Consider the following 55,731-nt stretch of genomic DNA (forward strand, 5'->3'; position numbering starts at 1 on the left):
ATTGCTTTTTCCATAAAAATAATACATTTCTTATTCGGTATTCCAAATAGCTTTTCTTTCCATATATTTATGAATAATAATGCATAGCTTAATGCATACCTTCATAGTCAAATACATATAATAATTTGAACTACCCCCAACTTCCTCTAACCCATTTTTAATCAAGTCACTCCTTTATATTACTATTTGTCTATTCCTTCTAAACTACCGTATTTTTTGCTCCATAGGACGCACCTTTCCATAAGACGCACCTAGTTTTTAGAGGAGGAAAACAAGAAAAAATCTTGTTTTCCTCCTGTAAAAACTTGTCTTATGGAGCGAATGCCGGCTGGGTGCGTGCGCGTCGGGACAGCGCGAGCCAGCGTTCCCCGCCCCGATGGCCAGCTGGGAGACGAGCAGGGCACACAGAGCCGGCTGGGCGCGTGCGCGTCCGAACGGCGCGAGCCGGCGTTCCCCGCCCCGACGGCCAGCTGGGAGGCGGGCGGGGTGCTCAGAGCCGGCTGCGCGCGTGTGCGTCCGGACGGCGCGAGCCGGCGTTCCCCGCCCCGACGGCCAGCTGGGAGGCGGGCAGGGCACACAGAGCCGGCTGGGCGCGTGCGCATCTGGACGGCGCGAGCCGGCGTTCCCCGCCCCGACGGCCAGCTGGGAGGCGGGCGGGGCGCTCAGAGCCGGCTGGGCGCGTGCGCGTCCGGACGGCGCGCCGGCATTCCCCGCCCCGACGGCCAGCTGGGAGGTGGGTGGGGCCGCCGTGCGCCGGCTCACTCTGTGCGGCCCCGCCCGCCTCCCAGCTGGCCGTCGGGGCGGGGAACACTGGCTCACGCCGTCCCGATGAGCACGTGCCCAGCCGGCATTTGCTCCATAACACGCACGGACATTTCCCCTCACTTTTGAGGAGGAAAAAAGTGCGTCTTATGGAGCGAAAAATACGGTAGTATATATTTATTTATAATTGTCTATTTCTTTCTAGTGTCCATATATACTCCATAACTTAGTAACCCAATCTCTAATATATTCAATTAGCATTAAAGATATTTAAAGATACTATTAGGATACATAATTACTCCAAAAACAAGGATAGAACTATATATTCTTTACATTATCAAGTAAGTTAAAAAACTCATTGTTATTTCCCTGCACCTCCCCTTACTCCAAACATTTCAATACCCTCCAACTTCTTTTATCCCTTCTTTTTGAACGACTTTTTCTGTCGGGGGTTTCTATTGGTTTTTTCTTGCTTTCTTAATGTAGTCTCTTGGAGTCCATGGTGACCAGTTACTGCATCTTGCCCAGTTGAGTTTTCATCCCATCGTGTTTCTTCTTGGTCTCTTCCTTGGATAGGATCCGTCAGTTCTTTATTTGTTAATAAAAATCTTTCAGCCTCTGCTAATGAGTTGACCGCACATCTGATCTGTTTGCAGATGAAAGTAAGTCCTTGTGGTATTAACCAAGCGTATTTAATTCCATTCTTCCTCAATATCATTGTGAAATCTTTATAAGCAATTCTCTTTGCGACCAAGTGGCTAGGTATATCTTTTAGCAGTATTAATGATAATTCATCTACCGAAAGAGGACTATCGTATTGGATTTGCATGATTGTATTCTTCATTCTGAGATCATAAAAGGCAATCACAATCTCTCTAGGTGTTGATTTCTGCATTTTTGGTGACAAGGGAGCTCTGTATATTTTGTCTATTGCATAGTTTAATTTTTGTTCATTTAAATGGAAAATATCAGCAAGTGACTTTATCATAGTCTCTCTAGTATCTCCATATTTTTCAGCGAGATTGCATATTCGTAGATTGGATTCTCTCGATTTTCTATCCAAAAGTGCAATCTGGTCCTTCAGAATCTCTCTTTGTGTTTGTAATTCTCCAATTTGTTTCTAATTTTCCTTAGTTTCCATGCGAATTTCCTTTTGTTCCTCCTCCACTTTTGTTATGATAATTTCCATCTTTTTCATGTCTGTTTTTAATACCTTCACTTGGTCTTTAATTGTTTTAATCTCGTTCAAAAGGTTGTCAAGTTTCTGGTCAATTAGTTGGGTCATTTGCTTTGTTTGTTGTTGAATTTGTTTATTGAGTGTTTCAGTGTGCTGCATCAACATTTCCTCCAGTCTTTTGTAATCCATGGTTCCCTGTGGAGCTGGTTGTATAGGCGGGCAGTATTGGTGTAACACAAACCATCAAGTTTCAGGAGTCCTCTAGTTAGGCCTTTAAAGACATCCGGTTCTTCCCACAAAGTCTCCTCGTTCTCACAATAAAAAGTGGCTGGAAGACTCTAAAACGAAAGTGTTTCAAATCGGAAATAGAACTTCGTCCCTCCCCCTTCCAACTCGGAATCTTCAGTTGCTGCGTACAATGTCACTCAAATAGACTGTTGTTATGTCTACCCGCGAGAAAGATTTATAATTCCTCAGTCTGGTTGGTGATTTTTCTTATTTTTATCAAATTATCTCATGGTCTTGGGGGGGTGCAGGTTTATAGCTAGTTGAAAAAGCTCCTCAGTCTTTTTTTCATTGAAAAGCAAGCAAAAGGAGTTCTTGGCACTTACAGGTCTCGGATGTCGGGGTTTCTGTTGTTAAAATGGTTCAATAGCTGGTGTTTGGTAGAGGAGATCTGATCCTGAATCCATTAGAGGCGCTCACGGCGATGGTTTCTTCCTCAGCCGGGCGGGACAAGTGTCCAACCCCCCCCCCCGGGCTTCGTTTCCGGGGGAAAGTTTGGGAGTCAAAACCGCACTCTTCGGCAGCAGGAATTTCCTGCTCCACGTTCCACCTTTTAGGAACTCGTGGTCAGGACACTAAAAGTGTCCCGTTTTCAGAGCATCTCCAGGTTCTCTCAAGAGCTCTTGAGAGAAGGTGTGATCAGATCAGCCATCTTGCCGGAAGTCCAAGGATTTTCACTGTGTGACCTAAGGTAAGCTGTGGCAGCCATGTTGCGACTGGCTCCACCTCCTGCAGCAGCCATTTTGTGGCTCCGCCCACAACACTGTGTCAGAATTCCAAAGGTGCTTGCAGGCTCAGAAAGGTTGGGGACCCCTGGCCTACAGGCTTAGAAGAATGCACTTTAGGAGCAGGCAGCAGAAGCAGGAAAATATCTATAGAAAAAATGGGAGGAGCAGCATAGGAAAAAAACCTCTTTGGTGCACCTGAATTTAAATATTTAAAACCTACAGATAATGATAGGCTATGAAGTTTGATTTCAAAATGATGACTCAGATTTCATTTTTAGTTTTAAAAAGATTGCCATAGAAGCTGGTAGCCCAACTATAATTAAAGTTCTTTTCAACTCTATTTTAGGAACGGGCAGCTCTTCCGTGCCTTTGCAATTTTTAAGTTTCCTTAACTGTGAACCTATGATCAGATTTCAGTTTAATTCTGTTTTGAAATCTTGAGTGCTAGTGTTAAAAAAGCGCACACATGAGGTTTACAGACTTGTCTGTCTCCCGGAATCCCTCAGTAATTTAGTTTCCTGCTTCAGACTGCAATTATCGCTTGAAAACATTCATTTTCAATGGGATTCTCCAGAACAATCTAATCATGAATTGGCTGTTTTACAAATAGAATGCTATGACAATTACACAACCTCTTCTCTATTATGAAGTCCAAATCACTGGCTTCTTTTACATGAGTAGAGTCTTTCCAATTGTACACAGATGGGGTGTTGGATACAACACAAAGTGCTTTTCAAAGTATGTCCATATTGGGTCAAGGACTGGTCCCTTCTTATTTACACAAAAAAATAATTGGCTTTCAGCCTAAACGTTCACCCAATATACATATGAAACAACAAAAACAATGCATAGTAAAAAGATAGAGGGCATCAGTAAAAAACTACTTTGTTCATTTAATATGTCTGAAACCACAAATTGGGTTTCACTGTACTCAACATCCAAAAGATCTCACAAACCACTTGATTCCAGACTTGTGGAGAACTGAAGAAATCCTACTCAGAGCCCTTGCGAGAAAAACAACCTCACAGCCAGATTTCCCAACAGAGACCAGAAAGGTTCAACTTGAATTGTGGAAAAAGTGTAGAGCCAAAAGAGCTTTTGGGGACCTCTTATAGTCCGATCAATATCTACAAGCAAATTCTCAGTGCATGAAGGAACTTAATACACGGAAGGGGAATGTCTTTACTTTTTTTGCTTTTTGAATATTCAGACTCTCCCCCCCACCTCCCATGCAATATCACAACTCCCTTTTAAAAGATCACTTGGTTTCAAATTCTATTTGCCGTATCATGTGGAACATTTTTGTTTGAGAAACCCAAATCCTAAACCCTCCTCTGGGTACGCAGCGTCTGTTGAGTGGTGCTATGGACGCCAGCTACAGCCTGCACTATCCACTCTATGTACTTTCTCAGCCAGTTTTCCATTAAGATACTATCTCCCTTCTTGCCTAATGATTAGATTGGCAGCTTATTCTGTATCTTCTTCTCTCGCATAACTTTTAATGTACTGCACCAGCATGATCAGCTATTTGAAATCGTTTTGGAACCACAAGCCTGGAAGGATGTGGGACTATCCGATCATGGGGGAAATTAAAGAACAACCCAAACATGATACAGGAGATCTAAGTTCAACACACACACACACACACACCCGCTTTTTGGAAAGGAAAAAACGGGGAAATTCAGATTAGGGCTATGGTACAGGGGAATAATTCTTCCCCCGTGTACCATTTTCCCAATGAAAATCTGTTTGCCATACAGGGGGAAAGTATAGGTAGCTGTGTGTTTTCCTCTACAGAGCAAATATCACATGAGGAGGGGATAGGGATCATTTGCATCACGAAAGTGACATGGGGAGACAAGGTTAACTATCCCCCAGATCAGGGGTCGGCAAACTCATTAGTCAAAAGAGCCAAATATCAACAGTACAACAATTGAGATTTCTTTTGAGAGCCAAATTTCTTAAACTTAAACTATATAGGTAGGTACACTGTTTATTAACTTAATAAACTTTAATTAAAGTTTTAAGTCTTAATTAAACTATAGGTACACTGAATAAAACTTGATATCATACTTAATAGTGATCTTATTTATTGATAAAAATTAAATTGTAAGTCCCTGCCATTTCCCCCTCCCCGTCTGGAGTCCTCGTCTAGAGCCTGGTCTACCGCCATAAAAGCCTATTGGTAGACCTGGCCTCTGGCTGAGTCCCATTGGGAGGCCAGGTCTGCCCATTGGCTTTCTTGGCAGTAGACCTGGCCTCCGGAGGCCCATATAAGCCAATTGGTAGACCTGGCCTCTGAAAGGCGACTTTTTCCCCTCCTCGGAGTCCAGGTCTACCGCCAAGAAAGCCAGTGGGTAGACATGGCCTCCCAATGGGACTCAGCCGGAGGCCAGGTCTACCAAAGGAAGCCCGCCCCGCCCAACAGCTGATATGCGGGGGGGCAGGAACCGCCGAGCCGCCCACCCAGCAATCGCGCGGCTAGAGGGGAGGGAAAGGGGGACCTGGCCATTCTCCCCGACGGGGGGGGGGGAGAGACAGAGTGCCCGCTCGCCTGCTCTCTCTCGCGCTCTCTCTCTCAGGCGCGCCGGCTCCGCAGCCCGGCTGCTGGGGCGAGTGGGCGCGAGAGCAGGGGCTCCGAACCAAGTTCGGAGAGCCGCACTCAACGGGCCAAAGAGCCGCATGCGGCTCGGGAGCCGCAGTTTGCAGACCCCTGCCCCAGATGAACCACCCCAATCTGAATTACCCACACCCACATCATGTGTTGCCTGACCCTAAGTACAGATTGCCAAATATGTACGGGATTATGTGGGTGTTGTATTCTCTGCAAACAGGTTAGACTGCATTTCTCTAGAAATCCCATTCCTCTGTTGTGGGGAATCAGAAAACAAAGTGTAGATTGTCATTAAGCAATTCAGCGCCTCGTCTTTGGGGAGGAGAGCAGCGATTAATCTCTCTTGCTTAATAATGATTTTAAGAAAAGTTGTCTGTAAGGTGCTGTAAAGAATGGGAGCTCTGTTTCCAATTTAAATAAACAATCCTTTTAATTTTAATTTAAATAAATAATCATCACAGTTGTACCCAAGAGCAATGGTTGATCTGTTTGGTGTACAGAAATTTGGATCCCACATAACGTGGCATGTCGATTAATTGACAAATACTGCACATTTGTTTTGATTGTTGACTTACAAATGAACTGCTGAAAATAGTATTCATTTTTATTATTATGTAAATATCCTGCTTTTCTCCTATCAAGGAACTCTGGGCAGCATTATCGGATTCTTAGGGGATTTGCCAAGGCACTGACTTGACCCAGATCTGCTTATCTTCAGGAGGCTGAAAGACTTGTGTGTCTTTGTCTTTGTTAAGTGGGAGATAATTTTAGATTATTTTATAAGTTACAGCTACAGTTATAGGAATGTACTGCTTGGAGCTCTCCTCAGAGCTTCCCTGATAGATATGCCAGGGTGAGAGAGGGGTCCATGACATCTATGGCTGAACAGGAATTTGAACCCAGGTCTGTTCCCTCCAAGCCCAAGGCCTTCAAATGTTTTTCAGGCAATGCTGGCCACTGAACAGATGTTGAATTTGAGAATGCATATGAATTTGTGTTTGCCAAGCAAACATGGAAAGTAGATGTTAGTAAACGCAGAGCCTATTGGATACATTTTCATTGGCATGTGAATGCATTTGAGGAGGGGCAGTCCCTCAGGTATGTACGTCTGCAGTTATGAAGGGCTTTAAAACTCATAACTAACATCTTAAACTGAGCCTGAAAGCAAACTGAAAGTCAATGAAGTTGTTTTATAATGAGCTGTTTTTGTATCTGCCTTCTAGGATCTGTCAAAAGGGAGGTGGCTGCATTTGAGACCAAATGGAGATTTGGGGTTATCAAGAACAGTCCCAGATAGAACACACTGCAGTAGTTCAGTCTAGAAGCTTCAGGTGCATGAATCAGCATGACCAGATCAACTGAGTCTAGAAGAGAGGGTCAATCTAGAAATGCAAATGCAAATGAAAGAAGGCACTATTGACAACCGTACCCGTCTGCTTCTCTGATAGCAAGACTGAGTCCACAAACACTCCAGGCTCTTTAGTTGGTCAGAAAAGTTTAAACTAGACCTCATCTGACACTATTACATCCTTCCTTGCTGGTGTAATTTCTGTCTTGTGCGGACTCAATTCTAGTTAACTAAGTGAAATCTTTGGAGCACCCAAGCAAAGTCTGTGCCAAAGACTCAAACTCACAGGGTCAGAGGGAATCCAGTGAGACATCAAAAGTCCTCCATTTTTTCCTCTACATGCCCTCTGCAATTCTCCCCTGCTATTTCAGTGTGCGGTATTCATCCTTTCAAGGTGTACTCCCAGCTTCCGCCAATACATTCTTGTTTCCTCAAAAACACTATCAGTAACATCACAACAGAAATGTTTGCTGAAGAACAGCAGCTATATCAAGCCTACGCCAAACCTGCTAATTTGTTTACTCTCCATTTCCCAAACTGAGGAGAAAGGGTTACATCTTTACACTGAGCCATGTCAGAACAATAAAGATGAGAAAAATTTTTACACATCCCTCCCCACATCCTCATCCCAATGCCATAAACTTTACTCACAGCTCTCTCGCGAGCGAGATCATTTCTCCTCATCTTCATGAAAAATTTGTCCTTGCAAAGCCCAAATAAAATCTCTTAGCTTCTTGTGAAATCCATCCAATTTATGAACAGGGAGCCTCTTCCAGGAGCCATTCACGGGACTCTCATTTCTGCATATTGATTGGGGTTGCACAGGTGATTCTGGCAAACAGATCAATCAGGATTAGCTGTAATGTACATTGGAGGGCATCTGATCTGAGGACGGTTATCAATAATTCATCACCTATTTTCCTTGACCTTCTTTTATTACACGTTCATCCCCTTCAGGTTGCTTTTTTTTTTTTTTTTGTTTAGCGCTTCCGGAACAGAAAATCCATACTTGAACTATCAGGGCTAAAGTCACATAATCTCAACCTTGTATCTGTAGCAACTTTAGCCTTTTTTGAAAGGCAAGGCTGGGTGTACAGATTTTATTGTTATGACCAAACAAATCTGTGATTCAGCAAAAGAATATGCACAATAGTTTTAGATTCCGGTCTTTCAGAGGTTCAGATGGCAGGGTTTAAAAGCAAATGTGATGCTTTTCTTAATTATATTGTTTTAATTACTCATTTCTATATGCTTACACCTACTATCTAGGTTGTCTCTAATCATTTCCATTCTATAAAACAATAATGTGGTGTGAGCAATTCATAACATTGGCCATGATCTACTTCTCTGCTACAGAAACTATTTCTTGCAATATCTATCTATCTGTCTGTCTGTCTACCTGCCTGCCTACCTACACACACAAACACACAAATTCCTGCTTTTATTGCTACTTTTCCCACTGTTCATTCACTAGTATGACTTAAACCATGGTGGTAGGCTGGAAACTGAATATTAATTAATTAAAATATCTTTTCCCTATCTTTTTTATTGTGGATTGAGGCAATTTAAAAGCATCCACAATACAATAAATCCTCATCAACGCCCCTTTCCCAAGACAATACCTGCAGTTCAAATCTAGCCCTAGCACACAAAATGGCCTTGAGGAACCTCCTAGAAACTTCAAAGAAGAGCACCTTCCTCAGGGAATCTGTTCTGTAAGGTGGGAGAACACGAAGAGGTTCTGGTGGATGCCAGGCAGGCAGGCAGACTTAAGCAGGGGACGAGAAGGTGACAGCTAGAGGACTGGAATTGACTCGTGCAAACACTTGTGAGAAACAGTCCTTCAGATATGTGGGTCCTAGGCCATGAATGGCTTTAAAGGTCATTAGCAGCATTTTGAATCATACTTCGAAGCAAACGGGCAGACAGTGTAGGTGTGCCAAAACAGACAAGATGTATTCCCATTCACTAGCCCCTGACATGTAATCTGGTTGTAGTTTCCATGTAGGGCAGTGGTTCTCAACTTTTTGCTCCATTCCCGCCTTTCACCATTGTTCAGAATATAATTCTCCCTTTCCAAGATAGTCTAACTCATAAAAACAAACTACAGTTTTACATCCTGTAGATAATCTATAGGATGTCACACTTTGCTGAATAGTGGTCCCAGTTCCCCCCCCTAGAACCCAAAATCCCCCCCGGGGGGGCAGAATTCCCCCCTTGTTGAGAACCCATGATGTAGGGTGTGTTACAGTCGTCCAACAGCAAGGTTACAAAATCATGGATGAACACAGGCAGATTGGCTCATTCTAGGAAAGGGGAGAGCTGGCAGAGCAAAGGTTTCTTCCACACAAAGGTTTTGCTCCATGCCCACTCACCCCCCCCCCGAGCCTGTTTCCACACAACATGCTCATGCAGTTGTCTATCTTCTGGGTTTTCCGCAGCTTGGCTGCATTCCCCCCCCCCCCCGCCCCAAATCTTCTTTGATAACATCTTTCCCAAAAGTGCACTTAAAACCAGGTTTGGGATCTGTGTGGATAGAAAGGTGTGGTTTCCTGCACTCCCCTGCCTACATCTGGCATAATTTCCCATTGCACACTTCATACCCCCCCTGGACTTTTTGCTGGCTGTAAAAAACAAAAAAACAAAAAACCAGTAGTAGAAACACTGTTATGTCAATTTACTACCAACTTTTTTTTTTAAGCAAACAAAATCACTCTGGGGACAAGGGGAGGATGGAAGGCAGGAGGACCTGGCATGGAGAACCTGCCCCATGAGGAGCCTTCGTTGCCACCCTGAATGTTTCCACACTTGTAGTGTCAATGAGAGCACAATGAGAATTGGTCTTGAGTGGAAGCAGCCCAGATCGATTTGGCAGAAAGCACTTTTGGCCCTGATGCAAACTGGCTTTTCAAACCGAGAGACTGGGCCCACGAGCTCTTAGCCAGCTCCACAAATGCTAGTTCCATTTCATCCACCACGAGTGGACCCAGCCCCTGCAAAGCATCTGCCTTCCAGGCCAGCATCACCTCTGTCTTGTCTGGCTTCAGAGACACAATGTTCACATCTCTCTGCAAGGAGGTTTTAATTCACACAGCCCAAATAATGCACTTTCAATCCACTTTCACGATTGTTTGCAAGTGGATTTTGTCAGTTCACGCAGTACAATCCACCTTCAAAGTGCATTGAAAGTGAATTGAAAGTGCATTATTTGGGCTGTGTGAATAGCACCTCTATGTTCTAGTTTGGGTCATAGTACGCACAAGTGTAATACAATGTTTGCTCTCTGCCCTCTTGTGTTGCATCGGATGCTGTCAGTTCTTCAACTGACCAATGGCAGAGTTTGTGACATAACTGAAGAAAACTCTTTTAAGAGTCTGGATTATTGGAGATATTAGCCGGAATGAAGGAGTCCACAGCCAGACACAAGTTTGTGCTACCCTGAAATATGATATTGTGATGCTTTCCTTTTACAATTGGCAAGTTGAAGTACTACATTTAGTGATATATTCCTAGATAACCTAATTTTTAGCTAGAAGCAGTAACAGTTGTAACTGTCAACAGCTGCAGGAGCTGCAAAAAGAACCAGGTCCAACTGGGTAATAGATGAGAGCAACTGGAGCCTGGAAAACTTTCTAGCCAAATGATGCACTTACTTGGTGAATAAGTTAGCCTGACATTAGCTCTAAAAGCACCATGTGTGTGTGTTAAATGTCGTCAAGTTGCCTCTGACTCATGGTGACCCTATGAATCAATGTCCTCCAAAATGTCCTATCTTTGACAGCCTTGCTCAGATCTTGCAAATTGAGGGCTGTAGCTTCCTTTATTGAGTCAATCCATCTCTTGTTGGGTCTTCCTCTTTTCCTGCTGCCCTCAACTTTTCCTAGCATGACTGTCTTTCCCAATGACTCTTGTCTTCTCATAATGTGACCAAAATACGATAACCTCAGTTTAGTCATTTTAGCTTCTAGAGTCAGCTAGATTTGATCTAGAATCCACTGATTATTATTATTTTTTGGGGGGCAGTCCACGGTATCCGTAACAACATGCACCCCCCAAAACCAACTGCTTGCTGTCATTTTTTCTTTGAGCAGAACTATTTATTTAGGTACCGTTATACTCCACTTTCCTCCCTAATGGGAGCCCGAAGTGACTTACAAAAACACACAACTTAAACAATTAAGCTACACATACCAACCAAAACAAAAACCACACCAAGTCTCATCCTGCCACAGGCTAAGAAAGAGCCAAAGGACAAGAGTCCTTGGCTTGTGCCAAAAGGCTCACGTATCTCCCCACATCCAGACTTTAATACCTGCAAACAGGAAGGGGACCAAAACACAGTGAGGTCTCGTCCTGCCGGTGATAGCATTTGCCCATCAAATCTCTTCCCTGTGTTGTTGCTGTTATGCAAGAGATCAGTGGGAAATCCTTTGGAGTCCAGCAGCTGCAGCAACTCGGGTGCAGCTGGGGCAACTAACAGCCAATCAAGCAAGTATGATTTCAGTGGCAGAGTTACAAACCCCACCCGGACATGCAAAGGAGCAGGTGGAATCCACCCACAATGTCCCCAGATTGCCAGCAGGTGGCAGCAGCTCTCTACCTTCCTAACTCACCACCTCAGCTTGCGGTTTCCCAACTTTCCACAGCAGATGGCTGCATCTCTTCGCATTCTTAACTCTGGGGTTTCTTAGCAATTTTACTCTCCGAATGGGGGAAAGGAATGTGAAAACACTACAGTGGTCTGTCTTCACCTTCAATAAAAGCCAGTCTTGGTCCAGGCTTAGCAAGATGTTACGAGAAGGCAGGGAAATGACTGCCAGGACCTGAAATAATCATAAACAGGTGATTTGGAGTAGGTAATTTGGAGTACGGAGTCAGAAAATGCCTGGGGATCTTACTTGGGAAAAGAGTCTATTAAGAGACAAAAACAGCCTAGTTTCTAGACTTGACTAGCATCTTTCTGAAATATTCCGGTGAGGGCAGCAGCGAAAGAAATCTCCTTTCTCATTGGGGTGGTAGAATAAAGCTGGAAGTTCTTCATTAGGATTTAAGGTAGCTGGGTAAACTGAACATCTGCAGTAGATCAGGAGGCCTATGGGGCTTGTATCGCTGCACCCACTAGGGCAGCCCATCTCCAAGGAGAGTTATCTTAAAATTCAGGAAAAGAACAACCAGCAGACAACAGTGAATTTTCCTCAAGGTTATTATGATGGTACCTCAGTAAGCAACTTCATCTCTTGGAAAAAATGTTGAAGCTTTATCAGAACACTCTGAAAACCAGGTCAAGCAAATGAAATTGATGTTCCTTTTGAGACATATGGCAGACTGTGGGAATTTGGCTTCTTTCCTCCAGTTTGATTTTGTTTAAAATAGCCTGGCATTCATTTCTATTAACAATTTTTCGCTCTAGTTTAAGAGCCCAAATCAAGCTGAACTTCTGCAATTCAGGTATGGCAAAGGTACCAAGAACTTTCTTTTCTTCCAACAGAATTTATCAAATGAAGTCCTATTTATTTACAACATTTGAATCCTGCCTTTCTGCCCTTACAAGAGCCACCAATGTGGCTAACAATTTAAAACACACATGATAAAATCACATTTTTAAAACCATTAAAATCAATTCCCCAACTCACATCACCAAAACAATTTAAAACAGTTAAAATATATACAAAACATAAAAACAGCAATTAAAACATTGGTTGGGAAGGAGGAATCATAGAGGTAATGCCAAATGAAGCAAAAAGTTTTCACCCACCGCAGAAGATAACAGAAAGAGACAGATGTGTCTCCCTGGGGAGAGAGTTCCAGAGCTTTGGGGCCATGACTGAGAAGGCCATCCTGAGTAGCCATCTGCCTAATCTCAGAAGGTGGGGGCATCGGAAGCATGGCCTCCAAAGATGACCATAGTAGTCAGGCCAGTTCATAAGGGAGTAGGCGGTCCTTCAGGTATGCTGGTCCCAACTATATGGGGCTTTGAAGGCCAGCATCAGCACCTTGAATTGTTCCCAGAAACAAATTGGGAGCCAGTGTAGACGGGCCAGGTCTGGAGTGATGTGGCTAATTCCTACCCCTGCTTTCTAATTTATGTTCAGCTGTTCCTAGCATACACCCCTTCTGGAGTATTGAAAGTCATCTATCACTTTTGATGACCACCCCCCGAGTTTTACTTCACTTACAATGTCTTAATTTTCTGCAAACCAGGGAAATTCCCACAGAAGGAAGAGACCCTTACCTTGTCTGTGAGTGGTCCCACTGTTCTGCCTTAATCTTGACATACTGGTATAAGGAAGAAAAGAGCAAGAGTCCAGTAGCACCTTAAAGACTAACAAAAATATTTTCTGGCAGGGTATGAGCTATCGTGATCCACAGCTCACTTCTTCAGATACAGCTAGAATGTGAATCCATCTGTCTTTAAGTAGAGGAGAGTGAATTCAGACAAGCATTAGTTAGTATGTAAATGTTAACAGTATGTAAATGTGAATAGCGTGATGGGATTAGGTGTGGTATGCAGAAGAGTCTGTGATGTCCAGGGGAGAGATGGGTGTGGAGAAATCAGCATTGGTCATGAGCCATGAATGCAAGGTCTTTATTCAGCCCAGGTAAATGCATTGTCTTTAGTTTGAATATCAACTGTAATTCAGCAGTTTCTCTTTCCAATCTCCCTTTGAAATTCTTTTGTAAGAGAACTGCTACTCTTAAATCTGCAACAGAATGTCCTGGAAGGGTGAAATGTTCTCCCACTGGTTTTTGAATATTGTGGTTTCTGATGTCAGACTTATGTCCATTTAATCTTTGTCTAAGAGACTGACCTGTTTATCCAATGTAGATTGTGGAAGGGCATTGCTGGCATGTGATGGCATAAATCACATTAGAAAATGAGCAGGAGTATGAACCTGAGATAGTATGGCTGACATTGGTGGGTCCAGAGATGATGTTCCTAGAATCTATATGAGGGCAAAGTTGGCACCTTGGTTTGTTGCAGGCCTTGGTGCCAGAGTCCATGTTCCTGTTAAGTAGTTTTATCAACATGGGCGAGAAGCTGTTTTAGGTTAGCCGTTCCGTCCCCAGGAATACCCTCTTTAGCACCAGTGGAAGCTCTGCGCCAGACTCATGCTCCCACGGCGTTTGCACTGGCGCCAAGCCAAGATGCTGCCGCACCATTCCTCCCCCCCCCCGCCAGCATAAGTTCCCCTTTGCTGGCGTAGATGCCAGTTTAGATGGTGTTAGTGGCATCTACACTGTCGCTGGGGTCATGCCGGCTCCTATGTCCTTTTGCCCCCCCCTTCAGAATTGCTCTGCCCGTCTCGCTCACTCAGCACCAATCTTTAATGTGCTTCTCCTAATATATTTTGAAATGCTTCTGAATGTATGTTTGTTATGTCTCTGAAAAGTGTATGGAAAGCCAACCCGCCAGTTATTCCCTTTGGGTGAGCAAACATTGGATGTGCTGATCTCCTTTGACCCCACCTTCACTGTTGCCGGTGCCAAATTTCATATTTACCTTTAGACATGAATTGTTTAAAAGTATTTACATACCTTCTTCTCCCTAATAAATCAATTTAATTTATCATCCGCCACCTGGCTCCATTTTAAGATAAATGTAGGCTACAGCTACTCTGTGATGTGGATTCTGTTTATCTCTAGCAGGTCCTGTCATAAAGATAGGCAATGTGGTTCAATGCAGTTCTTGAGAGAAGGGATAAAAAGTCACATAAGTTAGAAAAGAATACAAAACACCCCCACCAAAACCAAAACAAATAGTAAATTGATTGTACTAACTCTAAGTATCTACACGTTACACTTTTTGAGTAAATCGTAGGCAGTCTGGGCTCAAAACTCTACACTAACGGGCAGTAAGATTACATGGACACGATTCTGCGACTCAGTAATTTACACTGGAGAAAAGTTCCTTGTAGACTACTGGCTGGGAAATCTTACTGCTCACCTTATTGCTGATGTAGCCTACAGCTTAGGTGACTGGGCTGAGGTCTGTGAAGTTCAAAACTCACTCCAGCCACAAATCCATATTTACCATGTGGTAGTAGTACTAGCCTATCTTACTGGGCAGTTGCAGAGACCCTACTTAGATGACACGTGTGAAACACTCTGAACATTTGAGATGCATAAAGCATTACTTTATGATGGGATTCGACAGCTTTTAAAACAGTCTCAGAGACCCTTGTAACACCAGCAGTACTCAAAATCCAACTTGCTATGCTTGAGTGCAAACCCAAGCCATTCATACAAATCAAAAGTGTTACCAGCTGCCCTAATAAAAACCTTCACTCATCAACCTTCGAGCGTTCCTTTAAAAAGTGACCAAAAATATCTTCCCTCTAAAATACTTAATTTTATTAGTGAAATGGTACCAAAGATAACAAGTATACATTCTTTGCTCTATTCTACTTACACATCATAAATATGACTGTTCCAGGACACAATCTTTCACAGTCTTTCATGAGATTTGTCATTCCTTTATTATCAGAATATGCTGTTTGCCAGCCAACTGCATGTGGCTTAAACATCACAAAAATGACGGTCCATACTTTACATGGTAAAGCATTCACGATAGTTTTGATATACATAAAGGCCAAAGGAGGGGGAGGACACACCTTTAGACTACAAAAAAGGGGGGCTATTAAAGCCGTGTCACAATCAACCTGGGTTTGTCTTACCACTCAACTTTGTTTGTCCATTCCCCATAAAACGTTCACATTTCTATAACTAGTCGCTGCAATTTGGGAAACACAAACTGAAAGCAAGTGATTAACACCCTACTTGGCTTTTCTGTTAGGTTGAAATAACTATTTCCTGTGAGGTAAGGCAATTTGATTGTATTGTTTGCAAAACAGGTCTTGATTTTAGTGTAAGGCGGGTGTCTTTCTGTCACCACCCTTCCAAAGATGAAAGGAGGCCAGCGGGGGGGGGTTGCATCTACCCATGTGGCTGTTCTCTGATGGGCTATTTCCCAACAAGCAAAGTGGACTCCGTTCCATTCCCATCATGTTAAACAACTGAAGAAAAAAAAATGTTAGGGATGTTCAAAAGGATGATAAATGCAAAGGGCACCTTTGATGGTAATGTTAGATACTCTGTCCAATCCACAGCCCAGGTAAGATGAAATACTTTTATTCAGAACTCTTCAGCTCACTGACTTGGCATACTGAAGCGGCATACAGTACAGCAATTTATAGAACTGAATTGTGCCTATCTTATGAGTACCTTTGAACATTGATTTCCCACTGAGCCATTTTTCCACTCAAACAAATCAACGTATTACCGAACAACCCAAGGACCTAAAAGGCTGAAAGTCCTCTCATATTCTTATTTAGACAATCAAGAAGGATTCGACAAAGATGGGATTGTAAAGCACACATTTCCAGAAATCAGTACTCTGTGTTTCAAAGAAGGCACTAAAACGTCAGCTTGTGCTCTCGTATCCCAGTTTGAAAGCAAACATTTATTTTCATCACAGGTATCTGCCCTATTTGCAGGTGCCTAGCACACTGCAATACAGCTCAAAACAAAGCCAGTTGTTCAGAGATTACTACACAGATGTGCTTATAAGTTGGAAGAATGGAAATCCAGTATTAACATGGCCGTTCTTTCTAGAATCAGAACATTAGCATGCATTGACTGACTACTAGTAAGAGAAAGATTTTAGATCTATTTGTAAGAACATTTCTTAAAATATAAAAAGGAAAAAAAGTCACAAGCAACAAAAAAAAAGAATCGTCGCTAGCTTTTGTGGGCATAAACACAATAACTGTAAAACTGTGTTGCTAGGTTAAAACTTTTCATCACTGTCATTTACAACGATAAAGGAAGCAAGTGTATTTCTGCACCATTTTCAAGCACATTATCAAAACAGATCACATGGAGTTTAGTTTAAAAACCCACAAAATGAAACATAAAATTCATTAAACTACCAGTATTTTGTCAACTTCCAGTGCACACCAGCAGCTTTTCTGGTTGCTACAGATTACACACTTCCACTTATTTGTAACAGCTGATGGCCAATCTTATCATAGAAACACAAGAACTCCTACAAATGATCAGGTGTGATGCCCCTGGCTTTAGTCACAACATAGGCTAATAGTCAGTGCTGCTTCTCACTTGTCTTCCAGACTGCCAGCCCACCGCAACAACCGGAAGAACCAGTAGCACAACAGAACGCATCCGATTGATTGCTCAGTACTGTTTATCCTCGTTTGGGACATGAGGAGGGAGGAGAGAGGGAGACAGGAAAATCTTTGTATTTCCTCCCACAGATGGGTCAGAGGTCCAGTCAATACTTTATACTTCCTCTGTTTTAACTGAGAGGTTTTCTTCATTTGGTTGACAGTTCCCATTCTGCTGCAGCTTGACTTCTTCAGCCACTCCTGTATCCTCCTCCTCGGCTTTGTCAGTTTCAGAATTCTGATTCTCTTTACTCAGATCTTTATCCTAGACCAAAATATAAAGGAGGGTGGTATAAGGACAGAGTACAAGTAATAACTCTCCCAAGTTATATACTGGAAAATTTCCAGAATGAACTATACACAGACACCAATTCCAGAATGATTTTTGCTATAACAATGGAAAAAAATTAAAAAGAAGTGTAACCGTCTTTGGTGGGCAGACCTGGAGGAAGCACGCAGAGAGCCAATGAAAAACAAGGAACAAGCAACCACTGTTTGTGTCCAGTGTCCAGTCACTCACTCAGTGGTTTACCTTCAACGTTGTGGTTTTCTCAGACTTTTCTTTAACATCTTTGTCTTTGCTGCTCTTTTTCTTGGATGTAGAGCGCTCCCTCTCTCTCCTGTCGTTACTTGAGTCTCGCTCTCTCTTTTTGTCTTTCTTGTTTCTGGTTTGAGAAGAGAATAATTATGATCTTTATGACAATTATATATGCTATTTAAGACATGGATGAGGAGCAAAGTACCAAAATTCCCATGTACAAGTAAACATTGCCTGTCATCCTTTGGCAGCTTTTACTCTCAGGTCTCTCAACTCAGAACTTATACCAAAACCCCCAAACTACAAGCTCTATTTTCAAAAACAACTGTAAAAACGCCAAGAAAAACTATTTAAACAAGTACAAATAAATCAATTTCCTAAAGCCTTCATTGTTGTCATCAAGAGATATAACTGTTATTTTGGGTTAGAGAAAATTGCTTGATGTTTTCTCAGAAACTAGAAATTTAGTATATTGCAGTTTCTGCACTATACTGAGCTCTAAGCAAGCTAATTTCTACCTGGAACTAGACAAAGGTAGCTTAAGGCGCTGTTTATTCTATGCGTTATCTTGTTTCTACTGCATTGTTTTCTGACTTCTGTAATCCAGTTTTTGTACTTCTTATGTCATTTCTTATACCATTTTAACTGCAATTTTTCATATTCTATAATCCAATTCTTATTCCACTGTTTATGTTATACTGATCCTATTGCATTGTTTTAAATTTTGTAGTCCGCTTTGAGTATTGCCAAGAAAGGCAGACTAGAAATAAAGTGTGCCTGTTATAGGATGATAAATAAATAATACAGGTGTTATGTATCAGCATGGATAGATTGACTGAGTACAAGAAGGCCTTGGAAGAGTGGGGAATCAAACCCGGTTCACCAGATTAGAGTCTGCCACTCTTAAACACTACGCCAAACTGGCTCTCAGTGAACCAGTGCCATTTCCATCTTACCTAGATTGTTTTAGCTTGTTCTCCTTCCTTATTCACCTGGCCATGGCATCCAGGCACTGGCCCAGAACAAAGACAGTTGTTTCCAGCTGGGTGTGATGACACCCAACTCCAAAGCCATGGACGATTTCACTAACCAGTCTCACATAAATACAGAGCAGAAAAGGACAGAACCCTGGGATATCTCATGTATCAGTTCACATGTTTTCTATTTCTCTTTATAGATTCAACATATTCATACTAGTCAGATGCATATAATGAAGATAGGGGAAGTCCTATATATGGTAGTGATCTGTGTCGGTGCAGTTTGAGATCTAGATTTATGCATGAACAATAGCTACCTCCTTGGAGATGGTGACCGTGAAGATTTCCTTTTTGTGGTTTTGGATGGTCTTGGAGACTTTGAGGGACTTAGGCTCTTCCTCTTTCGTCTGTCCCTGAAGAAAGTACGTTAAAGATTAACCAAACCCAATCATATTTGCTTATTTAATAAGGACAACAATACTTGTACCGATTTGTCTGACCCAAGTAGTGATCAGCAATGACCTAGTCAACCGTAGATCTGAATCATCTACTATGCTATGCCAGAGGTGCACAACAGCATTGTAGACAGGGATATATTTTAGAAAGGCGCCAAGTCCAAAAGAGAAGAAAAAAGCTATTTATAGAGATTCTTGCCATGTTTCTTCATGAGTGAAAAACTTTATTGTGATGACTTTCCATTAGTTGCCCTAAACTTTCCATTAGTTGTCCTAAACTTTCCATTAGTTGCCCTAAACATCAGGAGGAAACCAGTATTCTTATGTTAGGTGATGGCAACAATATACTAAAATCACACTTTCTGTCTAAAGTTGAATAAATTAGGCTACAATTAATCAGATTGTGACCACTGTGTTCTGTGCATTAGGAGTTACAGTTGCTGCTCCAGGATCTATTTGCCAGTAGAGTTAAACATTTCCAATTCTTTAAAATAAAGAAGTATCATGATAGACTAGTAAACTTGCTTTAATGATTCATTTGATGAGAAACAAATGATGACTGAGATTAACTGGACTGTTTTCAGTACAGAAAGGTGCATTATGGGGCCATTTATTGAAAAGTTAATGCAAAAGAACACGGGCAGTGAGATCCAAAAAAACATTATAAATTCCTGAACGATAACTTTCAACAGGCACAGATAGCAGGAGCCAAAGTATTGGAAGTTCACACAAATATTTTATTCAGTGTTCCAACATAAAATCAAATTCTAACCCGATAGATCAGGTAGACTTGGCTTCTCATGTGAGGTCAAAAGGAGAGTTATTTTTCATTCAGGGATCATAGTGCATTCACTACTGGATATAAAAACTTGAATCACTTACACTGTTTCCCAGACATATTCACCAGTACTCTCCCCACCCTCAGCTAAGCTTTTTGTCCCTGTAGCCACAAATCTGAATCCTTTGTTGTAGTAAATTGTTGCAGGCTTTCTCCACAGGTTAAAGGAAGATCACTTACCATCAATTTCTACTAATTTTCCTTTTTTGTTTGCCTTAAAAACATATTTTGAGAGTCACATGGGGGTGTATATATGCATACATATATACTTTCAACCCCCTTCCGACACATAAAATTTGAGGCCTATGGGATTTTATAACAAATGATAAAGCTTAAAATTGTTTTTTGGACCAACAAGCCACAGAGCATGCAAAACAGAAGTTGAGAGTGTAACAGGCAATAAATTTGCTGTTGGCGGGCTTTCCTCTTGAGGAGACAGAAAATTTCACAACAAATAAAAATATCAGGCTGGCAGCTTGAAATGAGCTTATATAGTGTGTGTGTAGTGTGTGTCCAGTGAAAGCTGGACAGTGAAGAAAGCTGATAGGAAGAAAATAGATTCCTTTGAAATGTGGTGTTGGAGGAGAGTGTTACAGATTCCATGGACTGCCAAAAAAAAAAAAAAATCAGTGGGTTATAGATCAAATCAAGCCTGAACTGACCCTAGAAGCTCAAATGACTAAACTGAGGCTATCGTATTTTGGTCACGTCATGAGACGACAAGAGTCACTGGAAAAGACAGTCAGGCTAGGAAAAGTTGAGGGCAGCAGGAAAAGAGGAAGACCCAACAAGAGATGGATGGACTCAATAAAGGAAGCCACAGCCTTCAATTTGCAAGATCTGAGCAAGGCTGTGAAAGACAGGACATTTTGGAGGACTTTCATTCATAGGGTCATCATGAGTCGGAAGCAACTTGACAGCACTTCACACACACACACACACACACACACACACACACACACACACACAAAGTGTGTGTTTGGGTGTGTGTGCAACTCACAGCCCATACGTAAACCTATAAATAAAGCACATGACCAGGTAGGGCCGGGGGGGGGGGGAAGAGTAAATAGGCATGGGCGGATGACCAAGGGTAGAAGACAGCAGTGAAGAAGACCACAAGCTGGAAAGTTCCTGGATGATCTCTACCCCAGTGACTGGAAAGTGCCATCATCTGCTCCCTATCTGGGACAAAAAGGAGAAGTGACTGAGCCATTAGAGAAGACACATGTCAGTAAAATGCTCCAGAAAGCCTGTGAGAATCAAGACAGACATTATAAAACCATGGGATCTGAAACAATGCATACCAAGATGACCATACATGGCAAGACTCCCCTGACAGGAAGATGAAGATGGAGAGAAGGAAGAATGCAGTATAAAATCTCAAGATGCCTGAGGTGGGATACAGCACATCCCCCAAGTGATCTTCCCTCCTGACCAGTCAGTATCAATACCCTCAGGCTTAACCGGGTTCAATTCCCCACTCCTGTACGTGAAGTCTGCTGGGTGACCTTGGGCCAGTCACACTTCTCTCCAAACTCTCAGCCCATGGGGAGGCAGCCCATGGGGAGGCAGGCAATGGCAAACCACCTCCAAATGTCTCTTTTGCCTTGAAAACCCTACAGGGTTGCCATAAGTCAGCTGAGACTTGACAACACTTTCCACCACCAACTAACCGTTTGAGGTGAGTGGGCATTTCCTTTATAAAATCAGAGGCCACTAAAGGGTAAGGAGGAACTCTCCCTTGACAGATTTCTCCTGACTGGTAGGCATCAAGACCAGGCTTGGCCAGCCATTGAGCGAGCGAGCATGTGTGTACGCAGGCATGCTAGGGTTATTTTTGTGATCAATAAAAAGCTGCGGCTGTGTTCTCCTGAGCACTGAGTCTCCGGCCTTTTTCTCTCTTGGTAAACCTGAAGCTCAGTAAAAAAGAACCCTGTGGCTAAAATTGTTGAGGTTTCAGGAGGAAAGTTGGATCACCTTTCCTTTGATTCCCAACACTCCTAGAATTTATTTCTAACACTTCCATGAAACAGTGCGTGAAGGTCAGAGACTACTCATTGGGTTTAAAAACAAAACAAAACAAAACCCAGAACAGAAAAGTAATACCTAACTTTCAGACATAAAACCAACCAATCAATGGGATGAGACATTAAAGTAGGGGGCAAAAGTCAGACCTGCTAGAACTACGCGACCTTCTTGATGAGCTGTAGCTTCTGGGAGGGGTCTTTGATCTCTTCTCCTTCTTTCTTCTTTCTTCTCTCTCTCTTTCCCTCTCCTTTTCTTTTGTCTTCTCTTTCTCCTTCTCTCCGTCCCTGTCTTTCTCACTGATTTTTTCCCCAGCTTTGTCTTTCTCCCGATACTTTCCTTTTTCCTCCTCTTTTTCTTTTACTTGTTCACTTCCATCTTTCGCCTTGTCTCCTTCTTTGTCCATCTCCCTGTCCTTATCTTTTCCACCTTCTTTTTCCAGGTCCTCTGGCTTGTCTTTTTCTGTGGAGAGAACTTTCTCCTTGTCTTTTTCCCGTTCCTTCTCTCTATCTCTGTCCTTTTCCTTCTCTTTATCCTTGTCTCTCTCCTTGACACGGTCCTTGTCTCTGTCCTTGGTCTCCTTGACACGGTCCTTGTCTCTGTCCTTGGTCTTTTCCTTGTCTCGGTCTCGATCCCTGCCCCTATCCTTGTCTCTGCTCCTTTCTTTGTCTTTGTCTCTTTCCCGATCCTTCTCTTTTTCCTTATCTCGGTCTTTCTCTCTGACCTTTTCTTTTTCTCTGATTCTCTCTTTGCTTTCTTTCTTCTTCTCTCTGTGAACAGAAAGCATTTGTTAATCTGTTAACTCATCCAGCCAATCTAAACAAGCACCAAAGGAAGGAAATCATTAAAATTGCTGCCCTCACCTGAAACAAGATAATTTTTTTTCCAAGAAAGGGTGAAAAAAAGCCTGCCCGAATTACAAGCCAACAACAACTCTAGTCAGTAGGATTTTATCCTATTCAGGATTTGTCTTACATCATTCAGTGCCTGACAGAGACTGTAACAATACAATAACTACAGGAACCTCACCGAGAATGGGAACGGCTTCTGGACCTTCGTCGTTCTTTAGATTTTGAACGCTTTTTGGTCGGAGTTCTGGAGCGAAGCCTCTCCTTCTGACTAGAGCGTGATCTGTCGCGTGATCTAGTCCTATAGCACAAAAGAGTACATAATACGAATTATATGGATTCAATATTTATAATTCATAAAAGACATTTTGTAATGTGCACTTGGTAGCCCAAAATACTTGACAAAACCCTGAATTATTAATTAATGTCTAAAAATATAACACAAAATCAGGTTACAGGAGTCAAGCAGTGATGCAGCTGAAAAAAAATTATTAGAGAAAGGCAACAAGTTTAAAGTTATGTAGTTTATTAGTTTTAAAATATGGGCTAAAAGGATACCTTTCAATCACAACAATGGGGAAATGAGTATATACAGAGTCCAAGGAGACTGAAATAGAATTTCAGTCCCTTCCTTCTTCCGGCCTGAATTTCCAAACAGGGTTGAAAAAAATGACAGATAACACTAAATATGTAAGATATGTAATCATATTGAAATGGGGCACATTATAAAATTTGCCATATGGTAGCCAGATGCAGTTATTACAGAAGTACCACTGAATTCCAAGGAAATGTGTTTAAGGTTATGACTTCAACACCCAACTCAGAACGTTAAGAAATCTGTGCTGCTATTCTGTACTTTACTATTTCTAAACTACAGTAACTCATGTTTGTATTCCACACTGGGCACAGGGCAACTGGTGGCTCACTCAGCCTGCACGGCCTCCCTTCTTTTTTATTATTAGCATAGTTCTCAATGTAAAGATCACCCTCCCAACTTATTACGCCTCTCAACCATTTTCCATTGAATGAGCCAAGTCAGACTTTAAGCCTTCCTCCAGCACAGAAAATTTGTTGAGTTCTACCTTTTTTACACTTCTGGAAAACCAGAACTCACTTTCGACATGATACTGACAGGCAAGAACATGTTATTGTGCACATTCGTGACAGAGATCCATAGTCCGAGGTGATGCGCGGGTGTGCTGACACGGCAACACAGTGGCACAGTGTGAAAAATGGCATGGATAAAGCCTTCTTAAACAATATATTTAAATCCAGCCTTGGAAGGAAGCAGCTGAGGGAGCAAAGGGGGAAACTTCGCTAAAGCTTCTTTTGCTATTTGTACAACAGGCGTTAAACGTACTTTTGCCTGGAATTTGGAATGCTCGGTACCCTACAGCTGAAGTTTAGCCTTTTTCCTTCAGCCCTCGTCACTTTCTTCTACCAGTTTCAGCATTACCTCTACTTCTGACATACTGGCTCTTCAAAATAGCAGTGCATTTCTCTCCCCAGGCAATTACCGCCACATTTTATTGAACCCCCAACCTAATAACCCATATATTTTAATTCTGATCACCTATATTTTCATCAGAAAGAAAGTACTTATAAAACAATGCAACGTGCATTTGTTTTCAATATTTAACAAGGAAAAAAACCTAAACAAGTCTAGTACTAAAGAGAAAAAAATCTTTGTTAATCTTTGAGTCTATAGGCTGCATAAAAGTTATTAAACTATGTTCACTAACATCACAAATCTTTTTTTTAATTGTTTCATTTTCATTTAGCATACACACACACACACAACTTGGTTCTGGGAGTTCATCCCATACATTAATCTTTCCTGAATAAAATTACAAACAAGAGTAAAACTGACCAACCTTCACCCTCGCATTCCATCTTTCCCCACCTCTACACTCTTCTGCTTCACTTAAATAGCAACAACAGGACCAAGAACCAAACATCACTTTTGGGTCCCCAGAACAAACTTGTAATCCTCCCACAATCCCATCCCGTATTTACAAAGATGAAAGTAAAGTTTCTATTTTAATTCTGCTGATTTGTTTTTACTATTCCAATATACCAATATAGCTACAAACTTTATATAAATAGACTAATTTAACAATTTAAAAAAAAAACTGCTGGCCTTTTCCCAAATCATGAACAATCGTCACAAAGTCAGGTTTCCCATTCAAATTCACACTCAAAGAAAGAAAAAGAAAAACAGCAATGTGGCCTAACCTTCTTTCCCTTACAGTAGAATGCCTGCATTTTTTGATAAGTATTAGTTTGCTGAACCTTATTTCAGCATCTGTCACAGTCACCGGCAGTATGCAAAAAACCACTGGGCTATGTACGCTTACTTCAAATGTACCGCAATTGTTAAAATGTCTATCTCATTTAATAAGTGGGGGAAGTTCATACTCTTTCTAGAAGTCCCAGATGATCATGCTGAAAGTTGTTATCTATGGGATGACCAAACCTTGAAAATTTACCAGAGTACAACAGAAGCAGCACTATAGAACACTGAACAAGCAGCATTCTGTATACAGCTGTTGCTGACTCAGGCATTCCTCCAGAGCAGAGATTCTAGGTCTTGGAGCTATACTACTGGCCACTAATATTCTTGTTAGGAATGGCCTCAGAAAGGTTTTTCAAGGGTCCCTGCAGACCACCAGGAGTGCCAGAATTCATTGGCTCCATACAATAAAACATAACATTTAAATTCATTTAGAATTTTCTTTTTTTTTTGTAGGGAGGGAATATCTTTGGGCCTATGGAGAGTGCAGGCCCACATTTACAAGCATTCTCCAGAGATCCTTTATGGAACAGCTTGGCAAATCCCTGGTACCTACAAATTTCATTGTGGCAAATAGCAGGCTCAGCAATTATTTTATTGTAGCAATTCTCAGTGGATGTATGAAGCACGGGATCTAATCAACTTTCCTGCTGGTCCCCTTTAACCACCAAAAAAGTAAAGGTCTCCTGTGCAAGCACTGGGTCATTCCTGACCCATGGGGTGACGTCACATCCCGACGTTTCCTAGGCAGACTTTGTTTACGGGGTGGTTTGCCAGTGCCTTCCCCATTAACCACCAAAGGATCCCCTTTATCCCAACTTTGCCTGGTGGGGTGGCCGGGTGCCTCAGCACTCCCCAAATAACTCATAAGAAAGGCCCTGCTGGATCAGACCAAGGCCCATCAAGTCCAGCAGTCTGTTCACACAGTGGCCAACCAGGTGCCTCTAGGAAGCCACAAACAAGACGACTGCAGCAGCACCATCCTGCCTGTGTTCCACTGCACCTAATATAATAGGCATGCTCCTCTGATACTAGAGAGAATAGGTATGCAACATGACTAGTATCCATTCTAACTAACAGCCATGAATACCCCTCTCCTCCATGAATATGTCCCCTCTTAAAGCCCTCCAACTCACTGGGAAGTGACAGGGAAAATGCTCCCAGGCCAGAGATAACAGAGCACAACAAAGCCACAGACCAGACCGCAGGCTGTTTTTCAACAGCCCAGCCAATCTGCCATAAAAGAAACATCTTTGGCTGGAGGCAGGCAAAACAGATATATCACTGCCTTCAGGGGACATGAGGCACCTGCAATCGACTCTGCTTACAGGTCACTCTAAAACTTGGTAGAGAAATGTTATCATTGTCACATCAAAATGTTTTCTTGTATGACTTTAAAATAAGTGTATTAAGTGCTTGCAGTTGCTTGTTTATATCTAAACTTGACTACACCATTCAATGGTAGGGAATGAATTCATTTCTTAACCTGCTGCTTTCCATACTGGCTCCAATATTCAATTAAAAGTAGCCTTTTAAAGCAATAATGGAATTATGACGAACTGGGGAGAAATCAGGCAAGGAGTTATTGCAATTTACCAAAATCAATTTATATTTTGAATTGCAAACAATATTGCTGTAACTAACATAAAATAACACTGCCCTCTTATAGGTTTTTCAAACTGTTGTTTAGCTTGTCAAACGCACTGCGTGTCATGCTGGCCAGTAACTTATTCCTGTTTTCTTGCAGTGTGCAGTTTTTTAAAAGTGTACTTACCAACTAATATAAAAACATATTCTAGTCCTCGCGCTATGAATGTTTACATACAAGATTGACTGCAATTGCATTCTCTTCATCCCCAGTCCAGTTTAAACTATGAGTCCCCTGCTTCTTACCGACTGAATATTCTTCTATGTCCCGATACCTAAAAGCTATTCAACAAAATGTTATTATCCCCACCATCTGTTGACCTCAGAGGATTTGAAATGTGAAGCAGAATACATGCAAGAAGAATCTATGACACAGTGCAGTATATAAATCTACCAGGCAATTACAATAAAGTCTACAGTATAAAGAATCTGGGCAATCACAAATTGGATGTGATAAAATAGATGGCCACTAAATGTTAAAATAATACAAAATGACCTGAAAATTAAAATTTAACATTTAATTGGAATCTGGGGAACTTTTCCCGGAGTATTACACACTGCACGGCTCAGGTAAAAAGGAAACAGATTTCAGATTGAGACTGTTAAACCTATCTGTGTATTATCAATGCTACTAACTTCAATGGGCTTAGAAAGGTGTAACTCTGCTGATAATGGAGACATAAGTTACCTAAAAGCTCAGGGGAATAAGGTTGCCCCCCCCCCATTTAAAATAGCACACAGGCTAACAGACTGCAAAGCATAAACACAGCAGTATAATATTTTAAATTTCAGCTCAAAAGCTTTTTGAAGTAAGTTCAATTCATAACATCCCCAAAGCATCCTCTGTTTTTGAGTATACTCCAAATAGTCTGATCCAGTTTGTCAACATGGTCCATGGCTATTTCTCTAAGGTCAGTGATTGGCCTCGAGAAATAAAGCACCCAAAATCTAAGGCTAAGAGGTTCGTCGTTTCCCTGGCCCACTTACAGTATCTAAATTATAGCACAGGAAGTAAAGATCAATTATCCCTCCCCCAGAGAAGTTTCACACATGGCAAATTTAAAATATTTTTTACCTGCGATTTGAGCACGATCTTTTCCTTCGAGATTTTGAACTAGACCTGGATTCTGAACGTGAATGGGAGCGCGATCGACCACCTTTTCTTTCACTGCTCTTTCCAGACTCTGAGAGAAAAAACGACTTTGCAGTGTAAGCTCAGAATATTTAAAGATCCCAGCTAACAATCTGGCACAAGTGGAATGTACCACATATATTGCAAGGGGCCTACTCTCTGCACATCTTCCTTCTTTGCAAAAATCCTTCAGAAACATCCAAGAAAGTCATTGCATATATTCGTTGAGTGCAGCCATCCTGCAGCAGTACACATAAACCAGATAATTATAAACAGCTAGCTAAATAAGGAATGGGATTTATGTTGCTGCCACAATGCACAAGATTAAAACATATTCTTCCGGCAAATTTTAATTTAGAGAGAAACACACAAATTCTGAGACAGTCTAAAAAGCTACACAGAAATGCCAATACTCGGCACTGCATTTTATTGTCAAAGCACTATGACAGTCCAGCAGTTTAGATTTGCAACTCTGAAAAGTAAGGCTTGGCCTTCAGACCCCCCTCCCCCACCGCAATGATTTCAAAACCATGGTCAGGAGCATTTTATAATGGGGAAATAGTAATATTTTTTTTAATGCTCTCCTCCTATCTACTTACTACATGAAGGAATAGATTGGTTAATTCTTTGGGTGTCATCTTCACTCAAAAGCCAGACAGATGGCAGCTATCCTTATGACCAATAATTTTCTTATGAACTGTTTATTTGTGTAGTTCAAATTCACCCGAAGAACTCCAGCCAACCAAACCAAGAAACAACACTGACTGGATACTGGATAGCAGACGACATTTCTGAATGTGGAACCTCCCTTTTTGACAGACACACTTTTTAACTGAATGAGCATGAAATCAGAATCTCAGGTTATAAGGTGTCCATTTCTGTGTAAGGTGGCTAAAGCAATCACAAACTGTTTAGAGCGACTTGCCTCTTTTTATTTACTTAAAAGTCATACTATAGTAAAATAAATTGTAGGCTATTTCATCAACACCTAGCAACTTAATGGCTTGTTCTTGTGTGTCACTGTACCAGTGACACCGCAGAATATTCACAACGAACCTAGCAGATTTTGCGAAGGGAAGGGGGTGGAGTTGACAGGCTGATGGGTTGGAAGCTGAGGGGGACGAGGCCCTGAGATAAGGTAACAAAGAAGCAATGACCTTAAAGGAGGGAGAGAGAAATGCCCGAGAGAAAATGGGGTACAGAATGCAGGGAGTTGGTAAAAGGAAGGGCCAGCATGAAGAAGGGCTACAGAACAATCCCGTAACCTAGTAATTAAAAGCACTCTGCATCAGTGATCCTCAGTGTGGTGACCCAGGGGCATCACAGCACCCACCACTCTATTTCTTGGTGGCCACATCTTCTCCCCCGCCCCCAAAAAAGCATCTGTTCTCCAAAGCAAACAGCCAATCTTAGCTTTCCTCCACATTTCACTGAAGCAGGCACTGCTTCAGAATATCCATGCAAAATCACCTGCCATCATCATAGGAATCCACTCTTTCAAGCCTGCTAGCATTTTGTGCCTCCTTGGCAGCCGTTTTGTGGTGGAGCCTGCAGGTCAACGAGGTTAGGGATCTCTGTGCTACGCAAAGTAATATAGCTTATAGATTTAAAGAAACTTTGACAATAGAAAGCAGTGCTATCAGGCACTAAACACTGTACTGTCACAAAATTGATGAGTCAAAATATATTTTTTTAGTTTATTACATCATTTTAGGACAGTCTTTCCTTATTTTTTTAAAATGCTCTTCAAAGTATACAACAGGATTCACGCTGGTGGAGATGCTTTTCTTACAATGCAAGTAAAATCCTACCTGGTTCAATTGCTGCAGATATAAAAGACTGAGCTTCCCGTACTCTCTTCATCACTTCTTCCAGCTCCTTAGCAGCAGCTTGTGGTGTCATTTCAGGAGGCTTCACTATTGCATTATTGGAGTGATTAATTCTAAATCAAATGTGCAGATTTCATTTAGCTCGTACACTGTCTAATCTCACACGCAAAACTCAGTTACACATATGGAAAAGATGCAGACTTCATGCTCTAATAGCGTTATATATTCTTTTTGCAGCCTGATCATCATTTTTACAGTGCCACAGAGTACAGACTCAGGGTGTGCAAGCACAAGTGTGCAAGCACAAGTGTGTGCAAGCACAAGTGGATTTCAATTATGCCCGAAGACATCATTTGTATTTTTTACTTTTCATTTTACTGGGCGGCGGGGGGAGGGGTCAGTCTCTCTTTCCTTTTGTTTCATTGCCCATTTTATCATTAGTCTTTTTTTTAGATTGTAAGCCCTTTGCCAGCTTTGTTCTTTTAACCTAATGTACAACAGCTAGAGTTTGAGAAACATAAACATGAAGCAGAAGTACCTTGCTGGCTGCCAAAATTAGATCTCACTTCATATAAAAATGGCTTCGTTTCAACTGCCTGCCAGCTTTTACCTTTTACAGATTTCATCAGTTAGAACGGCAAAAAATACATTATGATATTGCAGAGGCTCCTGGATGGCCACTGTATGAACAGAGTGCTGGACTTGATGGACCTTGGTCTGATCCAGCATGGCCTTTCTTATGTTCTTGCCTGAATTTTTTTCCTCATGTAAGTAAAGGTATTGCTTTTTATAGAAACATGCTGACTCTGGCACATGGCTTGCATTTTTAAGATGCACACCTGACAGTGGGGTATTGTGCAATGCATGAAGTATTTCTATTACGAATAAATATCTTAAATGGTCATGGCCTCTGGACAAGGGCAGGAACTGATCACTACAGCAAGGGCACTGAGGCCTATTCCAAGGCAAATGGGGGAGCATGTGCCGAGGATGCCACCGCTGAAGGTGATGTGGCAATAACTTCTGCTTGCACAACAGCTACTGCTAAAAGGGGGATCAGTATGCCTTACACATTGCCTCATCTGTCTTCACAACTCAGAGGGTAAGTATATTTTGTTCCATAGCACAGAGGATACTGATGAACAGTGACCTACTCAAAGCTACCTGGTAGGCTGACTGGAAAGGAATCATGGCTCTATGGCAGAGCCCAGGTTGGTGTGCAGGTGCCGGATTCACAGTGCAATCCCAAGCAGAGGTACATCCCTCCTGAGCCCAAAGATGGCAATGGTCTTACAAGGCTGAAACCCTTAGGATTGCATAGCCAGTCCCCAGCACCGCCAGTTAAAGGATCTCAGATAGCATGCCCTAGGAAAAGACCAAGATCTTGGAGGGGCTGCCACCGGTTACGAGTAGACAATACCGAACTACACGGACCAAAAGCCAGACTCAGTAAAGGCAGCTTTATATGATCAGCCTACACTGATTGAAATTTCATATGCATCTTTCACAACAAATACAGACATTATCAAATAGTTTACTGATAGTAAATGAATTAAGGCACTATTAAGAATGCATCATGAGGAAGCTCTGTCAGATATACAGCAGAACTGCATGCCATTATAAACACATTTTGGGCTTACCTAAAGGCTAATGCCTTACAAGTTTATCCTCAACAGAAAAACAAAAACAAAAAGCTTCAGAAGCATTTTTTGCTAAAAACCGAGATTCATGTCTTTACCATGCAGCAATTCTCTTTAAGATTGAACAAAATTCCTATAATTTAGACTATCACAGCAAAGGTTTTGTCTGCGCACAAAATCAATTAACGTCGACAATACTTATTCAGTTTCTTACTTCAGCGGCCTGTCTCCAAACACCACTCCGTTAAAGGCAAGGGCTCGAGGTACAGAATTTTGGTCAGCAAATTCCACAAAAGCAAAGCGTGTTGGCTGAGTCTCGTCTCCTGCCATCCGTACAAACTTGACTTCTCCAACTTGCTTAAAAAACTCAAGCAGTTGATCAGCTGTAGTCGTCTAAGGGAAGAAATGTCAGTGGAAGTCAATTCGCATATGCATAAGCCTAACTCTTGGTTCTATTTGCTGATTCCACTGTTCTTCTAGTGTCCCACCTTCTCTCTACCAGCAGGGGAAGTACACTACTGTTGTACTTTCTGCCTCAGTTGCAGATGAGAAAACAACATCTGCCTCTTAACTCCTGACCCCAAAGCTACCACTATTCGGAACAGAGGGCAGGTTGCCCATAGACCAGTAATATTAAAACTTTGAGGCAGGTCCCTTTGGGGAACATGAAGCATTTTGAAAGAGGAAGCAATGTTACAAGAAGGAAAAGCATCTGGAAGCCACTGTGCATTTCCGATACCAGTATAACCTGAGTAGACTGAATGCCTCCAGCAGTGAACCCTTACTCATCCACACTGCACTGGAGGGGTGACAGAATGCTTACTTTTCCATCATACCATGCTATTTGGAAAGAAAACTATGCAGAAAGAGCCACTACTTTGTTCTTATGTTTCCTTGTATGTGACATAACAAGCAGTCAAAGATGCCCTGTTCTTCTAGTACACTGGTTCCCAACCAGGGGTCCGCGAGAATTAAATTAAGGTCCGCGAAACAAAGTTATAAACCCATAATAAATTAATATTTTCAATTAAAAGTTCTCTATTATAAAAATATATATTCAAATATTATTTTAAGTTTAATGTTTAACTAACAGTTATGATTAAAGTTTATTTTCAAATTCTCTGAATTTTTATTTTTAACCTTGGGGTCCCTGCACCAAACAAAAAAGTCCTAGTGGTCGCTGGTCAAAAAAAGGTTGGGAACCACTGTTCTAGTACCAGTGTGAAATTTCTAGATATCAGCTTCTGGATATAATTTGTAGATTTAACCTTTGGCAGATAGTAGACCCAACTGTACGCATCATCTCTGCATATTTACCAGTGGGACAGATGACTGGTGTTGGGGGTAGGTGGCTTAGTTTTAGAGGCCAAATTCAAGAAGTTTGAACAAAAGCACTACTTAGATCTAAGCACGGTCCTAAGAGAATATCACCACTTTCTGCCACAGAAACAACGCAAGAAAGGGGTGTCACTTGGGCAGGGGATGCACATGGATGCTTCATGCTCCTCAGAGAGGCTTTAAAGCGATCGGTCCTCCCTTTTCATGACGATCAGAAATCTCTGATAAACAACAATAGCCATTTTTCCAACACATCTTCTAATGTGATAATTTCAGATATTTCAGGCGCAATAAGCACAAACAGTTATATTTTAACAGTGCCCATACAAAGATCGTTGGGAATACATCAAATTTCTCTTCCACGCAAGCTTGAACAGTCACTTTCTGTTATGGCACATAAAATGGTACCACACACAGGATTTCCAAAGAGCTTATGATTGAAAACACTATTTTTGAAGAAAGTGTCATGTTTTAGATGAACATTAAGAAGCAATATTGACCAAAACATTAAGGGAGGCAGAGATATATCACCTCCACAAGCACAGATATGTCTAGAGCCATTTCTCTCTCTGTGTTTCCTCCAAGGCTCATGTTTTTGTCATAGCTTTTCTGAACCACCCTCTTCATTGTTTCCCCTTTGCCAGCTGATTCCATTCTGGCCTATCCCAGAGTCATTGGCCAGGCCCTCCAAGAACTGCAAAAACCCCATGAGAAGGTTTGGGTCCCAATTCCAACTGTGGGGGGGCTTCTGCTGTATTATTTATTGCACTGAATGCTTTCATGTGCACCCCCCCCCCAGGCAAATAACTCCCCTCCAGAGCTGTTTCAGATCAGGAAAATGGCTGGGAGGGGGCAGGAACCCTCCCTCCGATGGCCACAGTCTCAATCTTAATCAGGCCCCCGTGGAACATGTGGATTGAGCTCCCAAGCGAGCATCTTGCTCCTAGTCAATGTGGCGATTACGTAGTGTATGTAATGTGTAGTTTGGCCCTATAACCAGTCTGTCGCATATAGTACAATACATGCAGCCACCTTATATTGTGCAAGTCAGGAACAAAGCTAAACTTTTTTCAGCGCCTACGGTTTGAAGCTGCATACAGTCCAATGCACACAGGATCAGGAAATGCCAACGTACCAAAGTTCTTTGGGTTTTTTGAAGATCACAACTGCCAAGCCTCAGAATAATGAAAAACAAATCACACTTTTCATTAATGTATCTATCATCTGTCAATAACATTTACCTGCGAGTTCAAGTTTCCAACATACACAGTTCTCCTAATTTCATCAATCTTGGAAGGATCCACATTGCCCATAATTGGTGGCTGGGGTATGTCTCCAATGGCTGTAATATTGGGGTCCAATGCTGCCGCAGGTATAGCTCCCAGTGGGCTCAGGGAAACACTGAGCTGAAAAACAGAGAATATGTTTTACAGAATATCTTTTACCATTATGAACCAATACACAATCCAGAGAACTTCAAAGTATACAGATCAATTAGACTAGGAGGACTCAAACATTCCCTGGCACCAATCTTAACCCTCTTTTTGAAATGTTTTATAAGTATCCACAAGCTGTCTTAATGACCAGGTAGGAAAATCAAAGTAATATTGGTTCTTGTAGGTTATCTGGGCTGTGTGACCGTGGTCTTGGTATTTTCTTTCCTGATGTTTCGCCAGGAGCTGTGGCAGGCATCTTCAGAGGAGTAACACTGAAGGACAGTGTTGACACTGTCCTTCAGTGTTACTCCTCTGAAGATGCCTGCCACAGCTGCTGGCGAAACGTCAGGAAAGAAAATACCAAAACCACAGTCACACAGCCCGGATAACCTACAAGAACCAACGACTCTGACCGTGAAAGCCTTCGACAATATTTCAAAGTAATATTATTAGAAGGAATGCGGCAGAATTTAATATTTGCAAAAACTAGTCACCTTGCCACAAACACCTTATGCAAGTAGAAGGTAAAGACTAATGGAAGCACCTGTGGCTAGTCATATTCCAAATCTGAAAAGTCAACTACTTTAAGATTTGCACATGTCAGTCACTGTTACGGGGCATATGCTGAAAATGGCAGCTTGTTACGCAACATTATACATTAAATTGTATTCACCTGATTTAAATGACTTGGTGTTGGTATAGGAAGCAATCCTCCACCAGACATCAGGGTTGTCATTGTAGGGGCGGGTGCCAAGAGAGAGAGGGCTTTGGCTTCATCTGGAATTTTACCTGAAGAAGCAAACATCTGCGTTACCAAAAGCAAGACACCTCAACTGTTACTTTCTCTATTTTTACCATTACCCTTTCAAGTTAAATATACTAAAGAAAAAAAATCAATCTACCAGAGCCTTAAAAAGAAATAAAATTATTCAAGTTTTTTTTTCTTTTCCCCTGCTCGACTAGGAACAAGTGAGCAAAACTAGCAATCTCATTACCGGATTATTACTTTTAAAAACTGAACAATGCAGACAATTATTAACACTTTGAGCTATGGGTCACCTGTACTGGAAACTTAATGTTCATGAACCAAACGATATCAAGCATGGACGCTTTCGCAGGACGTTGTTTTCACGGTGATCGAAAGTTGTGTTACACATGACAACCGTTCGTGTTGGCTGCATCACTAATAGCACACAGAACATCAGATACAGAAAAGAAGAACATTTTTTAAAATTTAGTCCCCAGAAATGGCAAATAACCAAATCAGTCAAAAGGAAAAAAAGGAGGAAATTGGAGTGTGTGAACCAAAATCTGCCCTTTTCTTCTGCTAAAGATGGCCGAATGAAAAAGGTTACCGAATGACTGCAACAGTCGAACTAGCGCAAGAAGTCAAGAAGGGTGACAAAACTTAGATCTATACTACTTTTTAGGCTGACTGTGCAATCTTAAGCAGACGTACACTTTCTAAGTTCACTGAAACAAATAGGGTTAGAAAGATGCAATTCTGCTTACGATGTCACTGCAGAGAACATCAATTATGCGAGAAGTACAACTGTCTTAATTTCAGGACAATGGAGAATTGGGAAGGTTTTCTGAAGTATGTGCTGAATGACACTGGATCTATTCAGACATAATCATGGTTGAGCATTATATCTCTACCAAGAAAGCCATGGGTGTAAGGAAATTCACCCACCACTCCGCTTGCAAGGTGACAAGCAGGTTTCAGTGGTGTTTCTATACATGCCGCTGACTGGCAAGCTTCACTGTATGCTTGGAATAACAACCAGACAAGAAAGAATTTCTAGGTGGGTCACAAAGTGCACTGATGTTTAAGAAAACCATGCCTGAGGCACCACCAATGTAGATTTTCCCTGCCCTGCCCTGCGATGAGCTAACAGTTTCCAAGTTGTTTGTACAATAGCTAAGCAGCTTTACAGAGAAATTCCAAGAGTAAGGCACTCTTAAGCACACAGAATCTGTAAAGATTAGCTGAAAAACTGAATTAAAATTTATCTTCATGTAGCAAGGCCTTTTGCTTAGGAGCATCTCTGCTTGAAGTAGCACTTACAGCACAATCCAGAGAGGGAGGTAGCTGTGCCGGGGACGGCATAGCCGAGTCGCCTCCTAAGTGGCTTGCTGCGCCACAGCCAGCAACCCGACAAGGATGCTCCCCCAACCCCCATGGAACCGCTGTATGCAACTCCATGAACTGCGCCTACGTTTTTGCCAACGTAAGTTCGCACTGGCAAATGTGTGCGTGCCTGTGCTGAAAGGGCTCAGCTCCGCCCATGGGCACACCCTCTGGTGCCAGTGCGAGCCCCTGCACAGGTGTGCTGGCATGCACTGCCACCGCAGCTACGCCTGAGTGGTGCTGCTGTGCCGCCCCCCAGCGTTAAGTGACCCGGTGTTGTCATAAATGCCCTTTGCACCGGCGCCAGGGTCACGCTGCCTCCTCAACACTTTTGCTCTCCTCGTGGATTACGCTGTTAGTGTTACTTGTCTGACTTAACAATTCTTGACAATTCAGAGCTCACCTTATTACCTGGTGTTTTAAAGATTTCTCCAAACTTCTGATATGTAATAGAAACTGATTCCAAAAACCCCTACCTGCCCTCACCCTCTAATGCTGCTGAAGGAATACATTTTCCAAGTGTTGTATCAGAAGACCACTTCTTCTGATATAAACCCATGCAGCAACTTCGCTTAGCATAGTAGCACCTGTTGGTTATCTCAAACCCTGTGATGGTGTATTCAACTTCTGCCCACTCGCAGCCTTCTCTCTGTAGCCACTCCAGCCCCATGGAACAGTCTTCCAGAAGGAATAAGCAAGGCTCTAGATGTTTTGCAAGGTAGAGAACCTTCGGAGTCTCTTGCCGGCTTCTGTAGTCTGTTGACTTTCAGGGCCACGGTCTCGTATGGATTTTTTAAAATAAGGTATCTGCTGGCAGTTTTAATAGTTTGAGGTTTTATATATGTTTTGTGGCTGTTAAAGAGTTTCTAGTCTCCCTCCCTCCTTGGGTCCCCACTGCTTGGGAGAAAGGCAGGCTTATAAATGTTTTAAATAAATAAAATAAAGTTGGTTTCACATTTAAAATGTAAGAAATTTCACTACAAGTGTGCTCTGAAAACCTGTGCTGTGGCTTTCAAGTGTTTTCTTTTTTGGGGGGGGTTAAGCAAGAAATAAGTATACCTGAACAATGTAAACCATGTTAAATGGAAATTTTGTTTGAAGATGTTATTCAGATATTGATGTCAGATGGAAAAAAAAATCAGACCCAGGTAGGTAAGCCGAGGTATGAACTAACTGTAGTTATTTCTGGTGTTAAAATCCTTAAAAATCAATTGAGTGCAGTCAAAAATGAATAAAATCATGGGAAATGTGCCACCGACTGAAATGAGGCTATTTTTTGCTCAGGTCCTCTAAATAAACCATTAATCTGGGACAAAAAAACCCGCTGTTGCTAGGGCAACTATATAGCTATAGCAACTGACTAGGAATTTGTGTAGGAAACAGAAATGGTGAATACCTTACTAGAAAAATAAATCTAACCATTTAAAGCAGTCCACATTTTGAATAGGACCCATCTTTAAAATCAGAGAAGTTTAATTTAAACTTCCATTTTTGATAATCAAGTATGTTTAACAATAACCTAAAAACTAGGGGGGGGGGGGGAGGGGAAGCCTAGTAGATTTCCTAAGCTACTTTTCCTTGGTGATAAAAATATAATAGTTAAATAATGTGAAGCAATTTAAGAGAATATGTTTTGTTCTGTTTAAATATATCTATTACTTTTCCTAATCTGGTGATCAAAATAATATGCAAGTCCACTAAAATTTTTTTAAAAAAAACATTTCTCAGAAGAAAGAACCCATTCCCTAAAAAAGAAGACATTAATGGAAGTTGGAGTCCTTCCTATATACAAAACACAGAGTACTGGGAATGGCTGGATGAGATTTTCAAAAACAATGATTTAAAGCACACACATACACACACGGCATTCATTCTGATCATGTCATTTTAAACTGAATAATTGCAGTTGATTCAAGTCATTATTAATATTATTATTAATAATGAGTTTTCAATGTTACCATTTACTTCTGTCAGTTTAAAAATCTCAAGAAGGTACCTTACCCCTCTTTTGAGGCCAGCTTTATATTTCCAAAAAGTTTAAAATAGCTTTTAGCTTTAATGAACAACATGCCACTAGAAAAAATCAATGTCTTCAGGGAAATCTATTGCTTACAGTATAATTCAGTGTGTGTTCACATTAAAATTACCAGAAGTTTCTGAGTAGGTGAAATTTTTATTTAAAAAAAAAAAAGAATGTGATGAAAAAGATGACAGTATAAATTTGCACTCTCATATCTGCTGCGGAAAAATGCAACAAAGAACTGTTGATATTTTCTTGTGTAGTTTGTGCAGAAAACTTGACAACGAAAACACTTCTATGATGTGTCTCTGCGGTACCTAAGAAAGTATGCCGTAACCATATGTCAAGGTTCACGAGACAAATAAATGGCGGGATCCATCTTCCCATTGATTGCTACAGCAAAGAGAAGACAGTATACAAAACAAACACTGGTCAATACTTCATAATCCGTTTACAGAGATTTGAGCGCTCTCCAAAAAAATTTTAAATTCCAGAAACCTGAATGTTTAAAATAAATAATTATTTTCTACTTTGGTCAAAGACACAGCTTGAAAAAACAATGGCTGCCTGCCCATTCTCATCCAGTTACAAAGGGAGTCCCTTCCTTGTGGTGCTCTCCCACATCATTGCAATATTCACATACATATTGCAGCTGCATGAGAGTACAATCCACAAAGGTTGTTCCTATGTCACTCAAAAGGCCCCACTGTCCTTCTAGAGAATGGTGCTGACGAACTAAGGCCTACGGTTTTCCTTTTAAGAGTCAGAGGTTTTGGGGCAGGGGAGGGCGTCAAGAAAGAAAGTGCCAAAGGACATTTCAGGAGAAGTATAGTCCAGGGGGGAAATCCACATATCTAACTGCTTCAATACCTTACGCCAACAGAACCAAATGTAGTACTTCATTTGTCAAACAGCCCAATCCCAGCCAGCGTGGTGTAGTGGTTAAGAGCAGTAGAATCTAATCTTTGATTCCCTGCTCCTCCACATGAGCGGCGGAAGTCTAATCTGGAGAACCTGGCTCGATTCCCCACTCCTCCACATGAAACCTGCTGGGTGACCCTGGGCTAGTCTCAGTTCTCTCAGAACTCTCTCAGCCCCACCTACCTCACAAGGTGCCTGTTGTTGGGAGAGAAAGGGAAGGTGATTGTAAGCCGCTCTGAGACTCCTTAAGGTAGAGCAGGGTATAAAACCAACTCTTCTTTTTCCCAACATGGTCTATTTGGAAGTGATACCCATTTATTTCAATAGAATTTACTTCCAAGCATGCACGCTTAGGATTGCATCCAGACTGATTACTAAGTCAGCTCCAAGGCTGTACTTAGCCTTGATTAACAAAGAACACTTCACTGACAGAAGTCTCATCTATGAGCAGTTTCACAGAGTCGAGTTTAAAATGAATCATGAACCCTTATAACAGAACACCAGTTTTACAGAACTGAAGAACCAGTTCACAAGTAGAAATGAAAGAAGTAAAGCAAAAAAGGGACAAAATTAGAAAAAAAGAAACAGAAAAAAATAAAAAAATAAAAACAGAGACAGGGCGTCCGTCTTCTGCAGGCCAGACTTCGCTCTCATTTCCCCCATGAAGTTGTCACTTGGCGGCAGGTTTAGTGGCAGGGCAAACAATGCCTGACTCAGGCAAGTGTAACAGGTCTGCCTTGGCCAGTCTAGTCATCTAATAATGCACAAATATCACACAGAAAAAACATACAAAACCAAATTAATAGTCAAAATCCATCTACCAGAAAATGTGGACATAAAAGTTTAGAATGATGGTTAAGGCGGCATCTTTGATACATTTCAACTTTTTGTCTTTCTCAAGCTGGAACGAGATCAGAGAAACCTCGAATATACATAAAACGGGGGGAAAGGTCACATCTTGACAATGTAATGATGTTTTGCTATATCTAAAATCACAATGTTGGTTAGTAATGGTACCAATGAGGAAGAGTCTATGTAAATGTTATACACCAAACATCAGTTTTACTACCCAGTGCAACCATACCCACAGTGTTAATTATCATTCTTGACAGATGGATTAGTTATTTCAAATGTTTTTTGCAATCCTTCTCTTTCTCCCATCTCTCTCTGTGCCTGATATATGGACACTAAACAATTCAGCAATAAAGGTATTATATATCATAATATCTGGCTTGCATGGCAGAGTTATTAGGAAGAGGAAATATAACTGGGCACATTACTCCTGTGTTCTGCAGTCTGGACCAGCTTTCAATTGGTTCCAAACAAAATGGAAGGAACATGCTGGGTTTGATATTCCAAGCACTCAAGTTTGATCACCATTCACCCCAAATACTGCAGACATTCAGAGCACTCTTATGAACAATCCTTAAAATAATGTAATTGGGAAGCTACAATGAGGATGTTCCTCCATGGAAAACTTCAACTTTGGAATGCTTAAAGAGTCTGAATTAACTGTCTTTCAAGACACTGTACGAAATCAGTGACTTTTCAAGAGAACTTACACTGAAAAGTAGAAGGCGTTTTTTGTGATTTCTGCATTTTCCTCTAATCTGTGTTTACATTTGCTTGTACTATTTATTAATGCTTTTAAAACTATTCAGATAAGGTCCAAGGCCACTGCAAACTTTTTTGAAAAAATTAAGCGGTACCGAAACCCTATTCAGCACCCTGTATGTCGGAACAGAAAAGATAATTGGCAAGTAGGGTACCAGATTGCATGGGAGGGAGGAAGGGGACAGATTTAATGAAAGGTTACAAGAAGCTGACACTTCGCATAAGCATTCTGTATTTATCTGTGAAGTCCACTGTCATTTGTAATCAGATGCGGTCTATACAGATTCTCTCAGCAGACTTCTCGCTACAAGCTACGTACTCTTCTATTCGCCCTAAGTATCAGTCTATGAATAAAGAATAAATACCTTCAAAAGTTCTGCAATTACTATTGCGGAGAAAGAATTTTTAGTAGAGTCAAAGTAGGGGTTACAAGGATAATTAATAGTAGTAGTATTAGATATTGTCTGTAATGTTAAATTCAGAGTTTTGATTAACTAGAAGATTGGTAAAGTTAAAGAGCAAGATGCTTATATGATATATGCAACTTTGAGCAGTACATTATTACCGTAAGTGGAATCTATTGTTTAAATGAGCGTTTTCTGATCATTTATTGGTTTATTTACAATTATTCACTGATTTCCTTGGAAGAAGTTTTAATCTATATGTGTATGAGTATGTTTATGCATTTGTAATGTTTACATTTTTAATAAAATATTTTTTAAAAAAGTTCTGCAATTGCTGGCTTTACCACAGGGCAGCTGGAATTTCTTTACCAAACCCAATACCAGATTCTAAAGTATAAAAAGTATCTGGAAGCTTTCTTCCTAGAAAGACAGCTTTCCAGGCTTGAGATATCTGGTTCTGGGTTTGGTAAAGAAATTCCAGCTACTCTAACACACTGCTGTAGAGCCAGCAATGGCAGAACTACAAAAAATAATGGTTTAGGGATCTTTGCTATTACTGAGTAAAGCATACTGGGATCACTGCAAACAAACTCAGATCCATCAATGAGAATTTAGTGAGAACTAGAAGAAAGAGTATAAGCTGATTAGTTAGCAGTGCTTAAAAGCCACTATTCTCGCCTTCAAGCAATGTTAGGATTTTGCTTTTTATACAGGGCGACATAAAGCTATGAGGAGTTGAACATCAATAAACCACCTTATCCTAGAAATACAGGCATCCCAACATCTAAAACACATTCTTATTGCTCAAAACATATACCCTGAGAACAGAAATGTTGCATCGTGTGCACAAACAAGGCTGCACCACTCTGTATTTGGCACAGTATGTTCAATGCTGTTTACGGTATCTAAATTTGGACATTACTCGTTCTGTATCACACATTTCGCAGAACTGATTTTATTTCAGCAAGAGGTGTAGCAAGTAGTAAGGGATTATGTGTAGCAAGATAAACAATGGGGCCAGAAGTCCAATTTCCAAACAACAGAGGCCTTCCAGATAGTACTGTGGCTCCATGTGCTTTAGCAAGCATTAATCCCCACAAGAGAAGAGCGATGAATCTGATTTTTGAAAGGAAGAGCTGAGGCCCACAGGAAGATATATGGTTCAGACTATGTAAAGCCATGTCAACGGAGCCCCACAAATGCAAGTGCTCTTGTTCATTAGACGACTAAAAGATAGTTCTTATTGTTTGACAAAGTGCAATCAAGTAGACAATGAGGTATCAAAGCACACTTTTAAGTGCATTTAAAATTATGTTACCAAAGTAAACAGTGGCTTGCCATAATAATAAACTTCAATTAGCAATTTGTTATGGTTACATGTTTATAAATGTAAGAAAATAAACTGCACGTGTACTTCAATCTGTACATGTAAATCAAGAATTCTCAGTAACATCCCAGTACTAAATTCAATACCTAAAATTTCTCCCTCTCTAATGGGAAAAAATCCACCAAGGATGCAATCTGAGTTAACAGAGGTGGATACTGCACACTGCAACTCTGGCACCAGGAGTATCACTCAGAACACATGCTGACTGCCTACAACAATCCTAGGGCTAATAACCATCCCCATAGCTGCTGCACCACATCCTAAGCTTAGAAGACAACACAATGATCATCCTTGCTCCCTCTGCTACTTTTTGTTCCAGTTTCAATTTCTCTTGGACCAGAAATACTTCCAAAGTCTTCTTCCAACCTCTGTCTGAACAAGGTCAACTGTGCAACTTACAGATCATGGCAAGTGCTCTTGAGATCCCCATCTGTTCCCAACTAGTTTCAGCAGGCCTGATTCCTTTCCTCCAAGCACCCTCCACAACCTTGTCTCACCTGAAAGGGATTCTGCTACTTGTTTCTGTTCTACCTCCTACAGATAGCAATCCAGCATCCTGTGCAGGTAACTCCGCTGTTACTGGCATCATTTATTATCTGCACATCTGATCTATCTTATTTGGGATACAGCAGCAAGGTGTGTTGCAATAGTACTGCGAAAGCTGCATTAATTGTACTAGTGTGGTCCCATTAAAACAGCGGAACATCCTAGTGTCCCAAACAGGTGATTTTCGTCAAAAGTGCATACACAGGATATAATATACCATTGCTTACATTAATTTATTTGCAAAACAACTCTATCCCAACCCCAAGCCACTTATTACAGCTCGTTGGTTCTTTTTAGGACTGGATAATCCCAGTTTTTAATGGAAGTAAGAAATAAGTGTTCTAATTTTCACTGTTTCAGAGATAAGTCTGAATACACAACTTAGTTTTCAAACAGTTTCCATTTCAGCTTGCATCTGCCAAAGTGAGCTCTGGCTCACAAAACGTAAGCCGCAATAATTGTGTTAGTCTTTATCACAAGACTCTTAACTTGCCTTAATACCAAAACTTGCCTTAATGCTATCTGTGTTCCTCAGCCTTATAATAAGCCAGTGTTTTGGGAATACAGGCAAGCACAAAGAGCCCATTCCTGAAGGGGGGGCCAAAGCTCCTTAGGAGCCGGCGTAACCCTGCGCCGGCGTAGGTGCCACGGAATAAGGTGGCACCTACACTAGCACAGGGGCAAACATGCCAGCCCTTGGGTGCCACTGGCGCCAGCTGCCATCACGGCCACAACACCAGGGCTTTCCTGGAAGGTAAAGGCCGTGACAGCATGGGGTGGTGGTGGTTTCTGGGGTGTTCCTGTGAGAGCTGCCGCCGTTAGGCAGCTTCCTCACCCCTTTAGCTCTGGGAAAGCCCCCTTGTGCTGAGGCGGTGCTGTGCTACCTTTTTTGGTGGTGCAGCTCCATTGGAGGCAATGGGGGATTTCCCCCTTGTTCACTATTTTTTTTTTTAAGTCCTTTTTTGCCTCTGCAGCAGCCGAGAAGCCTCTGAGGAAGAAGCGCGGCTGTACCGCTCCCGTCCGCCACAGATCTGCCCCCCCTTCAGGATTGGGCTGAAAGGTTTAAGATATCAAAGTGCAGGTTTTAAAAACAAATACATTCATCCTTGCAAAAGAGAAATATTATCATATTTTATGGAGCGAAATTACCCACACGTTTTAGATCTAAGACATGGAGATAATTTAAAATCTAGCGAACATGCTTTCTTCTCTTTTTTTCTTAAAAGGGTCTTTCAGCCCATCTCCCTCAAATGAGAATGGAATCACCAAAAAGCAAAATGCACACAATAGCAACTCCTTGCCAGCTCCTGAAAACACGAGGAACAAACTGACAGAACAGAGACCAAGAAATCAGAAAAATGTCTGAAATACCAACCTTCTGCACAGGGCACAACTATCAGAGCTCTGTCAATAAAAACCGTGTTTGTTAGATGCTGGGCCACACCAACACTCGAAGATTCCCGAAACTTAATATAACATACTTTGGAGGAAAATGCAAGCGGTGCGTTGCTGCAAGATAAGAGAAAACCAATTAGACGTCACTGAGCCAAGCTCAAATGTAATTATAAACAGAACAGTCCTAGAGCACACAACGTGAGAATGTATGTTTTCCCACGCAGCCCTCGTTTATTTTAGTTTGGTGCTGCCATAACACTAGCTCTGCCTATTAAGGGAGTGCCCTCTCTTCTACAAGTTCCTCTGATTCAGGAGGTAACCTTTATCATGGTTATGTCCAACTAGTTTTTGTTTCATTTGGCTAACCCCCCTCCCCCAATAATAGTTATTGGCTCTTTTAAACGTTGTTCTTAATTATTGAGAAGTTTTAATGCTTTCCTGTTCACCACCTTGAGGACACTGCTTGGGTGGAAAGCCAGGATAAAATGTGTTAAATAAATAAATGGTGACAAATCCCGAACCCAGGTTTTGGAATCTGGGCTGCCACAGGTCTGTCCCAATCCCTTAATCCCAAATAACATCTGAGCTAGTGTTGCATCTTCATAAGCTTCCACAGTCCACTTCGTAATAAGGACCCAGACGATACGGAAATTAAATCCAGCCCCTTCCCTGCTTATTGAAGAAGTGTTGAAAAAACGTTCTCTTCACAGCAGCTGGACCACAACTTCTAATTTTAGAGGATTAGACTTTTCAAGAATAAATTTTATAAATTACAGATGTAATTCAAACACACACACAAAAACAGGAATCCACATTTGCTTACAGTAACACGAAAAATCATGGCCTGTGTAACTCCAGTCAATTTTTTAATACTGACTCAGCAGTCCAGGCCCTGCTCTGCACTTCAAGGCCTGAAGACTAAGAGCCCAATCCTATGAACAGGGACTGCTAGCAGTGACACAAGCACTTTCCTCACCCCTGTGCTAGAACAGCAGCAGTCGACATCCCTGCTGTAGTGACAACATTGGAAAGTCGACAACATTGCAGGATTGGATGCAATGGAACTAGAGTTAGTATAACAAGGGAATCAGATGGGAATAAGAGCACAGGCTATTCCAGTCTACCATGTTTGCATCGTACAAGGCCATCACAGGCATTGAGGGAACAGGCTGTCCAGCAGCAATACTATACCCTGTTATCTATGTCTATGCTCCCACTCAGCCTGAACCTGTTAGCCAGGCAAAGTATGTGTGTGTGTAAAGTGCCATCAAGCCACAGCCGACTTATGGTGACCCCTTATGGGGTATTCAAGGCAAGAGATTAACAGAGGTGGTTTGCCATTGCCTTCCTCTGGACGGCAACCCTGGTATTCCTTGGTAGTCTCCCATCCAAATACTAACCAGGGCTGCCCCTGCTTGGCTTCCGAGATCTGATGGGATCAGGCTAGTCTGGGCCACCCAGATCGGTGCAGGCAAAGTATACAGATTACTAACTAAAGTATACTAAAGTATACAGATTCCTAATCCAGACGTGAACAAGAAAGAATTCTCATATTTTTGAAGTGTTCTTTATGTGTGGCAAAGGTTTTATATTAGATGCTTATCAAATATTTCATCTTGTACAAAAATCAGAAGAACCATATCTCAGTTGCAAACGGTTATTAGTTCCCATTTGACTGCTTAAGGCTGTGCTCCGGCCACTCTCATCTAACTTGTATATTAATTGGATGATTGAAGATAGCAAACACTAAGTAATTACACAACTGCAATTTACAAATGTGTAATCACACCACAGATTATTAAGGGTATTATTTACACATTTTCCTGTTGATGTAGAGAGTTCTACTGTAAAAAGACTTTCCAGCTAGACTTGGCACCTCTGTTGGGGTTTATTTGTTTTCCCCGCCTTAAAAAGCCTACGGGAAACAATATTACTGCTGTAATATTAATGTAATATTATTGCTCTTGACCACTTTCAGTCTGGTTTCAGGCCCAGTCATGGGACAACTACAGCCGTGGTTGCTCTGCTGGGCAATCATCGTTCACACACCGATAAAGGTACATTTTCTCTGCTAGTTAAAGCACTTGAAGAAAAGGATAGGGAATAAAAGGAACAGAAGTGAGGTGGTTTAAATCCTTTCTGCCAAGCCAAGTTTGGAAGGGGGTGGTTGTAGAGTTATAGTTTGCTGTTTGGGATTTAACCTGCTGGATGACACAAAGATCTCTTCTATTTCCCATGCTTTTAAACACTTATATAAGACCACTGCATGAGATTATTCAAACATCTGGGGTGAAATGCCATCGATATTCTGATGACAACCAGCCTCCAACCATCTCTGTCTTGGGCCTGACTGCTTGATCAAGAGAGAACCAGGGAAACAAATAGGGAAAAAATTCAGTGGGAAATGTTCCCCAAAAATTCCATTGCTTTTTTCTCCCCCACCCTCCATGGAAAAATTTCAATTTTTAAAGATTCATTGTTTCACAAAACTATCGCCAACACAGTATTAGGCAAGCCTGACATGTGTCTCTTCACACTGGGTAGCTATAGTACCGTAAAGAGTACCGCAGTGCTCTGCAAGACAGAATTATTCCACCAGGCCTACTACTGAAGGCAGCCACAAGTTGTCCATCGGTGCTGGCCTCTCCATCCCTTCGCCCCCCACCCCCACTTTCTGTTAATCTTTGAGCTGCCTGACCAGTCTTCAGTGGCTGTTACCATTACCTCTACTATTATTTGATTGAGTGCCATCTTGGTATTTTATCTGGTATTTTATAGACATCTATATTTATATGTGGATTGATGAGGCTTGATTATTGCTGTTTTAAATTGGAGTTTTATGTTTGAAATGTTGTTCTCTACCCTAAGCCCAGCCTGGCCAGGAAGGAGTGCAGACTATAACTTTAAACAAACAAACAAAGTAATGCAACTGATGCTAAAATTGAGGTGCCTCAGAGGACTAAGTAGACAGCTAAATTGTGTTGAAAGAGATGGACAACTGTATCCCTGGCATTTTTTGTTTTGTTTGGCATACCCTCACTAACCCTCATTGGTCCTCCTCCGTTTTTGTGTTTGTGCATTTTATTTAATTGCGTTAAATATTTTACATATATTTATCTGTATTTTGTTTTAATAGTTCGCTGCCTTGAAGGCCACAACTTGGATAGAAAGGCAGCAAACCAATGACTTAAATAAATACATATAAATATAATACAGTTCTTTGAGTGGGCTAATGCTGGCATGTCAACAGTTTTCAGTGCCTTTTTTGTAATTTAAACAATGTAAGGGAAATATATGCTATACTGTTTTTATATTTTTACAGGTATAAAGCATCAGAACATTTTTTCATTTATATTTTCCCAAAAAACCCACATCACTGGGGAGAACATGCAAAGATAAATCCTGAAAAAACAGAGCTGATGCTGGTGGATAAGACAGATATTTTAGAAGAAACTGTACTGCCTATTTTGGATGAAGATAATCTTTCTTTTACAAATTCAGTTAAGAACTTGGGAGTCTTGTGGGATTCATCCCTTCCTCTGGAAAAATACGTTAGTGTGATAGTCAAAAGTGTTTTTTTCCAGCTACCTCTAGCATGGAAATTATCTTCACTTTAGCTACACTGATTCATGCAACAGTAACTGTTTCTGAGTTCAATTCAAGGTGCTAATTCTTATCTTTAAAGCTTTTCACAACCTGAGGCCTCATACTTGAAGGACTATAGATCATGATGGGTAGCCGTGTTTGTCTGCAGCAGTAAAAAAGAGCAAGAACTCAGCAGCACCTTAAAGACTAACAACATTTCTGGCAGGGTATGAACTTCTGTGAGTTAGATGAATGACTATATTTCCCTATATGTTCCCATGAGGAAACAGTGCTTATCTCAGAAGGTTCTTTAATCAGCCCCCAATGGCATATTGGTAATAACAGCCATACCGAGGATCTCTGGCCTTTACAGTGGCAGTTCTAGTGCTTTGAGACACCCTTCTGGAAAGCATCAGGAAGGTACCTTACCATTTTTAGGAAAAAGTGCGAAGCAGAATTTTATTTTTTTTAATGGCTTTCACAGTGTTTTAAATTATTGTGAAGCTAACTTGTATTTTGTTCAGATGTTGGCTGTTTATGGTTTTAATATTTAGCAGGTCTGAACTGTGGTTTTAAATTTGATTGCAAGTTGTTTTGGATCTTTTATGAAGTAGAAAACCAGGATTTCAGTGTTTTTTTAATTAAGAAGTAGCCAGTTTTCCAGTTAAGTGTCTCAAGACTTTTAAGTATTCTAACAGTTCACAATGCTGTATCCATGTCCAACTGAAAGTAAAAACATAGATTGTATTCCAGATTAAGAGATCTATAGGATATTCTTACAACAAATGAGGTCAAGTTGGAATAGGTTGCCTACTTCAGCTTAAGGGAACTGTGGGCTGGTGCCAGTGATCCATCAGTGGAAGAATCTTACTGGAGTAAATGAACACATTAATTATTGCTCAAATCATCCTTCCCAGAATCATCAACTTTTTATTATTTTAACCTAACTTTGATTTTGATTCAGAGCTGATATTGTATCGAAATAAAACTTGATTGATTATTCTTAACAAAATCATTAGCAGAGGTTTAAGCAGTAGCTTTATAAAATGAAAATTTGCATTCCTAGTTCAGGATGGAGCATCTGCTTTAAAAAAGCGTTAAAAGGAAAAATCTGATAAAAACAGAAGGCAACTTTTCCACACCTACACTTATGGACAGGGTGCTGATGAATATAAAGAACCTCATATCTAGAAAGAGGCCTTCCATCATTAACAATGCCCATGAGAAATTTAAGGTCAGAATGCCAATAACGGAATGGCTTCATTCATATATAGTAGAAAAGGGCAAGAGTCCAGTAGCACCTTAAAGACTAACAAAAATATTTTCTGGTAGGGTATGAGCTTTCGTGAGCCACAGCTCTGGAGTATCTGAAGAAGTGAGCTGTGGCTCACGAAAGCTCATACCCTACCAGAAAATATTCTTGTTAGTCTTTAAGGTGCTACTGGACTCTTGCCCTTTTCTACTACTGCAGACAGACTAACACGGCTACCCACTGTGAATTATCTTCATTCATATATGGCCGTTTTTAATTTTCACCACTGGAATATCTTTACAGGTAATGAGCAAAAAGCTCCATCATGTTTCCTGTCCTAATTTTACCTCTCAAGATCCATTACAATTAACTGGAGATAAGCCCCATTAATTCGTGTGTGTGTGTCAAGTGCCGTCAAGTCGCTTCCGACTCATGGCGACCCTATGAATGAAAGTCCTCCCAAATGTCCTGTCTTTGACAGCCTTGTTCAGATCTTGCAAATTGAAGGCTGTGGCTTCCTTTATTGAGTCCATCCATCTCTTGTTGGGTCTTCCTCTTTTCCTGCTGCCCTCCACTTTTCCTAGCATTAATTTAAATGGGACTTATTCCCAAACAAGCATGCGAAGGATTTCAGCCTGGCGTTTCAATGGCCATTTACACACGGGAGGTTTTAGCCTTGGATCTGCCGCTTTCTAGAGGCGCATTTCCCCCACCCCAATTCTCAAAACTCTGCATGGGGGGGGGGGCTTATTGTTGAGTTCTGAGAATTGGGGTGGGGAAAACCTGCATCTAGAGAGTGGCAAAACCTCCCAGGCATCAATGGCCTTCGTTTAAAAAAGCAAACAAACCAGGTTTTACGCCTTTCGGGGAGGGCTCGGATGGAGCTGGGGCTGAGGGCGGAATAAAGAGTAATTCAGGGAGCGAGGAAGAAAAAGCCGCCTTGAGGGAAGAAAGATGGACGCAGAAAAGAGGCACACACACACACACAAACCTACGAAGAGGGTCTCATGCCCATCAAAAGATCGATAAAATACTAAAAAATTAAAAAAATAAAATACTAAAAAATTAAAAAATAAAATACTAAAAGATTAAATAATAAAATAATAAGATAATAAAAGGTAACCTCGACATTCCCCCCCCAACGGAGCACTAGGCTGTACTTTCTAACAACAATTCCCATAGGAAGGGGGGTAAAACGTGAAGGAGCTACGACTGAGGCGATTTTGGCTCAGGGTGGGGGGAGGGGAAACGGGGGGGGTGAGAAATCCATCACCGGCCACCATCTTGACTTCGGGCAATTCTCTTTCACAGAGCTCATTCAGCGCAACGCATGTACGCTGGCACCCGCGAGCAAGATGGCGGGCGAGGCATCCGGTCAGTTGGCGGCCGCCGCCGCCGCCGCCCCTCCCCTCTCAGCCTCTCGCTCCCGCTGTTCTCTATGGCCCAGAGGGCCCGGCCAGGCCTCACTTACTCCGGAGGGTAGAGTCGCAACTCCTCGATGTCGCCTAAGAAACCGAAGAGCGTCCGCATCTGCTCGCTAGTGACCGCTGACGATAAATTAGTGACCTGGATAACCGAAGTAGGAGTCAAGGGGAAGCCGAGAGGCACCCCGATCCCTCCGCTGTTCATCATGATGGCGGCAACTGCGCTCTGCGGGCTCAACCAACGCACACGCCGAAGGAGACGGAAGTCGCCACGGAGACGGCACCGCGTCTCTTCCTAGAGTGCGCCGACGCTCCCAGTCTTCGAAGCGCGTGGCTGCCCTCTACAGTCGGAGCGCGTGCATTGCGAGTCCCCGTTGGACTCGGTGCGGCTCCTCTTCCCGTTCCAGGTGAAGGTTAGAAAAGGGCAAGAGTCCAGTAGCACCTTAAAGACTAACAAAAATATTTTCTGGTAGGGTATGAGCTTTCGTGAGCCACAGGCTCACGAAAGCTCATACCCTACCAGAAAATATTTTTGTTAGTCTTTAAGGTGCTACTGGACTCTTGCCCTTTTCTAACTTTTCTCACTTCTGAAGAAGGGAGCTGTGGCTCACGAAAGCTCACACCCTACCAGAAAATATTCTTGTTAGTCTTTAAGGTGCTACTAAACTCTTGCCCTTTTCTACTACTGCAGACAGACTAACCCGGCTACCCACTGGGAATTATCTTCCGGCGAAGGTTGTGCTTGATGGGCGGGCGGTGGGCTGGTGTGTGTGATCCCCATTACTAGTGGGAGTGAGGAGATCCGCCAGCCCCCACTGTGGTTAAAAACAAACCTAGCCGCTTCTCAGTCTCGATGTTCTTTGCGGACAGTGCAGGAACCAGCGTGTCATTGGGAATACCGGGGTTTAAAACCCCATTTGGCCACGAACATAAGAACGGCCCTGCTGGTCAGACCAAGGCCCGTCAAGTCCAGCAGTCTGCTCACACAGTGGCCAACCAGGGGCCTCTAGGAAGCCCACAAACAAGACGACTGCAGCAGCACCATCCTGCCCGTGTTCCACCGCACCCAAAATAATAGGCATGCTCCTCTGATGCTAGAGAGAATAGGTATGCAGCATGACTAGTATCCATTCTAAGTAACAGCCATGAATACCCCTCTCCTCCATGAATATGTCCACTCCCCTCTTAAAGCCCTCCAAGCTGGCAGCCATCACCACATCCTGGGGCAGGGAGTTCCACAATTTAACTATGCGTTGTGTGAAAAAAATACTTCCTTTTATCTGTTTTGAATCTCTCCCCCTCCAGCTTTAGCAGATGACCCCGTGTTCTAGTATTATGGGAGAGGGAGAAAAACTTCTCCCTGTCCACTCTCTCCAAACCATGCATAATTTTATAGACCTCTATCATGTCTCCCCTCAGCCGCCTTCTTTCCAAGCTAAACAGCCCTAAGCGTCTTAGCCGCTCCCCATAGGACAGTTGCTCTAGTCCCCTAATCATTTTGGTTGCTCTTTTCTGCACCTTCTCAAGCTCTGTAATAAACTTTTTTAGGTGCGGTGACCAGAAGCTCACTGGGGGACCTGCGGCCAGTTACTGTCAACCTAATTTGCCTCACAGGGTTGTTAAAATGATGAAAGGGAGAAACATGTACACTACTCTGTGCTCCTTGGAGGACAGGCAAGATATTTTTTTTTAAATAAACACATGGGACAGACATTTCTCACTAGAGATGGTTTTTAATGGCTTGTTTTATGTTTTTTAGTTATAAGTTGTCTCAAACAGGACTCTGGAGAGGCAGAACGGATTATAAACAAGCATGGACCTGCAAGAAACTTGCAGGAGCAGCTATTCCATTCCCCCCACACTTACTTCCTCCCCTCTTCCCCTACTCCTCTCAGTCTCTCACTCTTTCTCACTCCTGCCACCCCTTTTCTTACTCTGTCCTCCATGCCTGTCACTTTCTCTTTCTGCCCCCATCACCCCCAGTAGCAGTGGTGGGAACAGCTCTCCCAGAATCACAACAGATCTCCTGACTACAGAGATCCGTTCTCCTTAGTGTTACAAGCTCCATGTTGGGAAATTCCTGATTTGGGGGTGGAGACTTGGGAAGGGAAGTGACCTCAGCAGGGTGTAAATGCCATAGACTCCACCCTCTAAAGCAGCCATTTTCTCCAGAAGAAGAGCAGTTATAATTCCGGGTGATCTTCAGCCCTCACCTGGAAGTTGGCAACCCTAGTTTCCCTGGAGGAAATGGCTGTATTAAATCTTAATTAGAAACGTATCTGGGCTCTTAGTACCATGCCTTTCAGAAAAATATCAATTCACTTTCCTATGAGTTGACCTAATTGGTGATCTGTGGATTAAGACTGGAGTGTGGATTTCCATGGCACAGACAAGCTGAAAATTAATGATCCCAATATTATGGAGCTAGGGTTCAGGATCAAAATAGCACCACATGGCTCCCTGAACCATGGACCATGGGGTGGGGGTTGGAATTTTTTCCAAACGGGTGAACAAAGGATCTTTTATCAGTATATATGGGGTTTTTATTCCAGAGCAACATTTGCAGAGAGAAAGTAACAGAGGTCAACTGATTCAAACTAAACGGAGTCTTTATTCATTAGCACTCAATCCTACCGCTATAGAAACACGAAGGAAATACAAATAAACTACAGTAAACCACCCTCCTCTTCCTAAATACGCACAGACACACCATATGGAGATAGATAAGGATGAGGGATGGGACAAAGAGAGGGAAGGAAGGATGCTCAGATGGGCAATACTACCTGATCCAAAGTATGATTGAGGCTGGAAATCTTGAGGAGTCCAAGGCGACAGAGTATCGAGGAGAAAGGGAAAAGGGGTATCCAGGTAGTGAGAGAACCTGGCACACATTTCACCGGAACAGGCTGGTCATAGGGACAAAGATCCCATAACTGGGCATGGACCCCACTTTCTCAGTATAGGGATTGGGAAGGTAACTGACACCCAGACTTAGTGGGCAGAATAGGAGGGGACATCTGGCATCCCCAGGTGGGGTGATTAGCAAGAACCATTTGTGAAATATTGGTAAATATGTGTCTCAATGGATCATCCTGAGCTAATATGATGTTAGACTGCTTTGATCAATGATTGGATGGGAGATGACACTTAATGGTGACATGAGATGGTTCATGTGCTTTGATGAAGCATTCTTTCAACCAAGGGAGATGCATGTATTACAAATGCCTTGGGGTGGGGGGCTAGGTATCACTGACATCCTGCCTCCGTGACAGAATGTGCCTTGGTCATGGGAGACCAGGATATGCTTTCTGAAACTCATCCTAGGGATTCCCACTGTGCTTAGGCTCTTCAAAATAACTAAGAGACTGGAAGTCTCATCAGGAGGGGAGGACAGGGGTCTCACACACTTCATCTCTGAAATGGGACAAAATCAGTGTATTTTTCATTTAGGAGAGGTTAGGGCAACTCTTCTGGTGCCTTCCCTAGAATATGATTTTCATGTAACTGACACACCTGCCTTGTTTTGTGGAAGAATCTCATATAACCTCTCACCCAAAGACTGAGGCAACACTGCCTCTTGAGTGACTTCTGTAGACTTAGGAGGGTGTAACTCTGTTTAAGATTGCAAATCCCAAATCAAGTAAGGAAAGGGCTTTTAAAAAATATTTTCAATCTTTATCAAATGCCTGAACCAACAAAATCTATTGTTATTCAATAGTCCATAAATCCCTATTGGAAATATTCAAGTATTTACATCGTTATAGAATTCTTCTAAAGTTAAATCAGTAAATTACACAAACTTTAAAGAGCATTAGTTTATTATCTATTCTCTGTTACTTCAGAAACAATTTAATTATATACAAAAATTTGGAATGCTGAATAAACGCCGATTGATAAAAACCTTACATAGCTGCTGACAAGGGAATAGTTACTTTTTTAAAAAGTAGTACAGCAAATTAATCACGAATGCTTGGTTCTCTGTGTTGCTTATTGCTATGATTGTGTTCATATAATGCGTTCAAGTATATACATATTTGAAACTCTAGTCCAAAAAAGTAAAAAATATATATATTTACACAATAAATATGTGGGATTTTTCTTCCAGAATTTCTTTTATTTGAACTGATTCTTTAATGAACTGTCATGAAAACGGCACTGAACTGACAAGCAACTTTTATTCAAACTATGCCAAAACAGAATTTGCAGATATATTTTATTGGACAATATGAGAAACCTTAAAAATCCATTGGCTTTGGGATATTTTTCTCCATTTCAAATGAGCCGCTTCGTCCACAACTTCTTTCAGCAGGAAAAAAATCTCTCTCAATATAACAATGGAATAATGTATTACAATGTGTGATTTTTTTTCCAGGATAAATCAATATTTCACAGATAATTTTAGTTCCTTGCAAACAGCTAGAAAGCGCCACATTTTTGTTGCTTTAAATTTTCTGTAAAATTTATTATTTATTATTTCTGCCAATTTATTATTTTTGGCAACAGTATGTATCTCTGTTATACAAAACTATTCCAATTAAGTTAAAGCATAACAGCATAGTTTACGATAACTCATACAAAATGTAGTGCATTTCAACACTCCGTTTATTTCAACCTGATTAAATTACGTGTACTATCAGTAAAGAATCAGTTCAGGTTTAAGCTTTTTGCTCTTCCCAAAATTACAGTTTGTGTCTCAGGTCAAATTAGGACTGATCCGTATGCATTCCCTTTAAAAGGCTGAAATTATTAGTATGATTAAAAGCAATGAATGTGAAATTTTAAACCGTCAAAGAGAAATTAAAGTCACTTTTAGAAGCAAGGTAACACTGAAGCCTGCCATTATATAGTTATGTTTCTCATTTTCTTTAAAGATTAACAAGCACACAGAAAATAAGTAATTTTTTTCCAAAAGACAGCACATTTCTACTAATATAAAAAAATCAATTCCTATGTAAATATTA

General features: G+C 41.5%; 1 protein-coding gene across 2 annotated transcripts; it reads right to left on the reverse strand.

The window, feature by feature from the left end:
• Positions 1-17,125: 17,125 nt before the first annotated feature.
• On the reverse strand, positions 17,126-51,004 carry SREK1 (splicing regulatory glutamic acid and lysine rich protein 1). 2 transcript variants are annotated; one of them, XM_056848098.1, is made up of 12 exons: positions 50,818-51,004; positions 44,490-44,623; positions 34,765-34,880; positions 33,897-34,061; positions 31,532-31,710; positions 29,660-29,790; positions 27,792-27,900; positions 22,958-23,077; positions 22,078-22,698; positions 18,928-19,023; positions 17,628-17,760; positions 17,126-17,360 (listed from the first exon to the last, which is right to left on the reverse strand). In XM_056848098.1, the coding sequence occupies exons 1-12, from the start codon at positions 50,976-50,978 to the stop codon at positions 17,211-17,213; spliced, it is 2,115 nt and encodes a 704-aa protein (XP_056704076.1). In that variant the 5' UTR covers positions 50,979-51,004; the 3' UTR covers positions 17,126-17,210. The 2 variants fall into 2 exon arrangements, with proteins under 2 accessions (XP_056704076.1, XP_056704078.1); XM_056848100.1 differs by lacking the exons at positions 17,126-17,360; positions 17,628-17,760 and having other exon boundaries at positions 18,924-19,023; positions 22,078-22,190; positions 22,404-22,698.
• Between the last annotated feature and the right edge of the window lie 4,727 nt (positions 51,005-55,731).

The sequence above is a fragment of the Euleptes europaea genome, chromosome 4 (assembly GCF_029931775.1).
Source record: "Euleptes europaea isolate rEulEur1 chromosome 4, rEulEur1.hap1, whole genome shotgun sequence".
Taxonomy (NCBI): domain Eukaryota; kingdom Metazoa; phylum Chordata; class Lepidosauria; order Squamata; family Sphaerodactylidae; genus Euleptes; species Euleptes europaea.

Bases quoted from the DNA above. Each gene is read 5' to 3' on its own strand.
- SREK1 (XM_056848098.1), bottom strand. From the start codon at position 50,978: ATGATGAACAGCGGAGGGATCGGGGTGCCTCTCGGCTTCCCCTTGACT. The intron at 31,711-33,896 runs GTAAATGTTATT...TTCTTCCCTTAG, and splicing joins TTGGAAACTTGAACTCGCAG to ACGACTACAGCTGATCAACT. The intron at 22,699-22,957 runs GTGAGGTTCCTG...TTCTGTTCACAG, and splicing joins AGAAGCCGTTCCCATTCTCG to AGAGAAGAAGAAAGAAAGCA.